Here is a 72,089-nt window from a genome sequence, read left to right on the forward strand (position 1 = left end):
TGTTAATTTAACCAAATTCGGACACACATTCAACACTAACTTTTGCTCAACTCCAAAAATTTCGTAGTAAATCGATAATCTTAACTTTATCCCCTTTGTTTGAAATATAACATTCAATTTTTAGGTTTTCCATGAAATCATCATATTCAGTTGGAGAATTTTTAGAACTTCCATCTGGTTTAGGCCAACTTTTCTTTTGAAATGAAACTTCCAAATTCTTTTTGACAGTAGTTGCCACTTTCTCAATTTTTGCATTCATTGCAAAAGGTCTTCTTTCTTCATTTAGGTTTCTAATTTTACAAGCAGGCAATACACGTAGGATTTCACGAACTAAATCAACTTTTTTACAGTTTCTGATAAGTCACAAAATTATTTGTGTGAACTAACACCAAACCTTTGTCAGTGACAACTATCTTAGAATACCATGTTGGACATCACAGGTTTCCTGGAATTATATTGATACAAGGGCTTTTATTTTTAGAATCATGATCAAACATTATTTCTCTCGTGTCTTATTATAGGCTTCTTATGTTTAGAAGGATGCAAGCAAGACTGGCCAAAAAAGGAGATGAAATTTCCTTAAGTGTTTTGATTTCATGGTACTTACAAGTTGAGTTAACCTCTGAGCCAACTCTTAAGTAAAATAACACTTTTTCTTCCTCCCTATAAGCTTCAGTTAAAGTAATGTCTTTACGAAACACTCCATATATACTCTTATTGCAAGCTTCATTAACAAAACCACCAACAGAACACAGACTCCATTGCTCAACTGCACACTTCAAGATCCCATTGTTAACTGAGTGAGAGTGAACAGACAGTGGTGGAAGGGGGAAGACAACACACAGACGAATACAGGCTTATCTGTGAGCCTGTACAGACTTGCAGAGGATTGTTTCACAAAAAAATCATTCGTTACTGTAATTTCAGTGTTTTTTGTGTGTTTGAATGATATAATTGATATACTTTATTCCATTAGTCCAGATATTGCAGGAATTAAGAAATATATTTTTTACTCATATTCGTAATTTTCTTCGCAACTTCCCACTGAATCTCAAATTTGGAATTTATACTGAAGTTTGATATCATAAAGGTCTATTAAGCATGTAATTTTCACATTTTATCTAGTCCCCTAACGAAGATATTGCAGGCTAAAGAATGAAAAAATTCAAAAGATACATTTTTCTAAAACAGTGTATTTTTTAAGTGTAAGCTTCTCATTACTGATACACTCTAAAAAGTAACTATACTGTGTAGTGCAACAGAACAAAAAATATTAAGGCTGAGAAATTACTACTACTTTGGAAAAATACTGTTAAAAAATTTTTTTTTTAATTTGTGACCAGTAACATTAAGCCATTAAAAACATATTAAAGAATACATTCAGCTAGGTGGTGATGGTTTTAATTTATAGTCCAGTGTGTGCTGAACTAAATGATGCTTATTTAAAATGTCTGGGGGCAATCCATTACCGAACATTAAAAAACTGCAGGTGCTTATAAATGCAAAAAACCACTTGTAGCCTGAAAAAAAACGGCACTGTTCATAAATGATAACAAAAATTTTTAAATGTTAAATGTTATTGAACTCACTAAACATTAGGGAATTCACCCACCAGGTATCAAATTTTTTTCTAAAATAGTCAAGCAACCAAGTATTTTTTCCTGAACCTCTTGGTATGGAATGACCCAGATGTAAAGAGAGAAAATTCTCGAAGTGCCACTCTTTTCTTCATATACCACAACAGTATTCTGTCATTTGAGTTCCCCCGATTTTACTAGACGACTGATTTACATTTGGTATTTATTTCCAACAGAATTAAATGCATTAAATAACAAGTCTGTGAATCTGAAATATAAGGTATTATTTATGGACCAATGAGAAAGTAGTGAACTCTGCACTATCTGGGCAAGCATTACAAACCTTGAGTGGTGGTGGCCCAGTTTTTAATATTAGAGGTTAATGCAATGCAACTAGACAGATAGAAAGTCTATTCATCAAGCAGCAGCAGGAGAACACATACATAAAGATTTCACTCATGCAAGCTTTTGTAGCTCTTCCGGCTGAAGGGTTTAAAGGGGAAGGAAGAGGAGTGAAGGGAAAGGAACTGGAGAGGTTTCGAAGAAGGGGTAAAGTTCAGAAAAGTCACCCAGAACCCCAGGTCAGGTGAGAGTTACCGAATGGACTTCCACCTGGTAATTTTCCCGACTTGGGGTTCTGGGTGTCTTTTCTGAACTTTACCCCTTGTCCTAAACCTCTCCAGTTCCTTTCCCTTCACCCCTCTTCTTTCCCCTTCAAAACTTCTTATAGAAGAAGAAGCCACCGGCTCCAAAAGCTTGCATAAGTAAAACATTTTTTATGTATGTGTTCTCCTGCTACAGCTTGGTGAGTAGATCTTTTTACCCATCCAATTACATTATATTTTCAAAAATTGATTATTTTTGTTGTTATTCAATGTGTATGGTACTCACCAGCCCCAAACTCAGAATGCACACACACAAAGGCACAAACTCAAAGGGCTACAGGGGGAAGGTGGGAATGGAAATTTTCACTCTTTCCTCAAACTTCTTTTTTTCTGATTTTTAATGCTCAGTACTGACACTGACAATTTACTTTTGTTATTCCTAAGTCTAGAGTTTGAGGACTCCATTAAAAAGAAATTCTTCATTCTTGACATTTATCATCATCAAATTTTGTGTAAATGGTGCAGGAATTGCTTTTTAATAACAATTTCTGAAAAATGGATTCGGTTTACTGGCACGCAGTTACAAGCTAACTTACGTTTAGTACGTGATTTAACTGGGTCACAATGTAACCATTTTATTTTTCTTGGGCATTATCGTCTGCTGTTAGTTATCGATTCTCTTGCAGCATTCCATTGAGATACTTGACGAAGATTCTGTGTAAACGGATATGTAAAAGGAAACCAAAACAGAAGAGAACACTGTGGAAAACAAGGTCTGTTCCCCCAAATTTATTTTGAGTAACTGAAATGACTGCAAAGTTTCATTACATGCGGATGTCTTTTACAGACAATACAAATAATAAATTGTGTGTGTGTGTGTGTGTGTGTGTGTGTGTCCTGAAAAAAATATTGTCACTGTTTCTAAACGATAAACAAATATTTTTAAAAATGTTTTTGAGCCCACTAAACATTAGGGAATTCACCCACCAGGTATCAAATATTTTTCTGAAATGGTCAAGCAACCAAGTATTTTTTCCTGAACCTCAGGTGGGTGGATGGGCGCGCGCCCTATGTAAGAAATGTAATAAAAGTAGTAAATAAGAAACTTTTAACATGAACAACAGGAAAACAGCATATGATACACAAGGATTTTTTCTGGTCTTTTCTTAAATAATAGTTTATTAGTGGAAATATTACAAACATGAAAGCTAAGCTTTTTATCTTGTTTCGCATTTACAAGCAAGAAAAATATTATCTTTCACAATACTGTTCCATTATTGACAGTAATTGCCGCCTGGAAAAATTAAATGTGGCTGAAGCTTTTCACAAAATTATTTCATTTCTTGCATAAGTACTTTTTAATGTAATAAATAGACTGGAAACTTATGGTGCATCTTTACAACAGTAAAGAAAAGTACATCCATCTTACAGAATTAAATTTCATTTCTTTTTTAAAGCATCCACTCTCGCATCTAAGTTACCTAGATTCTTCTTGATAGATTCCAAATTCTGGCTAAAGGTCTGCTGAACTTGCTTTATTAGGTCTTCATTATTTTGCAGTGTTGTTGTTATCTGCTGCTGTATTAGTTCTAACTGACCTAATGACTTGCTGAAATCAACAGCTGAAAATAAGGACACACACGACAGTGTAGATCAAAAAGCACAATTAAATCCAGTCATAATCCAGATGTCATATTGCCTACTTGTACTGCCACATTAAATTATAAACTTCTGAAACAGTGAAATTACCTTGATGATGAAGCGTTTCCAGAGCTAACATGCGGTCAACAATTTGTGGTAGCATTTGAGACATGTCACCACTTTTCTTAACCAAATCATACAATTCCATAATCTGGGAAAAATTAAACAATTTTTAAAAAATTTGTACACAAACCAAATTCTGTATTAGGCGTAAGTCATGCAAGGCACAATCTCTATGGATTAATGCAACAAATTTCTATAACAACAAAAATAATTTTTGACAATATAATTTAACTGAGTAGATAAAAAATCTACCCCCGAAGCAGCAGCAGGAGAAAACGCACTTAAAAGAAAGTTATACTTACGAAAGCTTTCAGAACCAGTGGCTCCTCCTTCCCACAGAAGGGTCAAAGGGGAGAGGTTTAGGAAAAGGGGTAAATTTTGGAAAAGTCAACCAGAACCGCGGGTCTGGGGAGACTTACCAGATGGGATGAGAAGGAAAGACTGATTGTTCAGGACTGCACCGGACAAGATTTGAAAACCCAAGAGCTGAAAGGTGGATGACAGGGTAATATGCAAGACAGAAAGTACTGCTAAAACATCGTGCATAAGTTACTATGAGTGAAAAGCTAAGTGCGCTGTATGTAACAAAGGTGGGAAGGGGATGGTGAAAAAGAGAGGGGTCAGAAAATGAAAGATGTAAAAAATTAAATGGAGTAAAGAAAGAAATAGTTACTGAGAAGAAAAGCGGAGACACAAGAAGTTAACATAAATTAAGCCCACGTGGATGGCAAGAACCAAGGACATGTTGTAGCATTAGTTACCACTGTTGGAGTTATGAGATACTCATGTCTGAGGCAAGAATCCAGATGGCACATGCGACGAAACAGGTACTGAGGGCATGTTGTAGAGTGTGCTCTGCAACAGGATAGTGTGTGTTTCTAGTATACACCCTCTGCCTATGGCCATTCATCGTAACTGATAACTGTGGCAGTCATGCTGATATCAAAGACCAAACAATGTTTACATAACAGCTGGTATATGACATGTTATTTCACAGATGGCTCTCCCTTTGATAGTATGTCTTTCCAATTACAGGGTGGATAGAGGTGATGGTAGGAGGATGCATAGGTCAAGTTTTGCAGCAGCGACAATCACACGGGTTGGAGCCATAGGCTAAGGAGATGATGCAGAAGGAGCATACGATCTGACAAGGATATTTTGGAGACTGGGAGGGCAACAAACAGCTATTCCAGGTGCTGCGTGCAAAATCTCAGACAGAATGGATCTCATTTCAGGTCATGATTTTAGGAAGCCAAGGCCTTGTATAAGTAGCTGATTAATACATTCAAGACCAGGATAATACTTAGTGACAAGTGGTGTGCTCCAAAGTTTTTTGGAAGGATCAGTAGTACCAGGATTGGATGTGATGGCCTGGGAAATCTGCTCCTGAATTAGGATGGTGGGGTAATTACATCCAGTGAAGGCCCAGATGAGAATTTTAGTGTATTGCTGTAAAGAGTCTGCATCCGAACAAATACGTTTGCCTAGAATGCCAAGACTGTATGGTAGGGAACGTCTGACACGGAAAGAATGGCAACTGTCAAAGTGTAAGTACTGTTGCTTGTTTGTAGATTTAATGTGGCCAGAGGTGTGTTGACCTTCAGTGAGGACATCTTTCATTTTCTGATGTATCTATTTTTTGTCTTACCCCTCCCATCTCTGTTAAGTACCATCCACTAAGCTTTTCACTTATACTAACTTGTGCACGATGTTTTAGCAGCAATCTTTGCCTTACATACTACCCTGTCTGCCACCTTTAAGCTTTCAAGTCTTCAAATCTCGTCTGGTGCATTCTCCAACAGTCAGTCTTTCTGTCTCATCCTGTCTGGCAAGTCTCCCCTGACCTGGGGTTCTGGGTGATTTATCCAAAATCTACTTCTTTTCCTAAAACATTTCAGTCCTTTTCCTTCACCCCTCCTCCTTCCCCTTCAGCCCTTCTGCTGGAAGGAGGAGCCACTGGCTCTTCAAGCTTGCATAAGTATAACCTCCTTTTATGTGTGTTCTCCTGCCACCATGTGGTGAGTAGATTTTTTATCTATCCAGTTACATTATACACCTGCAACACTATGATATGCCATGTGTTGAGTTGTGGCATGTTAAAACACCTAGCCATAGATGTTTGCAGATCTGCTGTAGACTTTTTCAGCAACTCGAAGTGCTAAAACAGAAACTTTATCGTAGGGTGAAAGTCACTTGCACTAAAACCAGAGCTTGCTTACTAGTGCAGGGTATGCTCTGTGGCACTAGAATGGCTTACCATTTAAAAAGGCATCAGCAAGTCAATGGTATTACCTTAGCATCCCTGTCAGCAGACTGAGTTGCAGTCTGCCCCTTTTCAGCTAGTGCATCCATTTTGGCAGAGAGAGCTGCAAGCCGGGATTCAGCCAGATCAAGACGAGAATTATCCAGAAGTGCAACACGAGCACTCAGCTGCTGAGTTATTTCCAACAGACCATTAGGAGCATCTCTGTGCCCACCGATGTCTTGTGTTGTAAGACCCACCTGGAGCAAGATATTCATGCAGTGTAGTAACTGTAGCATGCATAGCATATGCTTAATTGTAATGCTGTGGCATTTATGGATAACTATTTACCAGCCTCATTTGTACATACAATATCAAAAACAACAGAAAGCTGTACACATAAGAAGATGAGCTAATATTACGAGAGCGTGATGATAAACGTATATAACTGCTTTGAAAAATAAGACATAAGCTGTGCAGCACTGTTGGGCATAAGAAAAGCATCTTATTACGATTTCTAATCAACAAAACACCACTAAGGAGTAGGAGAAAATGCTCTATGTCTAATGCAGTCTTACTTGGATAAAGGAAAGAGTGAATGGGGATAAGTAACCAAAAATCAGAGTGTCTTTCAGTTACAACAGGTTTAATCGCATGATCTGTTTTTGGACCTTCCCGATCCATTATTTACATAAAAAATAATAAACCTACACGTGTATCATGTGATACAGTGCGATATGCAGATAACACTCCTCACTTTATACCAATCGCAAAAATGTGCAACACAGTATGGGGATAGCAATGGAGCTAAGTATTGCCAGGTTTCAAGCAAAGTCAGTACAACAGAAAAATAACAATAAAACTGAAGAGATTTCATCTGAATGCTCTGTACAGTAAAGCTATTAGGATTTCGCATAGGCAAGGTATAAGGCAGATGGAGCAATGTTGTTGAAAAGTATAATAGTATGCTATTCTGCAGTCTTCCACTTTCATCTGAATCAAGGATTACTACTATGAAGTAGTTCTGTGCATTCAAAGTTACTGTTTAAATGTAAAAGGAAAGTTATCAGGTTCACTGCATGACTCAGCCCACGTGAATCATGTAAAGATTATTTCCAACAAATGTCTGTATCTGCCTTCCATTTTTAAAGGAAACCAACACAAGTATGACATAAGAACGTTAATCCATAAGTATAACACAAGAAGTGCACATACAATTAACATGCACTAAGCTAGGCTTGCAAAGATCCATAACTGCTACTAATATCTTGGCCTTGTCAACTTCAATAAACTATCCCAAAAGTGCCTACACAGTGCCAATAAATAAACTGAAAACTATCAGTGAAAAATGGATGAAAAATAAAATACTTTATTCCACTCCAGAGTCCCAAGAGTGTGATCAATGAACTACATTTTGTATGCCATCAAACAAGACATGTCCAGAAATCAAGTACTGCTTCGAATAAAAACTCAAAAACTTTATTTGGAGCCAAAATTTATTTTTACAAGAAAGAGCATTTCTTAAACTAGTGTTCTACATAGTTGCCATCCTTGCTCAAACATTTGTCACAATGGGAAGCCAACTTTTCTATCCCTCATGAGAGGAAGATGCCATCAGCAAAGACAGTAACTGCTGAACGCTGATTTTTGTGTCACCACCACTGTCAAAGCACCTTCCTCCGAAATCACACTTCAGGTTCAAGAAGAAGTGATAGACAGTATGAGATCAGGGCTGTACAGTGGGTGATCTAACTGCTACGTACCGAATTGTTGAATAAAGTTTTGAGTGACACCAACAAAATGACGACATGCATTGTGATGAATCAAGTATTCCACGCCTTTTGTTTTGAACTGTGTGCCAAAGTTTTCTCTGTGTATCACACTGACTTTTTCACCTCTGGAAGGAACTAAACAGACAGAAAACTAAGAAAAAATGGTGTTCAGGCGTGACTGTCTTCGATGGCGGCATCTTTCTATAATGAGAGCATAGAAAAGTTGGTTTTCCACTATGACAAATGTCTGAACAATTATAACAACTATGTACAAAAAATAGTTTAAGAAATGCTCTTTCATGTAAAACTAAACAGTGCAGATTAGTATAAAACACCGGGTAGGAAATCCATTGTGAGTACAACATGAAGTTCTTAATTCTGGAACAAACTTTTCAAAATTCTGCATTTACTTCACAATAATTTAGTTTTTGTGCAGTCATTGTTATTCAGAAAGTGATATAATTGAGAAATTCTTAAGAGAGATTACAAGAGAATGCTGTTGCTCCATCAAAGACCAGCTTGTTGAGTCTAAACATTGTCATTTTAATGAATGTCATGATACATTTCCTTTTAGTAAATATAACTAGGTAATTCTTGAAGTTCCAGAAGAACCATAGTGGAAAAAAAAGGACAAAATTATATATTCCTTATCCCGTGTCAGTCTACACTGATCTATCTGCTGATGAAGCACTCACACAAAGTCATAATGGTATAGAATACATCAAAACAGTTTACAAATATTTATTCATTAGCACATAAAGCTAGTGAAAAATCAATATGTCTCAAACTTTGACTGTTAAAGATAAGTATTCACATTTTTAATATCCCATCACAATACAGACTAAGCACATTAACTTTTTCTGCAATTTCTGAGTTTTATAGCAAATGAAAAAAACAAACCGCTTTTACTGGTTCTGGGCCAAGTACTGTTTCCAAACGATGCAACCGCTGATCCAGATCAGCAATACGAGAAGTGTGGGCTAGGCGGGCCTGCTCAGGCTGATAGGTAAGTTGATACAACAACCCATTGCTGTCGTTTTCAGAAATACTTTGATCTTCCTTGTTTGTTTTAACTTTTGTGGCATCTGCATTTGTCTGACACAAGCCTTCTAGTTTTGCAAGCAGCTTTCTAGTTTCAGAAAAAAGAAAAAAGGAATATTAGTGTTACTTTAGTCATGTGGGCAAAAAGGATGTTAAATATATATGTTCTGTCATGAACCACACATATGTTCTCAGATCCATTCTAGAATATTTCCAGAATTATGGATAAGAAACGATGATGAATATAGAACACAGTACTCATTGTCAAAATAGCTCACGGGCGAACTGCTGGATGTCAGTGTCCGATAGGCACAATGTCGGCAAACAAACATGCACTGATGAACTGACTAATGGGAGGCCAAAGCCAGTCTTATCGCCTGCCCCTCCTCCCCCTAATCAGCTGCTCTATTGGCCATCCATGCCTAGAATCACTATCCCACTCCTCCCATCGACACAGTTCTCTGTCTTAGGTTCGTGCCAAAATGCGTGTGCTTGTGGCACCTCTGCTGTTCCTCCACCCTGAAGTCAGCTTGGTGTCTGATATCTTATTTCTCTTCTTGACCATTCTAATAGAAAGGTACTATGCCTTACTCAGGATGTACCTGCTACCACAATTTATTGACAGTTCCCTTACTAGAATCTCAACAGGCTCCTTAATTATGCAGTCCCAGATGTTGGATGTCTGTTTCATAACTTTGGTATCGTTATAGTCCATTCCATGTAATTCCGTCAGCTAATGTTCTGCAACTGTTGACTTGTCAGGCTCCTGGAAACTGCAATGCTGTTGATGCTCTCGGCAATGATTTTCAACAGTATGCACCATCTGACCTATGTATGTCTTAGCACACTGGCAAGGTACCTGATAAGTCCAAGGTCGTCTTTCACACAGCCAAGCTGTGTCCAAGTTTTGGATGGCGGACAGAAGACTTTCTTCACTTGATGTTTCCAGAGGTCCTATATTCCAGATAACGTGCCGCAAAAAGGAATAAATGCAATGGCCACGTTGTCCTGAAAATCTCTTCTGGTTCTGCCAGTTTTAAAGAGAGTAGGATGTACGGCTCTCAGCATTTGCCACTCCTTGTAGCCATTCTTCTGGGAAAGTGCTCTGCAGTGTTCAAAGTCTTTGTTGATACACCTGTTATCAGAGAGGATGCGAGCCCTATGTACCAATGTTTTGAGCATGCTGTTCCTTTGAGCTGGGTGATGGCAGCTGTCCGCATGTAAGTATAGTTCAGTTTGCATCTTCTTCCGGTACACATTGGGACCGTGTGCTTGTCTTTTAACCAGAAAGGGGAGTACTCCATCCACTTTGACTTCCATGGTAAAATGGATGTTCTAGTGTAAAGAAATGAGATGTATAAGTAACACATTCAGCTTCTCTCTTCCATGAGGCCATATGACAAAGGTGCCATCTACATACCGGAACAAACAGTAAGTTTCAAGTGGGTTAATTCCAGGGCTTCCTCCTTGAAATAATCCATATACATATCGGTGACAACTAGTGCCTTTACAGGAATCCTCAGAACTTATTGGAAAGAAATTTGAGGCAGAGGTGACCAATCTTTTTACATTTTGATGTTGACATACTTTCTTTTTGATTGTGGCTGCTACAAGGAAACTGAAGGAGTAGCCATGTGGAGCCCATTTTCACCTGTTGTCACCAATATGTATAAGGAATATTTTGAGGAGGAAGCCCTGGAATTAGCCCAATGAAAACTTACTTGTTTCTTCTGGTATGTAGATGAAACCTTTGTCATATAGCCACATTGAAGAGAGAAGCTGAACGACTTCCTTATACATCTCAATTCCATACAACAGAACATCAGTTTTACCTTGAAAGTTGAGGTGGATTCAGTGCTCTCCTTTCTGGATGCCTTGTTTAAAAGAAGAGCAGACAGCACTTTAAGCCACAGCGTGAACCAGAAGACGTCACACGCTGACATACACTTACATGCGGTCAGCTGTCACCAGCTGGCTCAGTGGAACAGCATGCTCAAAATGTTGGTACACAGGTGCTCACACCCTCTCTGATACCTAAAGTATCAACAAAGAACTTTAGCATCTGAGAGTGGTTTTCCAGAAGAATAGCTACAAGGAGTGGCAAATTGCAAGAGCCCTACGCCCTACACACTCTGTGCAAGTGGTGGAACCAGAAGACAGTTTTCATGAGGACACTGCCATTGCATTTATTCCTTTTTGTGGTGCATTACCTGGGAAGATAGGACGAATACTGCAGAAACCCCAAGTGACGACGGTCTTCTGCACACCAGCCAAAACATGGGAACGGTTTGGCAGTGTGACAGACAACCTTACACTACAGAAATCTGAGGGTCTACCAGATACTTAGCCAATGCGTTTAAGACATACATAGGTAAGACCATGCATACTGTTGAACATTGTTGCCAGGAACACTAGTGGCACACAAGATTGCAACAGATTACGTCTGCAGTTGCAGAACATTGACTGAGGGAATTACATGGAACGGACTATGCCACACCAAAGTTTTGAAACGGACTAACTACTGTGGCTGTGTCATTAAGCAATCTATTCAGGTTCTTGTAAGGGAACTGTCAATAAATCGTGATAATGAGTACATCCCCCTGAGCACGGCATGAGACCTTGCTTTTAGAATGGTCAAGAAGAGAATTGAGGTATGAGATATCAGACATCAAACTGATGTTGGGGCAAGTGTAGGAAAAGCAGAGGTATGACCAGTATGTGCATCTGGGCGCGAACCTAGGGCAGAGCACTGCGTTGGTGGGAGGAGTGGGGGAAGGGATTCTGGGCACAGACGGCCAATAGAACAGCTGATCAGAGGGAGGAGAGCAGGAGAGCTCAGTGCCGGCCCCCAGTCAGTCAGTTCATTAGCACACCTAGTGACCGCAACATGATCATTTGCCAAAATATTATGCCTATTGAACACTTACATCTGGCAGTTCCTTTGTCTACTATTTCAACATAAAGTGCGCTGGTAAAAGCTGAAGAATCACAATACCATTGTTCTCTCTATCATCGTCTGATAAAGTGCTAGCAGATTGAAGTTTTCCACTATTTATAAATCATATATGGTTCATGATTGCCATGTTAATTCTCTCTACACTACTGTTTGCGAAAATTTTAACACCCAGAAAGAATGGTTCGAATCACTCCAAAATTTGAGGATGTGTAGAACAGTAGAACCATAATAAGTCAAAGACTGTAGAGAGATGATGGGCATGTAGGCCCAGCAGTGACCTCTTGACAGACTGGATAGTACAGTGTTACACCATACTCAGTTGGTGCAGAGACATCAAATGAAGTGAATACATGCAGGTGCTGGTATGCCTCATTGAGATTAGACGATCCAATTTCAGCATGTGAGTAAATCTGAACAGAGCAGCTATAGTGTGCAGTCTCACCTACTGTGTGTTGAGGTGAATCTGAACAGCAACCTCTACACCAGATAGGTTTTAGAATCTGAGGCACTACCCCTCCTGCAGGTAGCTCAATTGAACATGTCTGGATATGGTTGGTTGGCAATTTATTCGTTGTGGTCTTCCCACAACCACTGTTAAGCTTGCTGACATGTGTACAAATCATGTGGCAGTGTTTCTCCAACAGCACTCTAAGCCTTCTCCGATTCCATACCATGCTGTCTAGAGGCTCCACTTGCAATGTGTGGTGGCTTCTCACCGTACTGAATCTCTTAGTAGAAATGTATATACAGTTCTGTAATTCTCATCATTTGTGTATTGTAACTTCCTCAATCTGTGAAGTACATTTTATTGTAAACAACTGTCTCCATCTTAATGTTGCAATTTTCACTAACTGCTGTTGTTGTTGTGGTCTTCAGTCCTGAGACTGGTTTGATGCAGCTCTCCATGCTACTCTATCCTGTGCAAGCTTCTTCATCTCCCAGTACCTACTGCAACCTACATCCTTCTGAATCTGCTTAGTGTATTCATCTCTTGGTCTCCCTCTACGATTTTTACCCTCCATGCTGCCCTCCAATGCTAAATTTGTGATCCCTTGATGCCTCAAAACATGTCCTACCAACCGATCCCTTCTTCTAGTCAAGTTGTGCCACAAACTTCTCTTCTCCCCAATCCTATTCAATACCTCCTCATTAGTTACGTGATCTACCCACCTTATCTTCAGCATTCTTCTGTAGCACCACATTTCGAAAGCTTCTATTCTCTTCTTGTCCAAACTAGTTATCGTCCATGTTTCACTTCCATACATGGCTACATTCCATACAAATACTTTCAGAAATGACTTCCTGATACTTAAATCTATACTCTATGTTAACAAATTTCTCTTCTTCAGAAACGATTTCCTTGCCATTGCCAGTCTACATTTTATATCCTCTCTACTTCGACCATCATCAGTTATTTTACTCACTAAATAGAAAAACTCCTTTACTACTTTAAGTGTCATTTCCTAATCTAATTCCCTCAGCATCACCCGATTTAATTTGACTACATTCCATTATCCTCGTTTTGCTTATGTTGATGTTCATCTTATATCCTCCTCCTTTCAAGACACTGTCCATTCCGTTCAACTGCTCTTCCAAGTCCTTTGCTGTCTCTGACAGAATTACAATGTCATCGGCGAACTTCAAAGTTTTTATTTCTTCTCCATGAATTTTAATACCTACTCCAAATTTTTCTTTTGTTTCCTTTACTGCTTGCTCAATATACAGATTGAATAACATCGGGGAGAGGCTACAACCCTGTCTCACTCCTTTCCCAACCACTGCTTCCCTTTCATGTCCCTCAACTCTTGTAACTGCCATCTGGTGTCTGTACAAATCGTAAATAGCCTTTCGCTCCCTGTATTTTATACCTGCCACCTTCAGAATTTGAAAGAGAGTATTCCAGTTAACATTGTCACAAGCTTTCTCTAAGTCTACAAATGCTAGAAACGTAGGTTTGCCTTTCCTTAACCTTTCTTCTAAGATAAGTTGTAAGGTTAGTATTGCCTCACGTGTTCCAACATTTCTACGGAATCCAAACTGATCTTCCCCGAGGTCCGCTTCTACCAGTTTTTCCATTCGTCTGTAAAGAATTCGCGTTAGTATTTTGCAGCTGTGACTTATTAAACTGATAGTTCGGTAATTTTCACATCTGTCAACACCTGCTTTCTTTGGGATTGAAATTATTATATTCTCCTTGAAGTCTGAGGGTATTTCGCCTGTCTCATACATCTTGCTCACCAGATGGTAGAGTTTTGTCATGACTGGCTCTCCCAAGGCCATCAGTAGTTCTAATGGAATGTTGTCTACTCCCGGGGCCTTGTTTCGACTCAGGTCTTTCAGTGCTCTGTCAAACTCTTCACGCAGTATCTTATCTCCCATTTCGTCTTCATCTACATCCTCTTCCACTTCCATAATTTTGTCCTCAAGTGCATCTAACTGTAAGCAACCAATTATATGTCGTGTGTTTCATCCTTACAAAGAAACAATGTTTTTATGTTCTAATGATGATTCAAAATGGATGTATTACCAGCAAAATAAGCACTAATATAGAGCAGCACAACAAACCTCGTAAATAAGAGTTTGGACTGTTTTTATGTTACTGTAAGTCAAATAATGTCAGAGGCATTTCTAACCTTAAAGTCCAGTGCCTAGCACATGAAACAAAATAGTACACACATAATTGATGATGTCTTTCAAAATTAAAGGTGTAACATTCATGAAATGATAAAACTGGTTTCCTTCTGTAACACACAGATGAAACTAACATCACTATTAACAACATAACATTACACACAACTGAGAATGATAAAAAGTTAAGCCACAATGAGGATAGGTGCATCTATTGTAATTGATGATGAAAGGGAAAAGAATGGGTTACTGAAACTAGCACGCATAAGCAAATTTTACACCATTTGCAACTGTAAAGTTTCTACTAAACTGAAACTGAAATCTGAACTGTCAAAACACACAAATGTCTTGGAGCACATTTTTATACACAATTGTTTCTGTCTCCAAAACATAAAAGAAGAACATCAACCATTTCTTTACCTTTTTCTGACCACTGCATTTGTTACACCTGACTGTCTGTTTTATTCATGTTTCAGAAGGCGCAACTGAGAATATTACAAGCAACTGAAACTGAGAATATTACTTGCATGTAACCACTGTATCTGGTTCAGGAGGAGACTTTAACAAGCCCAATTTGGACTCAGAGTTCGCAGACTTTGGAGATAATGGTAATTTTAATTCTCCTACTTTTCTCACTATCAACGTAGTTTACATAAGATAGTATTTTCAACAGCTGTATGGTGGTAGCTTTGCTTGAGCACCTGCAGCACAGAAAAAGTGAATACACAATAAAGATTCCCTCAGATGCTGAACTTTGATGGCATATAGAGCCAAAACTTCATGTGTCCAAGTAACTACTTGTGTAACAGCATCTCTCAATAGCTATTGGTTTTCATCGTTCATGACATCTGGAATATTCAAAATCATAAAACTTGAGACAAGTCACTCACTGGGTAGCATTATTATAAAAATGTAAAGACAAAATACAATGAAGCCAAATAGTATCTAGAGAAAGTTGGAAACAATGTGATCAACGACATGAAATTTACGTGTCTGGCATTGGCGTTATCATCTTCTTCCATGTATGTAGCTACACTGTCCAAATTAGAGTATAGTGGGAAGGGGGCAGAACACTCACACGGTATAGCTATATCCTGAAGAGGTTCCCTTAAGAAAAAGGCTTTACATCTTATATGAACCAGTCATACACTTCACCTGTGGTTTGTTATTACTGTCGCAAAGCAAATTAAAAAAGGGGTGAAATAATTTCATCCTGCCAAAATAGCCTGTACTGCAAACATGTCACACGTATTCCACAACTGATGTAGGTGTATAGACTTCAGCAGGGTCTGTTACAAAAACTAATCTAATGTTATCTTAGGCTAAACCTTACAACATATGCTGACAGATCTGTCTAGGCAATAGCACGCTATCCATTTTAAGCAAAGCAGTTGGAGTTTTAAAAACAAGTTTCATCACTAATGCCACAAAGAAGTTTTTTCCAGTTTCAGGAAACAAGTAGCCAAGCTGAAAGCAAAAAACGCATATCAGCAGAGCTTCTTAGATGGATAGTCGACAAGTTTGCTTTAAAATGCACCAAAAATTAACAAAATATGAATGACCTTTAGGTCAGTACACCCAACAGTGAACAAAATAGAATGCTTGTACACTATTATGAATAGAAAACTGACATTATTACCATAACCGAGATGGACACCAAGACACCATCTTTATATGACTATTAGCTCTGCAGATGAAGAGGCTGAAAGAATGTATGATGAGATAAAAGAAAATTTAACTGTGATGGGGTCTGGAATTCAATAATAAAAAAAGAAGAGAAGAAGTAAAAAGGAAGAACCACAGACTGCATGAGAGATCTGACAGGGAAGTCCACCTGATTTAATTTTGTACAGGACTTAATTTAATCACTGCTAACACTAGCTTAAGAAACATTAAAGATGGTTATACACTATTAAGATGTATTTCAAAATGAGATTTTAAACTAAAAAACATTTCCAACAGCAGATATTGAAACTGGCCTTTGGTTGTGGACTGCATATTAAAACTGAATAAATCTCAGACAGGTAGGAAATTAGGGAGCTGGAAGCTGGATAAATTTGAATAATCAGGAGCTGTTGAGAGTTTTAAAGGCAATAAGAGACAACAGTTAACTGCCATTATAAATACTTAAGCATAGAACCACTAATATTAGGAACATAATCCTCAGCAATGCGGTTCTGGAGTCAAGCTCATCATCTGGTTGTCTCAGGCAACCTTATATAAACATGCAATTTTAAAAGCATGCAAGGTTGAGATAAGGAAATAAATAAAACTATTTGTATATATAGTCCTCATCTTATTTTTAAAATGCCAACACCAAATTCTGTGAACCACTCATCTATGTTATCACCCATCCGCCAGTATGTTCCTTCTGTAAAGTGGTAAACACTGGTTACATCAGCTTCATCTCCGTTCATCACTAGCTAGTAAACATGTGTAAAGCTCTGACAGGCTGCACTGAGCCACCAGCTATTCCATAACATTACAAAGATGTTGCAGAGTACATGGAGACACATCATACCTATAATTATCCATGCAAAATCATGCTCTACAGAGAGTTCCAAAAAACCATCGAAAGAGGGATCATTATTCTTGCCAGACTGTATATTAAGTACAGTATCAAACTTAATCTGTTAGACTGATATTTTAAGTTCCTCAAGCACACCAAGTTTCTTTTCTTTCTTATCTACTTGTACCAATTTTATATCTAAAAACAAAGATGATGTGACTTACCAAACGAAAGCAGTGGCAGGTTGATAGATACACAAACAAACACAAACATACACACAAAATTCAAGCTTTCGCAACCAACGGTTGCTTCATCAGAAAAAAGGAAAGAGAGGGAAAGACGAAAGGATGTGGGTTTTAAGGGAGAGGGTAAGGAGTCATTCCAATCCCGGGAGCGGAAAGACTTTCCACTCCCGGGATTGGAATGACTCCTTACCCTCTCCCTTAAAACCCACATCCTTTCGTCTTTCCCTCTCCTTCCCTCTTTTCTGATGAAGCAACCGTTGGTTGCGAAAGCTGGAATTTTGTGTGTATGTTTGTGTTCGTGTATCTATCAACCTGCCAGCGCTTTCGTTTGGTAAGTCACATCATCTTTGTTTTTAGATATATTTTTCCCACGTGGAATGTTTCCCTCTATTATATTTGTATCAATTATATGATGTATATAATCTCTGAGTTACTACTCACCATATAGAGGCGATCCTGAATCATGGATAGGCACAAGAAAGAGACTGTCAGAAAGTGAGCTTTCGGCAAACAAGGCTTTCATCATAATTCCTGGCAGATTAAAACTGTGTGTGGACCAAGACTCAAACTCGGGACCTCAGTCTGCACACAGTTTTAATCTGCCAGGACGTTTCGTATCAGCGCACACTCCGTTGCAGAGTGAAAATCTCATTCAACATTTTCATCGAAAATACACACACACACACACACACACACACACACACACACACACACACACACACACACGTGTCTAAGGAGATGCTTAGTCTCATAAATATGTCTGGCAGCCACCAATCTGCTGTAGTTGCCCAGACTGGGAGCATCTGTATGCTCCCTACATCTTGTTTAAAATTTCCTATTTGTTTGTCCTATATATTTCACTTCACACGATTCCCACTGTATTTTATAAACACCAGCCTTTTGGCGACTTCATGCTATAAACTATATCTCATTAAATTTTTGCTGTAAAAGTCAACTGGACGATGTATGGCCAAACATGTTCACCAGTTTCTGTGATTTTTCCAAAATATGGAGTATTGATGATCATCTTATCTCTTGCTATTTCTTCTTCCTGTTTCTTCTTGCCAATACAGATAAGATAATTTACAGTCTTCACATCATACCGGTTATTTAGTGCTATCTGTTTAATAACGTTTATTTCATTTAACCTATCTGCTGCACTCACTGGAACATTATTGGCACCATTCACTAAGCTTCTATACACTAAATTTATAAAGAAGCAGCTTGAGGAAGCTTAAATAGCAATCCACTATGTTAAGTCTGATGATGTACTTAATGTACAAACTGGTAAGATTGGTAATGCCTTTTTCAATGATTTTTTTTATTTTTTCAGAGAGTTAGTACAATAAATGTAAATGATTTTGTATAGATAAACATTGGTATAGCGTCTCTCCCTGGGCCCTGTAACAACTTTGGAATGTTAGGGAAAGGCTGGTGCCTCAGTGCAACCTGTCAGAGCTGTACACACATTTACGAACTAGAAGTTCACCAAGAGGCAGCTGATGCAACTTTACAGAAGGAATGCTTTGGTAGATTGGCAGTGACATGAATAACCACAGCAGAGAATCTGATCACACCATTTTTTACGTAAAACAGACTTCTTGTTCAAATAATGTTATCTGTTTTTAAATTTTGACCTTGTGTGTGTTTGAACTGCAAATTAATGTAGGATCAACTTGGACAGCCAGAGGATGGAGCTTTACTCCTGAAAAGCATTGCTGAGGATTATCTTCCAAACATCAGTGGTTGTATGCTAAAATCTTTATAATGATTATCTTAAAAGCTGGTATCTCTGGACCTTCATATGGAAAATATTAGAACTGTCAACTGATACAAGCACCCATCTGTTATGAAGGTGAGAGGAGACAAAGATCATTCCTGCAACAGGAGGGGTCCCTCTCATCCTGGGGCCTGCTATCTGTCTTTCCCCAATTCAACCCCACCCCCACCGGGGAAGTCCTCTGAAAGATACCATAATTTATGTACTCATATACATGTGTGTTGGCAGCACTGATACTTCTCCCAAACATGAGTATTGGACAGCAGTTCTGTCAGTGTCTTAACAGTTCCCAGCATAAAATATTAAACATTTAGATATTTACCACCAGTTCAGAAAGATACTAACTTATGTTGCATATTATGTGGGTCAGAAAGATTTGATACAAGCTGAGATCCAAGAGCCTCCTCCAAATGAACTTCAGCCATTTGAGAGCAGACATGCTCCATACGACCTGCTAACTGGGAATATGGCTGCTGCTGCTCTGGGGCATCCTTCAGTGATTCCTGAAACACAGTAACATTTTGTTATCTATAAAAAATATCTCTTGTTCTCTTTGTTCCTGAAATATTTGTACTTGTGCAGATTATTCACAAAGGCTCTTCCAATCTCCTGTTTTCTCCACAATTTATTGTTCAGCATTTCCTCCTATTACAATACTTTCCAATTCACAACATCCTCGTCTTTCCATCTCGTTTGTAACCTTCCAATTGGTCTTCTTCCACATTCTGTCCACTACAGATCTCTTCTTGGTAGTAAACTGATGGATATATGTTTAGCTCTACTCCACAGTTTGCATATTCACAAAGATATTTTTCTTTTTAAAACTTTTTTTTATAGTGTAATGTGTCTAATGGCTTCATATGCTGTCATCATGCAACAAACAATGTATTGTATTTAACAAATGCACAGTGCAGTGTTGTTAGAGAACACTGTGTATGGATAAATAATTAAGTAAAAGTTTGATGAACAATTTGGAAGAGTTCAAAAAATTAAGTATAGTTTATATATCACACTGAGAAAAGGAGTTAGATGAACAGTTCATACGGAGAATGTGTGTGAAACTTTGATTTTACAAACAACCTAGAACTGCTGAATACAACAGCTGTAAACATCAATGCCAGTCAGTATATTTATCACAATTTGTGTTTTCTTTACAAGAAAGAGAGACTAAAACCTCTACACCTCCTTCCCCCAAAGTACCAGATACTCTCTAAAATCATCACCAGTCTCACAGTAAAAACATAGGGTTTTAATCAAGCAAAGGAACAAGATGGCTTTAGATGTGAATATTACACAATGGGCCATTTTAAAGTTTTGAATGAAATTATACAATAGAGCAATAAGTATGGATTACAGCTTTGCCCAAGATTCGTAGTTTCTCAGAAACGAGGCAGGGATTCAACCTATGTTAGCATACTGGAGATTACATACATCAATGCTACAGCTTTTACATCATCAAAAATGCTCTCAGCAGCTCTAGAGGTGGTTTCCAAATCTCTAAACTGGTAAAGTGAAGAAGCAACATGCGAAAATGGAACCTAGTGTAACTACCTACATTTTAATGATGATATTCTATTGTTTGTTCAAGCATAGCTAAGCTTCACCAACAAAGGAATAATTTCACAAAACAAGTATTAAGTACACTTGAAAAACCATTACAAAGAGATTAAAATAATGTATAACCATCAAATCATATAAGGAAATAGTATAAATTAATAATGGAATAGAACCATCTAACAAACAATAGAAAATCCAGGATGGAATAATGAAAAAATTATGAAAAGGATAGACTGTTACCATATAGTGGAGACAGTGTGTTGCAGACGGGGGAGACTGCTAAACAAGTAAGCTTTCGGACAAAAGGCCTTTTTCTGAAAGACACCACATACAGTCACATTCATGTAAACAACTCTCACGCATGACCGCTGTCTTGTAAACCACAGACACTGTGTGTGTGTGTGTGTGTGTGTGTGTGTGTGTGTGTGTGTGTGTGTGTGTGTGTGTGTGTCAGGAGGAGGTCTTTCCACTGAATTTACTTACAGTCTTTTTGTTGTGCCTGTCTGCAATTCAACATCTCCACTACACGTGAGCAATCTATCTTTTTCATAATAGAATGATATAACAAGCTTTTTCTATTTAGGGCAATTTAAAACAAGGACAGGATTGACAAGAAACAAACAGATGAGTACTATGGCATGAAGTGCTTTCACTAATATAAAGTGTGTTTTCAAAACCCAGCTTCCAATGTGAATGAAACGGAAGGTTTAGAATCCATGTCATTTTGATAATTAAAATTCTATACTTTTAATTCTAGACAAAAATGAATCCCAGTTTCACAAGAAATGACTCTTATTAAGCAACCACTCTTACAAATCACCATCACCAGCAAATAGTGAAATAGTTTTGAAATTTCATGACATGGCTCTGGGTACACTTCCTACTAGTTAATAACCATTGTATATTCTGGCCTTCTCCAAACCGATATTGAAATGATATTTCTGTCTGGTGTAGAGGCAGAGAGGCAGTCTTTATCCAACATTGGATATCTCTCTCTCTCTCTCTCTCTCTCTCTCTCTCTCTCTCCATCCCCCTCTCCTTTCCCAATTACTAACCACAATTATTAGGAGCAACTGTAGGATGGTATTGTAAACCTTCCTTGCATCCCTCTCCTCTCTGAAATTCACCCTTCTGGTACTTACAATGAATAAAATTTGTCTCAATGCTAAATCTGTAGTGTTACACTTTTCCTTAGTATTTAAAATAATTTCAGGCTATGAACACCTGTTTACTTTTACATTTGTTCTATGATACTGAATTATTTGTGTGTTAACCTACCTATTTTATTGTGGCAGCACTAACAGTCCATTCCTTTGGACTTCATACCGTTATTACAATTGAATCATCACATGACTAAGTGTGCTGCTTTTAGAGAAGAAGGTTTTCAGTAATAAAAGATAACTATTTCTCCTTTAATCAGTCACACAACTTCAACATATATGTGTGAGAACAATGTGAGTGTCACTAACAGTTATGGCTGTTTTGTATCCATCCTCTTGCTAGTGTAACTTTCGTATTTTCTTTGAAAAACAGTGATCCTCACCATGTATATGCTGCATACATTTTAAAATTTGCTTGGCTATCAATCACCTTCACTCACTTTCACAGAACAATTTATCCTTTGTTGATACCTCCTAATAACTTATTTTTCAAATAGCACCAACACTTATGTTTATGCATAATTTTCTCACTACTCCTGAAGTTATGATTCCTGATTCCTATTACACTGCATTTGTGTGTTTTACATACTGTTCAACTTTAACACCTCAATGTACTTTAGTTTAACTCCATGACAGTTTAATTTCAGGCACTGAATTTTGATTTGTACACAGGAATATTGTAACACCTATGTTTGTTTAAATCCAGAACTATGTCGCTATGAGTATGGTCATATGCTTTCTAAGTAATCTTGTCTTTTGTACTTATTAACGGTGATTAGAAAGGAACTCACTTTTGTCACATCGAGATCCCATTGTATGGTAACTCTCAGCATCTACCTAATGAGTTCAGTTAGTTGTCATCTGTAATTAAAATTTAACCAACTTACCATGAGATTTAAATCACTGCTGTAGTATTTTTCCACTCAAGTTAGGGTCTTACCTGTGGGGAACTTACAAGCTTAATTGGTGCGCAGATTCCAAGCTGAATTTTCATTTAACAATTATTTCCATGGAATTGCCACAAAATAATTGTGATAATACAATTTTGAGTGTTAGGTTCTACAATAACGGTTTTTAAGAACTGACCCCAATAGGCCTTAGTTTTCTATTGTCAATGTTCTGAGAAAACAGATTAATATTTATACTCTTTTCACATTTAAGACTGTTCACGTAAAGATTATGTTATCGGTGCCATAATCCTCAAGAATTTTAATGATTTAGCGATATTCACAATGTTAGTACTGTTTCACTCAATTCTTTTTTATGTATATATGTTATAGATTTAACATTGAGTAAGTGATCTCAAAAATTCAACCCACTTCTAACAACACAGTAAAGTTTAAATGAGTTCATGTTGAAAGCTTTAATATTTATTTCAATTCAATTTCCCCCCCCCCCCCTTTTCATGTCCTTCAGCGCTTAGAACTTTTGATTAAAGTCAACTGAGAGAATCAAAACAAAATACTGCTTCCAGAGTTTAGTCCCAGTATCCAAAGGCCACATTAATTTGCAACATTTTCTCCAAGTCGTCCTCTAACATTAGTCATAGAAGTGTTGCAAATGACTAACTGTAATTGTTACTTGAGCCTTTTTTTAATTAATTAATTAATTAATTAATTTTTTTAAGCTCATCTGACGAATTCAGCCGGTCCCCCTTTGTATGCATTGTCACGTTATGTTGAAGTGCAGTTTGCTGTGGTATACATGCGAAGTAGAGTTGTTCAGCACAGTTTGTTCCTGTGCGCGGCTGTGGGTAGCCAGTAATGAGCTTTGAAGAGGAATCTTGTTGGCTTCTGGTTTTTTGTCAGTAGTGTTTACTCTAGATTGGATGCACACTTTGGTACCAGCATGTGATCTTGCTCTTACTCTCCTTAATTCTCAGGCTTTGTTCAGATGCTAAAGGTAGCATCTTCTCTATGACCACCTTGACTGGCTGATGACCTGAATGGACCAACTTGGGTGAACTCAAATGCATTCCATCCAAAGAACATACTGAGTCAAATTTTAATTAACTCTTTTATTAAAGAATCTCCCTTCAGATGCCTATATTCTTGCCTATCCTGGACAGGCGCCACTCTGCATCTGAACATTATGAACTTTATTGCTCCACAAAGTATGTGTGGAAAAAAAACACCTCAAGCAGATATCTTGCACAATCCTTCTACAAAATTTTCAAGGAATGGGTTATGGATTTTTGGGGTGGAACCATGAATATTCTTAAGATCATACTATTTGATTTCCGCTCCCCCCCCCCCCCCCCCCCCCCCCCCCGAGCATGAAGATAAGTGGAAACTAACAGCTTGTGCAAAGGAATACAGGCAATCTTTCTTCTCAAGCTCTATTTTAATGGACTGGCAAGAAACACCAACACGATAGAATAAAATATCCCTATCTATATTCCATGAAATTATTCACAGAACACAGAAAATCTGTAGTATCATCACACTGCAGTCCCTATCAACAGAAAATGAATTTATAAAAACAAATGTGCAAGTAATTTCATGATGAAGGATGTAACTATTTACTTTAAGTTTTACTACAATAATACAAAAGTGTTCTTGAATAACACTTCAGTTTTTAATACCTATTACACAGTATGGGAGAGAGAATTTTTATTACTGGATCTGGAAATGAAGGCCATACAGTATTTCTAACCTGAATTTGTGATATTTCTTCCAGCAGTTCTTTCATTTCACACTGAAGACGTTCATATTTTTGGAATGGAGTTTCCTTCTCACCCATGCCAGCTAGCTCCAACTCATTCAATCTGAAAACATGTGTATCTTCAGCATAGCCCTCCAACTGCATTCACTGAAATCATTGTGGCTTACAAATTGTATTCTATTAATGAAAATCCTAAACGCTTTAATCTATTATTTATTTCAAAACAACAACACACAAGCTGATATAATGCACCTTATGTAGCAATATTCAGATCAAGCATACTATGAAGTATTACAGTACTGTTATAAGTTATGACATCTGTTTTACAAATTCAAATGCTTTCTAATGGAACTACCTAACACTGATCACATGGCATAACAAATTTTTGCATAAATGAAAAAAATACTCAATTAGAAAATTTGAAGTCAGTGATTCACATTTGTCAAGCTATATACTAACAAAGGTAATGAAAACAAATCATGGATATATATTGTATGGTATTCATCCTTTTTATCCACCTCATATTGTTCAAATTTATTTTCACAAACATCAACATCATGTAAATTACGAGCAACAAGAGTGACAACTGATTTGAATTATATTGGTTTTCAAAAAATGACTGATCTATAAATTTACCACATTATACTGTACAGACTAAAGCTGTATTGGTATGCAAGACTGTCAGTCATATAGATATTGAAGAGTTTTACTGTTTATAACAGTAAAATATCCTAAAAACAAAGTTCACTGCGGAATTCACAACACATTAAATAGTAGTTAATCATAAATCATTATCCCGACAGAAAATTTATGAGAGCATGCTGAAAAGTAATGCCTCTGAATTTATGTGAAAACATAGCTTTTCCAATAAGACAAACTTAATTAACATTTTACATCATTATTCATCATGTCTACATACTTCATAAATAAGTCACCCTCACGAACAAACATTTCTCCCAACAAGAGACCAGTTTGCAGATACCATAACTGTAGAATGTTTGACTTTGTTGATGGTGCCACAACCTCACCTCTGCTTGGATCACTTCATCACAATCGAAGTGAAGTCTTCAAAGGTGTTCTTAAGTTTTGGAAACAAATGAGATGAAAAATTGGATGAGGTCAAGTCAAGGCTGCATGGAAGATGACTGATGACAGTGAACCCAAGGCACTGGATTGTTGCAGCAATTTTGTATGGTCTGGTATTGTCATGCTGAAGTTAGTTGGTTGGTTGGATCAAAAGAGGGGGGGAAGGGACCAAACTATGAGGTAATCAGTCCCTTGTTCTGAATAAAACAATACCACAATTGTGATAATAAAACGAACAACACTGACAACTCAAAACAGAATGAAAGGAAAAATCACTATAACGATGAAGGGCAAAATATATGTAAATGGACAAAAGGGGACAAGAAAACCACAGAAATGCAAGAAACGGGATGAAGAGATTAACACAACACAGCAGATTACCATGGCTGGCTGACCACGAGAGTAAAAATGGAGAAGCCAGCCACTCTGCAACACATTAAAACCTCCACCCTAGAAGCACTAGGGTGGAGGACACAGAGGCACAAAGGACATGCACTAAAACTTAGATCAAATGATAAAACCCACCCTCATGAATAGAACGTAAAACTAAATCAGCTGATGAGTCGTCGTCAGATAAAATTAGCAGCAACAAGTCCGGTAACCCAATATTTCATCACTGGGCAGTAAAAGTGGGACAGTGAACCAAAATATGGGCCACTGTCAACCATGTGCCGCACCGACACTCGGGGGGGTCTGCACAGCGCAGGAGGTAACCATGGGTCGCCCAAGCACGGCCAATGCAGAGTCAGCAGAGAACAACTGATACCCTGCGAGGGGCCTGCATAGAAGTCTTCCACATATTCGTAGTCTCCTTAATGACATGCAGTTTGTTGTGTGTACTGTTATGCCATTCCATTTCCCAAAGGCGAAAACCTCTATGGCGTAAATCAGAACACAGGTCAAGTTCAGAGATGCCCATCTCCAAAAGTGGTTTCCGCGTAGCCTGTTTGACCAGCCTGTCGGCAAGTTCGTTGCCTGAGATGCCGACGTGTCCTGGGATCCCAGTATTTAAGAAGCAGAGGTCGAGTTGCGACAGTACATTTTTTGACATTTCTACCTCTGCTAATGTGCACATTTCCACCGCACAAGGGGTTATGGGCATTAAAATCTACAAAAAGTATGAAAGGTTTAAGGAGTTGACCAATCAATGTAGCTAATAGATTCAGGGGTACTGCACCAACTGGAGGAAGATATACATTGCAGACAGTTATTTCCTGTGTTGTTCATATTCTGACAGACACAGCTTCAAGAGAGGTTTGAAGGGGCACAGTTTCATTACAGATTGAGTTTAGGACAAACTCAAACTCCACCTGACACTTGATTATAGTCGCTATGGTTCCTGTAATATCCTTTACCCGCAGAGGGCAGGTGTCTGCATTGCCGGGAACCAGCTTTCCTGGAGGGCAATGCAGAAAGCAAGTGTAAAGCTTAACAGTTGCTGTAGCTCAGCCACGCAGTGGAAAAAACTGCCGCAATTCCACTGGAGGATGACATCGTCTTGAGACTGGGAAGGCACTGAACATTCACTGAGGCAGTTTACGCCTCAGGGTCACCTGCTGCCACCAACTTTTTGCCTGAGCAGTCATATCCATAGTATCTGAGGGTCCAGCAAGATCCAGGTCCACAGCGTACGCCAGAATCTCCACCCCACCTCAAGATGCACAGCTTGTAGGTAGCGATGGTGTGGGTGCCACAGAAAGGTCTTTGTTCTTGGAGATCACCTTTTTCGATTTCTTGCACTGTTCCTTGGGTTTCCCCATGCTGGGAGGACTTCAATGAATCAGTCTCCGGGACTGAGGATGAGCGTGAAGCCCTACAACCAGCTGTTTTTTAGCTCTTAAGCCACTGGTGGGTGTCATCTTTCCCACTAGCAGAAACCTGGAAAGGGAGTAACCCAAGTGATCCCTTCCTAGTGAGAGGAGCCAAAGCAGCCTTATGATTCTCTGGCTCAGAAGTGGGGACTGAAATCCCCGATGGTTGGGGGTTGCTCCATAAGTATGTGGTGCAGGAGCAACAGGTAGGGAAATGCCCCCCATCATCAAGGGAGCAGGTGTAGTCTCCCAGTTCTGAGAGGCGACAGGAATTTGAGGAACTGGTAGGGCAACAACTGTTCTTGTAGCAGCGGCATATGAGGAGGTCATAGCCAGAGGATGTAGGTGCTCAAATTTCCTCTTAGCCACAGTGTAGGTCAGTCAGTCCAGGGTCTTGTATTCCATGATTTTTCTCTCTTTCTGTAAAATCCTGCAGTCTGGCAAGCAAGGTGACTGATGTTCTCCACAGTTGACACAGATGGGAGGTGGGGCACATGGAGTATTGGGATGTGATGGGCGTCCACAAGCTTGACAGGTGGAGCTGGAACTATAGCGGGAGAGATATGGCCGAACTTCCAGCACTTAAAGCACCACATCAGGGGAGGGACATATGGCTCGACGTCACAGTGGTAGACCATCACCTTGTCCTCCTTGGGCAATGTGTCACCCGCGAAGGCCAAGATGAAGGCAACAGTGGCAACCTGGTTATCCCTCGGACCCCGATGGACATGCCGGACGAAATAAACACCTCACCGCTCTAAATTGGCAGGCAGATCGTCGTCAGACTGGAAAAAGAATGTCATTGTGGAATATAATACCCTGGACCATATTTAAGCTCTTATGAGGCGCGATGGTAACAGAAACATCCCCCAGCTTGTCACAAGCAAGTAATACCTGTGACTGGGCAGAGGATGGTGTTTTTATCAAAGCTGACCCATAGTGCATTTTGGACAAGCCCTCCACCTCCCCAAACTTGTCATCCAAGTGCTTCACGAAAAACTGAGGCTTCATGGACATGAAAGATTCCCCATCACCTCTCATACATATGATATACCGGGGCGAATAAGCTTCACTGCCATCCTTAGCCTGGCATTCCTCCCATGGTATGGGCAGGGAGGGGAACAACTTGAGGTCATATTTCTTGGCACTGAAATTAGAATTCGCCCACTTAAGAGACTGCTGGCAGCAGACCATCCCCAAGAGATGACGTACTATGCTTCATGGCATGTCACCCGTTCTGATGCCACCCACTCTGACCAGAGGCCCTCCCCTTGGGTGCCACCCAGCCACAGCAAAGGCCACCGGATGGCCATTGCCGGGAGTCCCGATGCCCCAGGGTGACGGGCATCTACTCCTTGGCGTATGTGGGGAGTTAATGGCGCAGGAATCAGCAGAGCGATACCTGTGTTGTCAGGGGGCTACAACCAACAGGTTACATGGTGGCCCCACCACAATGGACTGGCTACCGTGCTGCATATGAGGTGCAAAGAAGTACATGGTCATCATCGGCACAGAAAGTGACATGCATAGGCATGGTGGAAAGTGCAGACAGGAAGGTGTCCTCACCCAAGAGATGGAGAATGGACGGGACTGCAATGTGATGACAAGAAAGTGGGCTACAGATCTCAATGCACAATGGACACAATGCACCATGTAAGGCGCCCTTCACCAACTGGCTCGCTCTTCGGGAAAATTTTGAAAAATGGAGGTCAAATCCTACAGGGGACCATCACAAAGGCTGAAATGTGTGAAACTCCTTTTAGTTGCCCTTTCGACAGGCAGTAATACATCAGACCTATTCTAACCCTTGGACCCAGAGGAGGGGGGAAGGGGGGGTCATGCTGAAGGAGAGGGTGTTCCATGTGTGAACAAACTCTTCAAACTCATAGTTTTAGTTTTATAACAGTGACAGAGTACCTTTCAGAGTTACTGGTAGTGCCTTTAGGCATGAATTCACACCGTGAAGGTCCCAGAACGCTGTGAGCATGACTTTGCCTGCTGATGGCATGATCTTTAACTTTTTTGGCACTAGTGATCCTTTGTGGCAGAAAACCACTGATGCTCTCAACTTCGGGGTCAAAATGGTGAACCCAGCTTTCATAACCAGTCACAATGTTGTTAAGGAACCCATCACCCTCAAAAACGCAAAAGAAATTGACATGTCCAATCTCCCTTGTTTCATGTCAGGAGTGAGCATTCCAGGCATCCACCACGCACATAGTTTCCTGTTCCACAGTTTTGCAGTGATGATCTCTATACCCTCTTTTGATTAGACACACTTACATTATAGTTGTATCTGTTATCCGACAATTTTCTCTGACGAGTTCATCAACCCAGTTCTGAAGAGACACTTTGACGTACATGGTCATCCCACTTTGAGCTCTGCCACACACACTGAGGTTAGAACCACTGTTTCCTTCATTACGAGTACAAACAAAACACAGTTGCGCAATACTGATGTCATTATAATAGTCACCACACACAGCTTTCATTCTTCTATGGATTTCAAATGTAGCCATGTTTCCTGTGGTTAGAAACACTATTGCACTGTTTCCCATGGGCCGACATAGTTACATTAAAAATCACCGTATTACATGATACAGTTCGGAATCCTCTAGCGGCAGAGGGTTGCAACTTGCATCAGCAAAGATGCATAATGTGTAATACCTCAACTGATATTGAGCACAGAATAAAAAAAATTGGAGGCATTACTTCTCTGCAAGCCCTTCACAAGAAACAATTTAAAACATCACATGTGATGTATTAACATGAAATGCTCAACAAAAATTCACAAAGCACAAAATGAATAAACTACAATGAAAGCAATTGTGATTGCAGAACTAAGTTATTCACTTTAAAGGGTATATATAATCCATAACTGAACTCTGTAATAATAAAGCTGTTGCAGTGTTATCTTATCCACTTTGCTCTTAAAGAGATCCCTTCATGTGTACTAAATTTTAGCAAATTATATTAACTTGATCACTTTTATTCATATTGCAGACATTTTCATATTGTAATGTCAGTAAGAGATCGGCTTACTAGCTCACTGTCATCGGTGAAATATACCAATGAAGTTGTTGTCACTAATGGCTAACCTGAAAATGTACAGGATTTTACACTAGCTTTTCAGAACTGAATACCTCACAACACTAATCTGCTAACTATTTAAGACTAGCATAGAGTAAATACTTGTATCATCTGCAAAACTTAAATATTTTGGTAAAGCATTTGCTAACTTGAAGAGAGTCAAACACTTTGATGATTTCAGCCGTAAATAGAAATATTAAAAAAGGTAGCAAGATTTTTCTGTTTAGCAAAAGTGACAAAAAGCAGATTACAGAGTACCTGACAACTCAACACAAAAGTTTTGTCTCAAGTACAGATAGTGTTGAGGATCAGTGGACAAAGTTCAAAACCATCGTACAATATGCGTTAGATGAGTATGAGCCAAGCAAGATCATAAGAGATGGAAAAGAGCAACTGTGGTACAACAACAGAGTTAGAAAACTGCTGCAGAAGCAAAGGGAACTTCAAAGCAAACATAAACATAGCCAAAGCCTTGCAGACAAACAAAAATTACGCGAAGCGAAATGTAGTGTGCGGAGGGCTATGCGAGAGGCATTCAATGAATTCGAAAGTAAAGTTCTATGTACTGACTTGGCAGAAAATCCTAAGAAATTTTGGTCTTATGACAAAGCGGTAGGAGGATCAAAACAAAATGTCCAGACACTCTGTGACCAAAATGGTACTGAAACAGAGGATGACAGACTAAAGGCCGAAATACTAAATATCTTTTTCCAAAGCTGTTTCACAAAGGAAGACTGCACTGTAGTTCTTCTCTAGATTGTCGTACAGATGACAAAATGGTAGATAGCGAAATAGACGACAGAGGGATAGAGAAACAATTAAAATCGCTCAAAAGAGGAAAGGCCGCTGGACCTGATGGGATACCAGTTCGATTTTACACAGAGCACGCGAAGGAACTTGCCCCCCTTCTGGCAGCGGTGTACCGTAGGTCTCTAGAAGAGCGTAGCTTTCAAAAGGATTGGGAAAGGGCACAGGTCATCCCGTTTCCAAGAAGGGACGTCGAACAGATGTGCAGAACTATAGACCTATATCTCTAACGTTGATCAGTTGTAGAATTTTGGAACACGTATTATGTTCGAGAATAATGACTTCTGGAGACTAGAAATCTACTCTGTAGGAATCAGCATGGGTTTCGAAAAAGACTGTCGTGTGAAACCCAGCTCGCGCTATTCGTCCACGAGACTCAGAGGGCCATAGACACGGGTTCACAGGTAGATGCCGTGTTTCTTGACTTCCGCAAGGCGTTCGATACAGCTCCCCACAGTCGTTTAATGAACAAAGTAAGAGCATATGGACTATCAGACCAATTGTGTGATTGGATTGAAGAGTTCCTAGATAACAGAACGCAGCATGTCATTCTCAATGGAAAGAAGTCACCCGAAGTAAGAGTGATTTCAGGTGTGCCGCAGGGGAGTGTCATAGGACCGTTGCTAATCACAATATACATAAATGACCTTGTGGATGACATCGGAAGTTCACTGCGGCTTTTTGCAGATGATGCTGTGGTGTATCGAGAGGTTGTAACAATGGAAAATTGTACTGAAATAAAGGAGGATCTGCAGCGAATTGACGCATGGTGCAGGGAATGCCAATTCAATCTCAATGTAGACAAGTATAATGTGCTGCAAATACATAGAAAGATATATCCCTTATCATTTAGCTACAAAATAGCAGGTCAGCAACTGGAAGCAGTTAATTCCATAAATTATCTGGGAGTATGCATTAGGAGTGATTTAAAATGGAATGATCACATAAAGTTGATCGTCGGAAAAGCAGATGCCAGACAGATTCATTGGAAGACTCCTAAGGAAATGCAATCCGAAAACAAAGGAAGTAGGTTACAGTATGCTTGTTCACCCACTGCTTGAATACTGCTCAGCAGTGTGGGATCCGTACCACATAGGGTTGATAGAAGAGATAGAGAAGATCCAACGGAGAGCAGCACGCTTCGGTACAGGATCATTTAGTAATCGCAAAAGCGTTATGGAGTTGATAGATAAACTCCAGTGGAAGACTCTGCAGGAGAGACGCTCAGTAGCTCGGTACGGGCTTTTGTAAGTTTCGAGAACATACCTTCATCAAAGAGTCAAGCAGTATATTGCTCCCTCCTATGTGTATTTCATGAAGAGACCATGAGGATAAAATCAGAGATTAGAGCCCACACAGAAGCATACTGACAATAATCCTTTCCATGAACAATACGAGACTGGAATAGAAGGGAGAACCAATAGAGGTACTCAGGGTACCCTCCGCCACACACCGTCAGGTGACTTGCAGAGTATGGATGTAGATGTAGACTTCTCTCAAGGTGTTGATTATAACCACATTAAAAAGATTATGGCATGGCAGGATTAAGGTATCCTACAATAATGATGTCAATGGATGCTAAACTCAAGCAAGGACTGGACAAGTTTGGTACTGAGAACAGGTCAAGGCATATTGACAGGATTTATTCCAGAACTCACAAAGTCATTCAGGAACACAAGGAGTCACTGATTTTAGAGTTCAGTGTGTAGCCACTGTTGCCCCTCACTAACAGTTCATTACTTCATAAACAAGGATTAAGTTGAACGGATTGTTAGAACTATTAATAACTTACTAAAATAATCCTGTAAAGTTTAACTAATAAATTAATTACATGACTAGACATGGGAGGAGATCCTAATACAGAATTTTTGGGAAGGGGGGGGGGGGGGGGGGGAGGGAGGGGAAAGAGCGCCGGGGATTAAATTATTTCTGGACCAATTCTTTTTTCAACAAAGAAAACTAAAATGCACTTCATATTCAGCTGTTCACCAATTGCATGAAAGAAAGACCAGAAAACATGCTGAGAACAGTCTATCAGAAAACTATACAGAGTTAAATATTTTCATTGTAAAAGAAGCATACCACATGCACTCTCATGGCTTTTTTTATTAAGCATGTAGTGAGATTAAAATTGTATTCTGGTAATGCCAACCCCCATCCCCGAACACAGACTTTATGCATTCCTGAGCCTGTGTCCGAAAGCAAAACAAATCGTTATCGTAAAACTGATAGTGAGGCAACGTAAACCAGTTATTATTGCTTCAAACAATTTAAATTTATCACACACATTCATTTTTTCATGTAACTATTCATTTTAAAGAATATTTATCACTAAGTAAAATATGAACAAGTGGTTTTGGATTCCATAGCTAAAAATTTTAGCACCATTGTTAATGACAACAAATCTAATCACTAGCACTTTCCAACTTCCATGCTTACAGGGCATGCACGAGTTCAGTTTATGTGGTTATGAGTCCTCAGCAACCCCCCCCCCCCCCCTCCTCTCTCTCTCTCACTCTCACACCTGGCATATGTGAGGCTGGCCATATTTGTAGTCAACAGAATCTTGCTAAGCATCTGCAGAAACAATCCCATATATTTTGGTACTTTTACTTGCCAGCACCTTTTAACACTGTAATCCATTTGCTACATATTTTTAATCCTCTGAGTAAAATTTTGATTTCATCACCTAACTAAGTTGCTATTCACCTCACCAATCCATTCCAACAGTAAACACTGACTTCAGCTTGGTCCACAAGAGCCTTAACTAATGAATATTGACTGTTCAGCATGTCACATCCTGAATTTTATTTACAATTCCTTTTACAGATAATTTTTGTATGCTATAGTGTTTAATAACAGTGTCTAATAAAGCTACCATAACAGTTTCGGATATATCTACCATGTGGACTATTTATTTCATATACTAAAATAGTAATAATGGCAGCTAATACTGTAAACTTGCCAGTACTGTACCTCTGCACCAAGAGATGACACTATGTCATTATGTCTTTCAAGCTTTATTTGAAAATTATGAATATTTCCATATGAAGGGGTTGGTGCAAAGTGCTAATCCTCAGTCTGGTAAGGATTAGTCTTATCACTTGCCTGTTGTGTTTATGAATGTATTACATGCGGGTAAATCAACAGTATTAGGAAAAGGATAGATTGCTACTCTCCAAAAAAATACCCACTGAATTGCACATAGACACAATGAAAATACTATTCACATTACATCTTTCAGCTGAAGCCTTCTTCAGCAAAGAAAACATGCACACATTCACACAAATAAGCACACCTCACACACAGATGACCACTACTAAAGGCATCTGCGACCAGAATGCAACTCTCACTTGAATGTAACATATAATTCCCTACGTACTGCTAATAATTCTGTCTATTATGCAAACTGTTTTGTCTTATTGTATTTATCTCAATATCTTTGGCTTTAACCATGCATGTGACAAAACATTAACACAAAATACACTTGTGCATTAGCACTTTATTCTGCCAACCCCTTTGAATCTAGAATAATTTAAAATTTGTTTATGTTCCCAAATTCCACTGAAAAGTTGGATAATAAATGGATTCCGGATTGCTACAACAATCTATGATGGTGATTTGAGGGACTTAACTGCAAGGTTATCTGTGCCCTAGATGAATATGAATGTGTACATTTTGAGAAATGGGGGAAAAAAATCTTTCTTTAAAAATCACATTACTGCAATGGTGTACCAGAGAAATATATTATCAGCCTTCTTTGAAGTGTTTGACAACACTGATAATAAGATACACTGTATGTTAGGACCTTGAGCGACAGCCACAGCTGCAACCCCACACTCCCCCTGCCCAAAAACGAAACCAATGTCAGTCCCGTCCAACACTTGTCCAAGGTAAAAAATTATAATGAAATCTTAAAATACACAGAGGTATTTTGTAGATAATCAAAATTATTTATAGACCACTAAGCAACAAAAATCTGTACAATTATGTGTCTCTCACAAAACACACTAATTTAAGTATCACAGTTAAATGCAATTATGATGAACTTAACATAAAATACTGCTTATTTAGATCGGTTGGACAAAAACAATACCTCAGGAAGTAGCTACCACTGTCTAACAAGAGAGAATAGCTCTGATTCCTAACAAAACTCTGAAACATGTAGTACACACAACTGATGATTATTTAAAAGAGAGAGCATGTTTCCAGGCAGCCTACTTAATGACTTCTTGTCAGGGTCCAAACAACATTCAGTCAAAATATGGCAACTACTAAAATTATGCCAGGTGCAGGGTATTCCAGAAGCTTTTCCATGACACAGAAGGAAGATAAGGACAGTGTCCGACATGACGGTCAGTTAAAATGTCTTTTGACTGACATTCAGATGTGGTCCAGTAGCCAGTATAAATACCCAGACTATTTTCACTCATTTGCAGCCACTTTTACACATACCAATGAATGTATTTATCAGTGACACAGACTGCAGGGGGACCTCACATGAAGTCATTCAATTTTCATCACAAGCCTACCTGGTTGCTACATTTACAGTCTCATTACCAGGGATTCCAACATGCTCTAGTACCCAACAAAATGACATCTATTTATCCTGATTCTGCAGAGAAAACAGGGTATTCTGCTAGGTCTCGGGATTGCAGAGGACTCATCAAGTGAGAACAGATGAGGGAAGTCTTTATATGGGCACACCTCTTCTGTTTGAGAGCCATCAGGTTTGTGTAAAGAATAGTAACTTGGCTAACATTTCACAAACACTGGAAAGTCCAGGCTGGAATATCACAAATATTATGAAGAGGATAGATTGCTACTCACTGCAAAGATGACCTGTTGAGTTACAGACAGGCACAATGAAAAGACTGTTACATTCTGAGTTTTTGGCAAAAGCCTTCTTCGGAAAAGGAAACACACACTCATTCACACAAGCAAGCACACCTCACACATACTTGACCACTCTCCGGCCAGAATGAAATGGTGTCATGTCAAGCAAAAGCAGCAATCTTGATTGGGGAGGGGAAGGAGGACAAATAGCAAGGTACAGGTGGTGGAAAGAGAAGGCGGTGCTGCCCAACGGAGTCTGCAAGGACTAGATGGTGGCCAGACATGGCTGCCTGGCATAGTATGAGGAGTCTGTGGGGGAGACGAGCTCCCTGGCAACAACAAGTCAGTTGGGATGAGACCATGGCCCAATAAATATGGAGAAGAGTAGTGGGTCAGCATCCCAAGAGATGTGGGCAAGGAACAGAGTGTGTCATTTCTGCATGCAATTAGACTTTACCCGACAAATAGGAGGCAGACAAGTCAGCTTTTTATCAAAAAGGAGGCTCAAAAAACTGGATTATGCAACAACATCCAAGAGATGAGTACCCTTGTAGAGTTCCGAGTAAGGATGTGCCGTGAATAATGATAGTTGCATGACCTGCAATTTTGCAGGAGAGAATTGGAAACCATGGGAAAGGGTGCATGGAGAGGCCCTTTGGATGGTGCTTTGGAGCTGCTATTCAGTCAAGGCTACTAAGTGGGAGCTGTACTAAATGCAGAAATCGTCAACATCAACATACAGTGCAGGGTTGATCAGTGGCCCGACAGAGGTCATCAGCCCACAGACAACAATTAGGAAAAGTGTGACACTCAGGACTGAGCCCTGTGAGATGCCATTCTCTTGGATGTGTGGAGAGCTGAATGAAGTAACAACTCAAACCCACAACCAGTGGCATAAAAACTGATGAATAAACACTTGCAAGGAGTTTCGAAAGCCCCAGTTGTGGAGGGTAAGCAAAATATGATGGCACCAAGCAGTGTCATCTGCTTTATGTATGTAAAAAAAACTGATGAGGTGATGGGGTTTAGAAAAAGCCTGACGGATTGCTGCTTCCAACTGGACCAGATCATCAGTTGAGGATCATCCTTCCTGGAAAGCATGATGGACTGGGGCAAAAGGCCCCTAGACTCAAGAACGCAAGTATACTCTATGGACAACAATCATTTCAAGTAGTTTACAGAGCCCATGGGTGGAACTAACTGGTTGGTAGCTGTCATGAGACATTTGGTTTTTGCCTGGCTTAAGGATTGGGATGACGATACTATCTCACCATTGCGAAGGGAAGACTCCTTCGAGCCAAATATTTGAAGACCCTGAACAGATGTAATCTCTGAGTAATATTCAGGTGTTGGATCATATGATTATGAATTGAATCAAGGCTTGGGGTTATATCATGAAACAACAAAAGAGCCTGAAGCAGTTCCCAGTGAGTGAATGTTTCATTGCATGATTTGGCTTGGAGGGGAGTGAAACATAAGGGGATGTCTTCAATTTGTAATTTTTGCAGCAGGAAGACAGCTGGAAAAAAAGATAACAATGCTGCCATGAAGTGGGGTCATGAGGTGTTCAGCAAGAACCAACAGTGTTACAAAGACCACCCTGAAGGATAAGACCCGAAACAGCTATTGACCATGTGCAGCCCACAAGACCACAGAGCTCTGCCGACATATGGGATGAAGAGGCATACATTCCCAGGGAGTCATGTAGCACCCCCAGCACTCCTCCTTCCTTCATGACACTGGCTGATGGGCGGGAGAGAGGGCGGGCGGGGGGAGGGGGGGCGGGAAATCTGTAGAAAGTGGAACAGCAGTTTCAGCAGCATGGGTGATCACATTGGAGACATCTTGCACAACCTCATCAATGCAGTCTGGCAGAAATAGGGTGAAGGTAACAGCTGAGGCGTACAACTGCCATATGTCTCTTCAAAGAACCCAATGTGGTAATTGCTCCATTTAGTGGTGGCGAGGAAACAACAGGATTACTGGAAAGTGGTCACTGTGACAAAGATGGTGCAGTGAAGCCACCAGAGTGGGGGAAAGAAATCATCAGATCAGTAGCTGAAAAGGTGCCTTGGGAGACACTGAAATGGGCACGAGTACAATTACTGAGGAGAGAGAAATCTTGGTTGGTAAGAAGCTGGTCAAGTAGAAGGCTTCTACCAGACAAAGTTGTATTCCTCCACAGAGGGGCAGTGCAGATTGAAATCCTCAAGTAGGAGGAAAGAAGGGGGAGGGGCAGAGAGTTGTTGGATTAAGGTACTCAACTCAAGGTAAGTAAGTGGGCTGTGGGCTGTCTGGAGGTACATAAATATTGCAAATGGTGAACACTGATGTCTTTTGCACTCACACCATTATTGCTTCCCACTGTGGCGCGAAGGTGAATCCACTCACTGACAACACCTGTGCAAAATAATGTATGACCCCTCCAAATGCCCTCTCAGAACCAACATGGTTCTGACAGGAAGGATGATTACCACAGTGTGTTGGGTGATGGTCACCAGTGAAGTGCATTTCTTGTAGAGCAACACAAATTGCAGAAGAGAAGGAAATAAACTGTTTTAGTTCCAGCAGGTGACAGTAATATCCACCAGAATGCCACTGAATGAACATATTATGGGTGTCCAGGATAGGCATGAAGGTGTCCTGAGGACTAGTCACGCCCCAGGATCACTACCTGTCACAGACTGAGGTGGACTCCCATCTAAGAGCACTGGTTCATGGTCCAATGGCATGGCGGGATCTGCACCTCTGGACACAATGGAGTAGCCTTGTCCCAGTTCTTCTTCTTCTTCTTCGCAGCCATTGATGCACTGGTGGCAGGGATTCTTGGGAGGGCCTATCCGCAATGAGCGTAGGGACAGACAAATAGCAGGCAGCTCTAGTCCACAGGTCACAGTATACTTAACCAGTGGCTGGTATCATGCCTTTGATCTGTGGTGTTCTGGAGAGATTTCCCGTGAGGGACTCCTGTCACCAGTAGGCATCAGAGGGTGTCCCTCCAGGAGGGTGCGGAAAGTGGTTTCTGAAGACAGCACTGCAAGAGAGAGGAGGGTAGTGGGAGAACTGGTTTCGAAAAAATCTATGTAGTGGGAGTGATGGTTGTGACTTTCACATAATTGGATATATTATCAACAGGATGTATGCATACATACTTTTTACATGCCTCAGTGTGTGACAGGCAGTCAATAGATTTATATTTCTGTATTTTCTTTCTTGAAGACTACACAAATTAATGTGGAGGATGATGATCCATGCAATTTACACAGAAAGGTGATTGCTGACAAGGACTACCTTCATGGGGTGATCATCTGCAGTTACCACATTTTGGATCCGCCAAGCAGTAGGATATTATGACCAAAGTGCAAGCACCAAAAGCTCATTGCTCAAGATTAGCCATAGCTCCTTGTCTGTTTGTAGTGCAAGGTCTCGCTGGAAGATGATTCCTTGGACAATATTCAAAGTCTTGTGTGGAGCAATGGTCACTAGTACATCACCCAGATGTTCTCATGCCTCACAAGCTGTTGACTGTGCAGTAGAACAGGCTGGAATCAACAGCAATCCATTTCACATTTTTCCTCAAAATTCTACTTCTCCAGATTTATCTGCAGTATGTTCCACAAAAAATAATGGGTTTGTCACAGTGAAAGTACCTCCATCAATTGCCACATCCACTAAATATTGGGGAAAATGTTTCGCTCCTACATGTCAGGCTTGTCCCTCTTCCCACAGGATAACCTAGGATTGGTAAAGTAGTAGGGTTATAACAATGCACATTGAAATTTCTATTCTTGTGTGATGACATGGCTGGATAAGAGCAGCCACTGTTTTGATACAGTTTAATATATTTCATATGTAAAACATCTGCCCTGATGCCACCTACTCCAATCAAGGGCTCTCCCCATGGGTGCCACCCATTCGCAGCAAAGGCAATCTGCCACAATGGCTGTTGCCAGGAGTCCTGCTACTCCACGAAGACAGGCATCTACTCCTTGGCACATGTGGGGAGCTAGCAGCTCAGGCACCAGCATTCCTGAGTTGTCAGGGGACTGAAACCAACAGTGTGATCCCTGTGTTGTCAGGGGGCTGACACGACAGGGTACATAATGAGCTCACTACATCAGACTGATTACTGTGTTGGCTTTGAAGACCAAGTAAGAGCCCAAAAGGTATTGTGTGCAGGTGATCTCTAACACTGCACGCAGTAGTTGCTATTTGAGGTATTCTTTCTCAGTCGATCCACACTACAGAAAAATTTGGAAACTGAGGATCAAACCCAGAAGGGGGCCACGATATTACTTCAGGCAAAGGGTAGTGAGTGAATACGCCAAGTAAAAACAGCAGAACCTAGGGAATAGCTGGGTTGACATTGAAGGTGGCCACCATGAGAAAGAGAGCAAGAGAAGGAAATACAGAGATACGAGATGGCGGGACAGGAAAGTATGCAGGTTCTGCAACAGCTTGGGGCCCCATACTCGTATGCACGTACTCATGAAAGAGTCATGAGTACCCCTACGGGAGGAAAGACAGTTAATTCTTTTCCCAATAAAATGTGCCTATTGATTCATGTTATTGCTACATTTAAATGTATTTTTTTTACTTATATTTTCCTGAGTACCATATTCCGTACATTATTCTCTGATAACATTTTTACTTCTTATTTGACATTATATTTTCATGTAGTGACATTTCTTAAGTGTATATAACCTAGGTAACTTAATTTATCATCATCTAATATTTAGCTACCATCTCTTTCCTACTTGCTGGTGCCCTTCTTTGCTTGTTAATTTCAAACTGAAACTATGTTGTCACAAATTTCCAAGTGAAATTTATTTTTTGAGGTGTAGTGATGTCTGAGGACCTTATATCTTCCCTTGTCAGAATGCCTATCAAATTTAGGGACTTTTTATAAGTTTATTGATTAGTGTTACCAGAGAGTATGTGTCAAGGACACGACAATGACTTTTGAAACTGTGATTGTTTTTTGGATGCTCTTGGCGTAGCACTGTGGTAGTGAATAGCTGAGTAAGAGTTTGTCTGTCATCAGTTGTCTGTGCTAGCTAATGTATATGGGCTAATTATTTGTGCTGCAGTCTTACACTCCTCAACTCTCAGTGCCGAGTGATTAATTCTGTATCGTGGCATAGGGGAAATCACTAAAACCGAGTGTAGTTAAAACGATTTGAGACAGACAATTCTGGTAAGAAATCCCACAGTCAGTGATTCATCGTTATTAACTGAACCTTCCATCATCTGCACCCTGAATATTACCGACAAAAGAAAATATGATGGCTGTGACCGCCAACAGAGAAGGTGGAGAGTGTACAGGAATCATTCGTCAAGAGCCTGGAGTAATCTTACTGCAAATAAATATTTGGAGAGATGACCTGTACAGTGATGTATGTATGTACTCTCTGTCTTGTAGTTGTGCAGTCATTTTGTGATGCACTTCAAAAAGTTCTAAATCTTTATGATGATACAAGTATGGTTGAAACTAAACATTAAACCCAAGAACCTGACAGATAAAATGGAGAATTATGCTATTACAATATTTCCGGTCAAACAAAATTTTAAGAGACATGATTAAAATGAATGCACATTGTATTTCTGCCCAATCCGTAAGTCTCTGCATCATGAAGTGTAATTTATGAATTGAGGAGGCAAGACAATGGAAGAGCAGGGGAGATGGACCAGGGTTGCGGAGGGGAGTGAGTAAGGGGATGAAGAGGGCAGGAGAAAGTGGGACGGATACAGTGTGGGAGTGGCAGAGTATGTGAGGGGAAGGGAAGAGAGCGGGAGGGCGACAGAGTAGCGGACTCATTTCAGAATATTGAATGGGGCACAATGAACAGTCCAACAGTGAAAAAAAATATTAACAAGCTACAGGGAGAAGTATATGACATGGCTTGTCATGTTCTGGCAAAACTTTATTGCCAATACTGCTTCACACATTGTCGTAACAGGAAAAATCCTCAAAAGATTTCGACAATTGTACCAGAGCACTGAGTTAGCTTTGATTACCAATTCCTATCCACCAGGAACAAGTTATAAATAACATTTTCCTAACTGCATGATGTGTGATTTAAAAGAATCTGAAATGTGGCTGCTCTGGCCAGTATCAAAGTCTTTTGATTCGCACTTGGCAATGTTTACACACTCTGATCAAGAACACTGGCACTGCATCCATTATATGTCAGAACTGTCGTATACAAGCCACAGTTTTCTATGATATTTAAGAACTTTCCTTCCTGGGAGCTCTAAGAAAAATCAATGGGGGAATCTCCGCAGAAGACCACTGTTTCCCAGTAAATTTGAGTTTCCCCTAAAGCATGACCAAGATGTTTGAGTAAGACTCAAAACTGAATACACATACAGTCTAAATTCTTTTATGTCATTTTATTTTACATATAAGCAACTTCCTCCATTTTTTATTCAATTCTACAAAAATAGTTTGCAATGTTAAAATTTAAAATTTCTAAATGCAGAAAATATCCATTTCTTAATAAGTTTTCATCTGGCACTCTACTGGTCAGAGCATCGAAAATGGTAAGATAGATCTTGATACCAAATTCTGGACTGCAAAATATTTTCAGCACGCTGGTGGGAACTATGATCACAATTTACTGGTTATAAATTGCAGAATAAAACTGAAGAAATGCAAGAATAAGGATTGTGAGAGTTTTTACAATAGCACTAAGCAATGACTGAAAATCTGCACACACGTGCCTAAATCACAGGTGACATTGCTTAGCCCCACACAGATTTCAAAATACCAGTTCTTGGTACTGATTACACAGGGACACTTGTATTACAACAATCCTCACACATGACTAAAGGCCTAGGAAGAGGACCTTCTGACTACTACTACTACTAGCCTTAACATGATGTTTTGTCCCAATCTTGCCATCCTGTTCCCAAACTCCTTAGGTAGTCTCCACACTTTTGTTCATAATCTCCAAAACATTGAATCAGTTGTAAATGTATAGAGCAAAGTTAATAAGACATTCAATGTTTGTTTAATCTCGTTACTGAACTGACATTTTTGACCACAACCCAGTCAACAGCCCTACTCATAACCTTACTGCCACCAACTTCAGCTCTTAACTGATCTGGTCCTGTCTATGCTACTTCCTCATTAGCTCTGAGTTGTAGAATCAGATACTATTACTCCACCACTGCACAGGAGTAGGCACAATTTAAGCTGCACAGTCTTTAACAATGGTTGTTTCACAGCAACTTGCATGAAGAAAGTATCAGCTGCCTTCACAACTGTTCCACATTCTGTAGTAGTTTCCACACTTGTCCATTAGGACAATACGTACGATGCCTAGAAACTGTTTGAAGAAAAATTAGAATGTCTTACGTCCTTGTGATTTATGCACCGAAATGTATTTTTTCGGGGCAATTTATTTACTGCACTTGATTTAACTGGGATTTCAGGAGAGACTGAGATAAGGTTAATTCGAGTCCGCTGAACAGTAAATTAAAGTAATGCACATATTTAATATCCTCTACGCTGATGGATCTTTATAATTCATGGTGCGATTCTGGCAAAAAACAATTATTACTCGAAAGAGCAAGTACTGATTCATTTTTATAACGGGTAAACTATTACGGGTTAGGATACTGGCCACCACCTGAATCACCCCATACCACACAAACAATTTAAGGCAGAAATTACAGAAAATATAGTGCGTAAAATTTCATGCATGTACTGTGTATTACCTTGAATTATATCCAGTTCTCAAAGTTTTCCGTACTGTATCTGAGAAATCAACATTATTGGTATCCAACACGCTCCTATTAAATTTCGTGAAAGCTTCATTCGCACTGATGTGGAGGCGTTCGATTGAATCACTCTCTTCCTACAATGAAAGTTAAGGAAAAAATAAAGCAAGTGGACGTATACTTTGTAGACTATCAGATACATACGCAAAGCTTTCCACACTGTGTTAAGCTGCCACGGCCCATGTTCAGAATTACCTCGTAATACGCAGCATTCTGATCAGATTCTGGTAGATCGCTTGTTTCGTAAACGTCCGGCTGATCATATGCCTGCAAAAGTTAGACATATCACACAGTTGCTCAATTCTTTAACACAGTAGTTAAAATTATTGCAGGATCAAAAACACAGTAAGCTTACAATGCCGGGCAAGTCAGCATACTTTGGATCTGCCATTTTCAGCTGTTTTCTGTATCGAAAACTCTGTAACTCAGAGATAATCGTCATACAAAACGTCAAACTTAGTCGGAAGAAAGAAGTTATAACCTCCTTGGCTAATAATCACCAAGTCTACCCCGCAGTAGTGGCGAAGTTAGGCAACTGTTCCCCGATTTGCAGAGACGAATATGAATACTGGCCTAGTGATTTGAACGGCATTAGAGACAACAAAAGGAAACCGAAGAACAACAAAAAAGTTTCTTTCGCAACTCCTATTGAGCAAACAAGTCTGTCTTAAATGAATGCAATTTCTTAATTTTCTGCGTTAGGCTGTAACGGCCTCAGTCACTGTGCAACTCCGCAAGCAGCATGGATTCATGGAGGTAACAAGAAAGATGGGAGTTGTCATTATGTCACAAACGGGAATCCGACGGCCGCCATCTTATTTAGCCCAAAACGGTAGGTTCACCGCTCTTACAGCACTATGGTTGACTGCACTGCATATTCCCGTGACGTCACTCTCTGATGTGTCCATGTCCAGGTTCGACAGTTGGGAATAACTATCGATTTTCGTATCCCAAATACCATTTGGTGCTTTAATTGTGTGGAGACGTAGTTGTTTTATGAAAAATGTCAGTTTGCGTCGTTTGCGGATTTGCCAGTCTATCCGATTTTAATGTCAAGTTTAAGGGAATCACCTTTCATTCGCAAGTGGAGCCGTTCAAGCAATAGTTTTTGGTACACATGAATTGTGGTTGCGCTGTTTACTTTTATTTTTTCTTGTGGTTTTCATTACCTTTCAAACCGCAATTCCTCCGACATCGGAGCCACTCTGTATCAGCGGTCTCGTTCCCGCACAACATACGCCTACGTAACGGCGCAGATTGTTGTTGCAGCATTTCATGTCTTAAATACCTCCTGCCGAAAATTACTCATTGTTCACATTTCCTTACCTTTAAAAAAGATTCTGGCTAGAACAGACAGAGATAGACTTCCTTGTGAGATTTGTGTGTATGATTGTATGAATGTGTAAGTGTGTGTGTGTGTGTGTGTGTGTGTGTGTGTGTGTGTGTGTGTGTGTGTGTGTGTGCATGCGTGCGCGCATGCTGTGTATTTTTCTTCAAATGACATATATCCCTTGGGTAATTTAGACACCTTCCCCATGAACCATGGACCTTGCCATTGGTGGGGAGGCTTGCGTGCCTCAGCGAGACAGATGGCCGTACTGTAGGTGCAACCACAACGGAGGGGTATCTGTTGAGAGGCCATACAAACATGTGGTTCCTGAAGAGGGGCAGCAGCCTTTTCAGTAATTGCAGGGGCAACAGTCTGGATGATTGACTGACCTGGCCTTGCAACATTAACCAAAACGGCCTTGCTGTGCTGGTACTGCAAATGGCTGAAAGCAAGGGGAAACTACTGCTGTAATTTTTCCCAAGGGCATGCAGCTTTACTATATGGCTAAATTATGATGGCATCCTCTTGGGTAAAATAGTCCCCCATTCGGATCTCTGGGCGGGGACTACTCAAGAGGACGTCGTTATCAGGAAACAGAAAACTGGCGTTCTACGGATCGGAGCGTGGATTGTCAGATCCCTTAACTGGGCAGGTAGATTAGAAAATTTAAAAAGGGAAATGGATAGGTTAAAGTTGGATATAGTGGGAATTAGTGAAGTTCGGTGGCAGGAGGAACAAGACTTTTGGTCAGGTGAACACAGGGTTATAAACACAAAATCAAATTGGGGTAATGCAGGAGTAGGTTTAATAATGAATGAAAAATAGGAGTGCGGGTAAGCTACTACAAACACCATAGTGAACGCATTATTGTGGCCAAGATAGACACGAAGCCCATGCCCACTACAGTAGTACAAGTTTATATGCAACTAGCTCTGCAGATGATGAAGACATTGAAGAAATGTATGATGAGATAAAAGAAATTATTCAGGTAGTGCAGGAAGACGAAAATTTAATAGTCATGAGTGACAGGAATTCAGTAGTAGGAAAAGGGAGCGAAGGAAATGTAGCAGGTGAATATGGATTGGGGATAAGAAATGAAAGAGGAAGCCGCCTGGTGGAATTTTGCGCAGAGCACAACTTAATCATAGCTAACACTTGGTTCAAGAATCATGAAAGACGGTTGTATACATGGAAGAATCCTGGAGATACTAAAAGCTATCAGGTAGATTATATAATGGTAAGACAGAGATTTAGGAACCAGGTATTAAATTGTAAGACATTTCCAGGGACAGATGCGGACTCTGACCACAATCTATTGGTTATGAACTGTAGATTAAAACTGAAGAAACTGTAAAAACATGGGAATTTAAGGACATGGGATCTGGACAAACTGATTAAACCAAAGGTTGTACAGAGTTTCAGGGAGAGCATAAGGGAACAATTGTTACAAATGAGGGAAAGAAATACAGTAGAAGAATAATGGGTAGCTCTGAGGGATGAAGTAGTGAAGGCAGCAGAGGATCAAGTAGGTAAAAAGATGAGGGCTAATAGAAATCCTTGGGTAACAGAAGAAATATTGAATTTAATTGATGAAAAGGAGAAAATATAACAATGCAGTAAATGAAGCAGGCAAAAAGGAATACAAACGTCTCAAAAATGAGATCGACAGAAAGTGCAAAATGGCTAAACAGGGATGGCTAGAGGACGAATGTAAGGATGTAGAGACTTATCTCACTAGGGTGAGATAGATACTGCCTACAGGAAAATTAAAGAGACCTTTGGAGATAAGAGAACCACTTGTATGAATATCAAGAGCTCAGATGGAAACCCAGTTCTAAGCAAAGAAGGCAAAGCAGAAAGGTGGAAGGAGTATATAGAGGGTCTATACAAGGGCGGTGTACTTGAGGACAATACTATGGAAATGGAAGAGGATGTAGATGAAGATGAAATGGGAAATATTATACTGCGTGAAGAGTTTGACAGAGCACTGAAAGACCTGAGTCGAAACAAGGCACCGGGAATAGACAACATTCCATTAGATCTACTGACAGCCTTGGGAGAGACAGTCCTAACAAAACTCTACCATCTGGTGAGCAAGATGTATGAGACAGGTGAAATACCCTCAGACTTCAAGAAGAATTTAATAATTCCAATCACAAAGAAAGCAGGTGTTGACAGATGTGAAAATTACCGAACTATCAGTTTAATAAGTCACAGCTGCAAAATACTGATGCGAATTCTTTACAGACGAATGGAAAAACTGGTAGAAGCCAACCTCAGGGAAGATCAGTTTGGATTCCGTAGAAATATTGGAACACGTGAAGCAATACTGATGTTACGACTTATCTTAGAAGAAAGATTAAGGAAAAGTAAACCTACGTTTCTAGCATTTGTAGACTTAGAGAAAGCTTTTGACAATGTTGACTGGAATACTCTCTTTCAAATTCTAAAGGTGGCAGGGGTAAAATACAGGGAGCGAAAGGCTATTTACAATTTGTACAGAAACCAGATGGCAGTTATAAGAGTCAAGGGACATGAAAGGGAAGCAGTGGTTGGGAAGGGAGTGAGACAGGGTTGTAGTCTCTCCCCGATGTTATTCAATCTGTATATTGAGCAAGCCGTAAAGGAAACAAAAGAAAAATTTGGTGTAAGTATTAAAATCCATGGAGAAGAAATAAAAACTTTGAGGTTCGGCGATGACATTCTAATTCTGTGAGAGACAGCAAAGGACTTGGAAGAGCAGTTGAATGGAATGGACAGTGTCTTGAAAGGAGGATATAAGATGAACATCAACAAAAGCAAAATGAGGATAATGGAATGTAATCGAATTAAGTCGGGCGATGCTGAGGGAATTAGATTAGGAAATGAGACACTTCTAGTAGTAAAGGAGTTTTGCTATTTGCGGAGCAAAATAACTGATGATGGTCTAAGTAGAGAGGATATAAAATGTAGACTGACAATGGCAAGAAAAGCGTTTCTGAAGAAGAGAAATTTGTTAACATCGAGTATAGATTTAAGTGTCAGGAAGTCATATCTGAAAGTATTTGTATGGAGTGTAGCCATGTATGGAAGTGAAACATGGACGATAAATAGTTTGGACAAGAAGAGAATGAAGCTTTCGAAATGTGGTGCTACAGAAGAATGCTGAAGATTATGTGGGTAGATCACATAACTAATGATGAAGTATTGAATAGAATTGGGGAGAAGAGGAGTATGTGGCACAACTTGACAAAAAGAAGGGACCGGTTAGTAGGACATATTCTGAGGCATCAAGGGATCACAAAATTAGCATTGGAGGGCAGCGTGGAGGGTAAAAATAGTAGAGGGAGACCAAGAGATGAATACACTAAGCAGATTCAGAAGGATGTGGGTTGCAGTAGGTACTGGGAGATGAAGAAGCTTGTACAGGATAAGGTAGCATGGAGAGCTGCATCAAACCAGTCTCAGGACTGAAGACCACAACAACAACAACTTTAGACAGTTGGTTTTTCCCACTCATCCATTTCTCGTTTCTTAAACATTAATTCAGTTGGACATAAACCTGTCGAAGTATGTGGCAAGTTATTCATGATTTTCTGAAATTGCAAGGCAAATTCGATCCATTTTGTACGTGTTTGTGGTGTGTAAGAGCATATAAATATATTAAATTCCCCAGATACCCTTACTGTGTGAGGCTTGTGTCAGGGTGGAATCGTAATTCCAGTATGTGTTTTATTTTACTTGTGGTCGTAATTTCCTTCTTGTTAGCTGTGAAGTACGATGCAGTCGTCTGTAAGTCTTCTAATAAGAGATACGGTGGTCACTTACCTCACAGCATACAACTTAACTTAATTAGATAAAACACCATATACTGATTTCCGTACTTAACATTCCCTTATCGTTTTAGATTAGTTCCAACAGCATCCAATGGTACTAGTTCTAAAGGTTTTGTGGCAACTATTGGAAGCAGTTCAGTTAATCTTGATTAGATGGGATGTTTGTCTTCTGATAAGTAATACATTTTCGAATTACTTGGAGAATTTGACGCTGCAGGTTGGGGAAGTAGCAGTACAGATTTATCTTATCAGTGCATTTAGTAGAAACACAATAATGACCAAATACATTGAGGGTGTTAAGAATGAATTCATCTGTAAAATTTTCAGGTAAACGTGTGAATCACTACTGTTGGTTGGGTGTAGATTAGTGAAACAGCACTCCTTTACAAAAAGTATAAAACTTTTAAAGTTATAATCATCATTTCCTTCACATAGTTTGAGTTGTATCTTTTCCCAGCACGAATCTTCTTCTTGCTATTGCTCCAGGCTATTGCACATTTTGTGTTGAACAAATAGGATGCAGATTTCAGAATTCGGTTCAGTGAGTTCTAACAACTCATTTAACCCTTTGGGTAGCCTTGACAAGGTGTCAACAATTATGTTATGTTTACCTTTGATGTACACTGTCTCATAACTGAATTCCTTCAAGTAAAGACACCATTTGGCTATTCTTGTGTGCAGTAGTTAGCATGTCAAGAGAAAAGAAAGCACTTTGTGGTCACAGTAGATCTTGGTGTATTTTACCAACAAGTAATATTCGAATTACTTAAATGTCCTCGCTACAGAGGGAGCTTTGAGCGCTGTTACTGAATATAATCGCTCCCATTCAGTAAGAGTTCTGCTTGCAAAACTACTTATCTTGGGTGTTTGTCGTCCATCTATCTCGATGATTTGTAGTAGGCATGCCCCCAGACTCTGTATAGACGCATCAGTGCTTAAATAAAACTCTTGTGACATGTTTGGGTGTTGCAATATATTTGCATTGAGTAGAGATTCTATAACATTTTCAAAGTCGGTTTGACACTGATTGATCCATATCCATGGGTTATTCTCTGACATTAAGTTTAACAGGGCATCGCAGTTCAGCAACTGGTCAGGAATAAATTTTCTAAAGAATGGTACTAAGCCCAGATAAGCTTTGAGAGGTTTTTCGTTCTGGGGGGGGGGGGGGGAGAGGGGAATCTCTGCTTGCATATAGTTTCCCCAGATCTGGCAAAATACCTTGTGGTGATACGGTGTGTTCTAGGAATTTGGCCTTTTCCTTCCAAATGTCAGACATCTTTAAATTTGCTGTATTGCTTTATTCTGAGAATTGGTATAATACTTGACCCAAAAGTCGGAAATGCTGTTCCCAGGTATACGGTGCTATCAGCAAGTGACTATGTACATTTGTCGATGCACCAGAGAAATTACAAACTATAAAAGTTCTGTTAACTTTATCTAATAGAGAACTCGATAAGATTCTTACCACATCTATCTCTCTCTTCTGATTTATCGAAAACAAATACTGCCTGGGTGCCAGCTTCGAGCACATGCGGGGATCCTATTAAATATACAGGTATTGATCCATTGGAGCAAGCGTCCTGTGTTCGAAGTCGCTTGCACAGGCCAGTGTAAAGTGTCAACGCCCGTACTGTAGGAAGAGGATGACCGTATCCCACAGACTATACTATCTGTAGCAAGAGAGGCGCCTTTGTCGTTGTTTGAACGTTGTTTATTTTTTGCTGTAACACGCTATAAACACTGACATACATTTTGTTTCTTCTGCACAACTTCAAGGTCTGTGTCAGGTTCTAAACTGACATTAACATGTCCACTGCCTCTCACAGAAAACTAGATGTTGTACAGTGTAAATCGTGTTTTTGCTGCTGACACCACAACACATGCCGGTCGTTGTTGCCATGCGGTTCTAGGCGCTTCAGTCTGGACCTCTATGGTCGCAGGTTCGAATCCTGCATCGAGCATGGATATGTGTGATGTCCTTAGGTTAGTTAGGTTTAAGGAGTTCTAAGTTCTAGGGGACTGATGACCTCAGATGTTAAGTTCCATAGTGCTCAGAGCCATTTTTGAACCACAACACACACACACACACACACACACACGCACACACACTCACTCACAAAGACACACACTGGACGAATTTCAATAGAAGACAGTCACAACATAAGGAAAATGGGGACGTTTTGCAGTGTTGTGGTGTGTTTCCAAACTGCTGTCCAAAGGTGACTGATGGCCTCTACATTTAAACTCATCTTTCACAGTGAGGGGATATCTGATGGCTCCATGTTCCATTTCGGTTGATTCCTCATATTGCAGTCATGTGCGTGATCACCCTTTCGGTGCTAGCCATCCCCAGAAGGTATTGCGCCTCAACAAACACTCTTTCTCCATCTGAAATAAATTTTGTCAGTTAATAATTATGTGGTAATCAACAGCATACTAGTGGATGGATGGGATGGAAAAGACACCATCGATGTACGATAATAATAAGCATCTCAGGTGATACTGTGAACAATTTTAGCAATTTACAGTAATATCAAGACTGACTAATAATGTAACAGCATGCTTCCCAGTTTCAGGATCATCGCTAAAGCGTCCCTGCTTTACTTTGCGAGTACCATTGCGAATGTAGATAGATGACTTTGCACTACGTCCATTCATTGTTAATTCTCGAACATATACATCATCAAAGCATACGTAACAGCGATCTACATATTCCTCGCATAGTCTGTAATTTACGATCTTTCTCTGTGCAAATGGGAGTTATAGGGCATTCTCGCATTCTTAGGATAAAGGTAAGGAATGAAAGATCTCCTCGCACTGTCTTTGACCACCCCACGCTGCAGCACCGTTACCGATGTAATCTGCAGCTACATTCTGTGTCTCGTGAACGAATGGAGCTTTCCGAGTCTGTAACTGCTGTTCCTCTCCCATCCAAGTGCACAAGATTTCTCTAGATGCGCGCATGTCGAGAAGGTTAGCACCCATTATCGGTGTATAGTAGTAGATATGAAAGTGTTGTGATGTAATAGCAGACGGTTAAGAAGAACAAGAAACGGGTGGTTTTTATGCATGATGGAACTCCAGGTAGATATCATTCGAAGCATTGTACATAAATCAACTACTCTATCAATTCTAAAATATTGTTTTAGTGTCTGGGATCAGTACCAGGAAGGTAGAAGAGAACACAAACACACGCACTCTAAGGCTACACAGTTCTGCACTTAAAACAGGCTATATGTTAGATCGCTACAGTTTCCGACCTATTAGTCATGTGGAATGCAACGCTATAACTATCCCTATGTAAGAAATATATTTCCAGCGCATGACATACGTGCTTCTTGCATGTTTCTCTGCGATAAACTATGGTAACAAATTGTAAAAGGAGAAACTACTTTCTTAAAACATCGATCTGTGTGGTACACGCACAATATAGCTTTCCAGATATGTATTGCGTCCACTGTTCACATACGATCACGGTTCAGAAATTATACTATGGTCGCATGAGTCCTATATAAAATGATCGTTATTGACGGAAAATACCTCTTACAAGGAAACAGATAAACGCTTAGCAGCGGCGTTTGACATGTGAAATTACACGTCATGCCGCCACTAACTCTGTAAACCGGACATCTGTCAAGCAGATGTACACACGGGGATTGAAGTGTATCACAAACACCTGTCGCTAACTTAGAATCGTCTTAGTTATGAAACTGAAGTCTCAATTTTATACCCAAGGTGCGAAAGGAAAATGTCGAAACAGGATTGCCACATTTCATCACACATAAGATGGAAGTCCTCTGATGAGTGAGAGGTTTGCTGTTAACGATCGCAAGTTGACAGTGCTCTGTCACAAACAAAACATGCGGTTGTATACGAGTCGAACGCAAGCTATGTCACACCCGGTATGTATTCTGTCAGAACAAAGGAAAAAATTGTCAAATAACCTGCAGCAACATCTCCCTCTCTCTCTAGAATGCATCATCAGTCTACCATTAAATCGTACCTCATCACAACTTCATCTCAACCGATCACTCCATACACTCTCTGTCTTCCTTTAAGGCAGATGCAAGTAAGTTTAGAGGCAGATGGTTTTCCAGGAAAGCATCAAAGACAGCAGTTAACTCATGTGTATCACTATTAGCTCAATACAGACACATTAGAATGCTGCCTCAATGGAAAAAAAGACTTTTTCCCTTGTTCCAGTGCTTCCATGTCAACATTTTCTCGGATTCCTCTTGCTGCTGTATACTCGTTCTCATTTACAAGAATTGTTTTGCACCATCCTGAAGACACGCAAGTACATCCTCAATTTCCCCACATTTTGGTGTATTTTAATCATTTTTCGTAATTCTATCGATTTCATGTCACTTCTACCCATGTGATCATGACATGACTTCTCGTTCCCTGTGTTCTAAAATTGCTTGTAAATGTAATGCAGCTGCCAACACCTATTGCAAATGCACTACTTTCCTGGTTGGGCAGCATAGTATTGCACTGTACCCGAATGAATCCAGTCGCCTCCACCCACATATTCTACATTTGCAATGCATTTTCTCTGTTTTCTGTATGTCTGTGTCTGTGGATGTGTTGCGGATGGCTCCCAGGACCCGATCCTCCTGTGAAACGCAAAGGACCTAATTTCGAGTCTCTGCCCGACCCTCAGTTTTAGTATGCCAGGAAGTTTCATATCAGCGCACACTACGCTGTGGAGTGAAAATTTCATTCTCGAAACATCCCCCAGGCTGTGGCTAAGCCATGTCTCTGCATTATCCTTTTTTCCAGGAGTGCTGGTTCTGCAAGTTTGGCAGGGGAGCTTCTGTGAAGTTTGGATGGTAGGATGCGAGTTACTGGTGGAAGTAAAGCTGTGAGGAGGGGTCATCAATTGTGCTTCGGTAGCTCAGATGGTAGAGCACTTGCCTGCGAAAGGCAAAGGTCTCGAGTTCGAATCTCAGTGTGGCACACAGTTGTAATCTGCCACGAAGTTTCACTTTCGCAGGGTTTAACTGTCAGTGCGATATGGCAATTACTAAAAAATTGTTTTGCTGCTTAAAGTCTCATCTGCAGAAAAGAAAGGCGGACAGTGCTCCCACACTGGCAGCATGAGCAACTTGGCGGGTAAATTCAGCAAGGGCCTATCAGAATACTCCATTCTTTCACAAGACATCCTTTGTGTGGGACAAAGGAGCCTCTACAGACTGGTTTGAACATGATGCGGCAAGGTATCTATGTCAAGTTCTGAGAGTATCGTGATGCCTTCTTTGTTCAAGTGTTCAAAGACAAGTTGAAGCAGACCATCCATCTCTGGCTGGATGTTGTCTCTCATCAGCCATTGTGGCATTAGGACATCTCACTTGCATTCGGGAGAACGACGGTTCAGTCCCGTGTCTGGCCATCATGATTTAGGTTTTCTGTGATTTCCTTTCTCCAGGCAAATGCTGGGGTGGTTCCTTTGAAAGGGCATGACCGACTTCCTTCCCTAACCTTCCCTAATCTGAAGAGACCGATGACCTCACTGTCTTGTCTCCTCTCCAAAACAACCTGACCCAACCATCACCAGACCAGCAGCTGTAGGACACCGAAAATTCCAGCCATTATTCTCTTCTGTAGGACAGTGCTTCGAATTCTGTTTGCATAATTGTTCTGATTTTCCTGTCTGTGCTTGGATAGTGCTCTCTTTCCAAACAACAAGAATGCTTTTGTGATTAACGGTGTTTTCACAAGCATGCACAGACATGATGAGGGCTTTTAGTGGTGAGAACATTTACCATTTCTGAGAAGTATGTTGAAAGCAGAAGAGGGTAACAAGTGACTGACGAGTTGTTCCATAAGGATCGCTAGGAAGAATGCATTTGGTGTTATTCTGGGCTATTTTCGTAAAGAGGTCCTGTTAGGACAAGAATTTCCATGCAGATAAGCTGAAACATCACGAAAGCTCCTACAACAACAAAAGTGACTGTTGACTATTTCTGCGAAACTTTACAATTTCCGAGAGGGAGACTTGGCTCTTATTTACATAAACATGTGACATCAGTATAATACTGACAACCTTTTAGCTGAACCTGTGAGGATGTGCTGCTATGCAAACACCTCGCTCAGTGCTGAACCCGCAGCTATGAAAGCTAAGTGTCAGCCATGGTTGCTAGGTAAACACGTGTTTCAACAGGAATTTCTCAGGTGTCAAGTATGAAAGGGATGCCGCCGCCTCATACTTGCGGGACTCAAATGGACACCTGTGCATGGCTTCTTTGGACAAGAAGAGAAGCTTTCGAAATGTGGTGCTACAGAAGAATGCTGAAGATTAGATGGGTAGATCACATAACTAATGATGAAGTATTGAATAAAATTGGGGAGAAGAGGAGTTTGTGGCACAACTTGACAAGAAGAAGGGACCGGTTGGAAGGACATGTTCTGAGCCAACAAGGGATCACAAATTTAGCATTGGAGGGCAGTGTGGGGGCTAAAAATCATAGAGGGAGTCCAAGAGATGAATACACTAAGCAGATTCAGAAGGACGTAGGTTGCAGTAAGTACTGGGAGATGAAGAAGCTTGCACAGGATAGAGTAGCATGGAGAGATGCGTCAAACCACTCTCAGGACTGAAGACCACAACACAACAAACAACTAGGTAAACTTTGCAGATTGTATTGCTATCATCAGCAAAGAAATCGCTATTTACACCTATCTGATTTTCAAAATATCATTAACGAACTACTGAATGATTCTACAACTTTTCCTCCACTGATTTATTAAAGAATCAACCACCACCATATCGTATAAAACTGTTAGTAGCCTTCCCTACGCAATGACAGTTAAGACACTGTGATATAATTAATTTAGGATTGGATAACATGAAGAAAGCCACAGAGGAAAGGAAGGAACTGCAGAATCTACAAGGGAACATCATGAGTTTATGGATAGATCATAAGGTGTTGCTCAAATCGCATCATTTATTTTATAAAGGAAAGTCATTGAGTAGTAAGATTTTCTTGGTGTATGAAGGTTCTTTTGACATACTGCGAATCGCAAATGCAGATACTGTGGAACTCTAAACCATGTACACACATAAATCACAAGGTCTTCATCATGTATCGAACATCAAAGTGCACAAAGAATAGTACCCTAGGAGATTTACTGTACTTTGGTAAACATATGCATAGGTGACCCAGCTGTTGCAGTGCATTTTCTTACTTTAGCTTCAGCACTGTCTCATACTTTTCAACTAATCTGTATGTCTAGTAATCAATCTACTTAATATGGAATTTTGATGAATAGTGATTGTCTATGATTTGTGATGTGTGAAGAAATGTACTTTGAATTTGCTAAACATAGTCTGACAAGGTGATAATACAGCAAAAGTAGATAATTTTTATGCATCTATATTTGCACCATGACAGTATGGAATGGTAAACAATCTGTGAACAATTTGTATTCAGCCAGTATTATTCTGACTTTACTGGTGAAGTATCTGATTGAAATGTAATGCTGTTATTTTATTTCATGGGGTTGGCACTTTTCTTTTTAGATATTGGTATGGCAGAGTAGACTTGGTTTTTAGGTTCTGAGATGACCATTTTTTTCTTCAGGAAGATAGTTTGCACATATAACGAAGTTACTTGTGTCATGTGGTAACACATACATTTCTCTTTACCTTTACCAGACAGAATACCTACTGTGTTATTTTAGAGAAAAGTGCATGTGATGACTTTTTCTATAGCTACATATTTTGTGAAGTAGATCATGAATTATGTGCTGATGTGCCTATTCACATAATGTTGACTTTTATATTCAAGTGTATATATCTTACGATTATTCATTTATTCACTATGATTCATTTCTGTTATTGCGTCATTTATGAGAATTTTGATCATCTGTGTCAATGACGAGATCCTGTTTTCTCAACTGGATACAATGTAAATGCATTCGTGATCTTCATGAATTCTTTGGTACTCAACAAGGTGTACTTGCACCTTATACTATTAGTACTTATTCTGTACAATATCTTTATCTGAATATAAAAGGAGTGACACACTGAAACATATTGATATGGTTCTCAGTGGACATTATGTATGTACTGAGTCCCTGAGTCTGCTTATGTGCTGTAAAATGAACATATTAACATTGCTCTGTGGTTGTCAGCGGACATAGTGTGAGTTGTCCCTGAGTCTGCTGCACCTAAAACATGTGTTTCTTCACCTGGTTTTCTATTGCCAGATGATTTTTATTCTCTCAAATAACTGTAAATAACATTTTGTTATCTTTTCAAATGAACTACCACCAACATCATGCAGATATGAGTGCTAATATGCACAAAGATACTTGTATATTTATTTTCTCTCTGTTTGCAGTATTTGTAATGCCATGTAATATTTGTATCTACACATCTGAAAGACAGTTTTTACACACTTGTAGAACTCTATATAAATTTTGTTATCCTCTCAAAGTAAGTACTATCAGTGTTAGGAGGAGATGAGTGCTTATATGCACTTATGTTTATTTCTTTGACTACAGTGTACAACTCATCAATTTCCTGTTACCCACATGACTTACATAATCTTAAGTTTATGTTTATGTGCTCTACCACTTTTATAAAATATTTCATACTATTTTTCTCAATTTTGTTGTGTTGTATTTGCTCCTTGCAAACATGTTAGACAAGAATCTCCCCACAAAATTCATAAGAGTGAGGTTAGGGGCTATGAAAGTTGAATGTTATTATTTCTTTGTAAAGTTGACCAGTGATTCGGCTGTGGTGTACATACCCAAACTCTTGAGTCTGAGATACTATTATCATGAGTAGTAGCGAGTAAACAGTTGTTGAGAGGAGTTGTAAGTGGTCATATGCAGCCTGTGGTGTAGAGAAGCCACATGACTTAAGAGGTGACAGCCTGCTGTGATCATGAGAGTAATGCTGGAGGAGACTTAGGTATTAATTGAGAATTTTTGGTTATTTGCCTTTTTGTTGCACGTAGTTATTGTTTGCATGCATACTTTAAGAGCAATTTTTATATATTTGTTGTGGCCCGACATTTGTTTTTTGAGTATAGACATAGCAGAAAAATTAAACTCTCAGTACAGTTTGTCAGTCTTTAAATAATCTATTTTGCGAATATAGTAAATTAAACTCTGAAAGGTGGCTACACTGAGCCACTGCGCCAGAGATTGCGCCAAAGAGTACTATTAAGCCGCCTCCACAGTGCCTGTTAAGAACTCGTAGAAGTCAGTGCGTGGGCAGAGCTCGTAGAAGACAGTGGTTGTCGAGATGTGCTAGTGGGCACGGCTTGTCGAGATGTTGTAGTAAGGAGTGCTTGTTCCATGTTTTATGCAGTTGTTTGATGGGATAGACAGCAGATGGTTCGAATGGAAATACTGTAACGATCAGAGTGCTTTTCGTCAATATATATGAAGGTAAAATATTGCGTGTTTTTTCATTATTTCCATGTTTTAAATAATGCGTCATTACAGGTTCAGTCAACAAAGCATCTGGCTTGTGTTCTTGTATTAGAGTGTAATTCTGTTTTTTTTTTTTTTTGAGTAATTATGGTATTTTTATTTCCTTTAGTTACTTCAGTATAAATGGTATTTAAAATTTCTTGTCTTGTTGAAGAAGAACCGTGCCAGATGTGTACGTTGAGTCACACTCCCACACACAGAACAGTTACTCTTGTGCTTATTGGTTTCGTAGGTTTTATAGTTGCTGGGGACTTAATTAATTAATTGTGTTAACGAAAATTTTCATTTCATTCTTTGTTGTTGTTCTAAGCAGTCAGATTGCGTAATAATTCTAGTCAGGGCCAACCGCTTACGAAACAGCGTAATCGGACCTGCAGCTACGAAAACCAAAAAATATTTTCAATCATATTTAATTAAGCCCCCATGCACGTGGCGACCGCTGCTTCGGATCGTCCCTTGGATTCTTCTGATTGTAAAAATAGTAGACTGTAGTATTGTTGTAGTAATTTGTAGTTAATAATTGTAGTCTATTTTGCATGTGTAGATTTGGTAATTGGCATTCTTCTAATGGTATTTTTCAAAATTTAATTTCTATTGCCTTGTATACGCATTTGACAAATTAGTGCAATTATTTCAATTGTTCGATTGATCGTGTCTGAGGGAGACATTTCATGTGAATAGTATTGTTGGAGATAAAGAGTCATTGTGTGTAGTTTTCGTACAGTGACGAATCTTCTGTATATTTTGTAAATGATTACGCGATCAATGAAAAAGGCAAAAATGATGAATAGTGAGAATAACGAAATTGTTGACATGGCGAACTCGCCAACAGAGGAAAACAGTATGGTGGATAATGGAGTTGAAAACAATGTAATAAGTCGGGAAAATAGTCCGGAACCATTTCAAAATTTTTCTCAATCAGAAAATTCACAGAATACGAGATTAATGACAGAAGATTCTGGAATAGTATCGAACACAGATAGCCTTATGGCTATGCAGAAGGAAGTTAGTTTTGTGGGAAATGTTAGGGGCGAAAGGAATTTCGAACAAGTTAATATGGAGCAGTTGATGAGTGTAATATTAAATTTTCAATCTGAATTAAAAACAGAGATGGGAACTTTACGGGCTGAATTAAAAACTGATATGGGAACAATGGAAACACGGATGAGAACAATGGAAACTCGGTTAGGATCTGAATTTAAAACAGAGATGGGAACTTTGGAAACACGGATAGATTCACGAATAGGGACATGTTTCAAAAATATGAAAGGTGAATTAAAGAAAGAAATCAGGGAAGAAGTACAACCGATTCTGAATTCTCACAATAATAGATTAATTGCAGTAGAAATCAGACAAAGGGAACAGGATAGAGAACAGGAAGAAAGAGATCGCGTGATAGTACAGAAATTTTCAGAGTTAAATTTACAACGTGCAAAAGATAAGGAAGAAATATTTGAGAGAATGGAGGAATCCGTATCAAATGACAGATTAAATAACCTAACACAACAGTATGAACAGTTAACTACTAAATGTGTTAATACTGAAACCCGAGTCGCGACACTTACGGAAGACGTAAATAAACAGAAAGAAAAAATAGGTTACTTATCGGAAAGAGTTGAGGAAATTTCAGATAAACTGACAAATCTTAGTTTACATGGGGACAGAGATTCAGATGATACAGCTCCATTGCCATTTGCAGAAACCGAAGAATACCAGAACATAAATAAGCATGTTGAAAATCAGGGAAAATTTAATGAACGCGTGAAAAGGGAATTTGAGGCATTACGAAAGCAAGTCAAACAGATCGAAGGCGAAATTGTAGGAAAAGATAGCAGAAGAAATTTAGAATCACAGGTAGCAGAGGGGTTTGAAGAAAATAATTTGTTTCATTTACGGGATGCAACAAGAGAGCGCCAGGCGCGCGAACTTTACAATAATCGACATTCGGACTGGGACAGACGCGGTAGGTCTTTGTCGCCACGAGGCGAGAGTTTTGACTGTAAACACCTTTTGACTGTTCGGAAATTTAAGATCTTCCGCAACTCTAAGAATGACATACATCCATGTGCATGGTTAGATCAATTTATGTACGCACTTCTACCAAATTGGCCACTAAGTCACAAACTGGAATTCATGTGTGGATATTTAGAAAACGAACCGGCGACGCGGATGCGCGCACTCATTAGAGATTGTAATAATCTGAATGATTTCTATCATGCATTTCTATCGGCATATTGGTCCGAAAACACGCAAGACAGAGTCAAACACAGTCTTATTATGCAGCGTAATTTCAAACAGTCTGAGTTCCGCACGCCAGCAGAATATTTTGAAGACATGATTCGAAAGAATCAGTTCCTTTCCAACCCTTATAGCCCGACTGAATTAATTCGCATTTGTTTAACTAAGCTGCCACAATCCATAAGACAAATTGCTTTAGCCGGAAGATGTAAAGACGACATTGAGACTTTTAAGACTTTGCTACAAGAACTTGAGTATGACAACGACGACGGGACTTCTTGTAATTTTTTCAGTAACAGTAATTACAATAGAATTTCAGAGAAAAGGGAGAGTGATCGGAACGGGCGTTATATGGGTAATTTTGAGAATGACAGACGTAACAGACACGACCATAGATACCAGCCCTATGACAATAACAGACGTTCTAACAGAAATTACACAGACAACTATAACAACGGTAATTCGTATCGGAATGATCAATCATACGGAAACAGTAATCGGTATTATCAAGACAGAAATTATTCAAACAGTAATAGAAATTCTTACTACAGAAACAATCAGGGTAGTAGATACAACAATAATTTCAGAAGTGACAGTCGAAATTACACAAGGAGTAGCTATGCAGACAGACAGGAAAACAGAAATTTTAATAACAGACACAGCCAAGAATTTGCATCCAACAGACAGGAGGGACCTAATTGGCATCCTCCACGTGACAGAACTTCAGAGAGACAAGTGCAAATCGTAGAAATTGATCCGCGAAATGACGCGAATACTCAAAGACGTGACGCAAACAATCGACAATGACTGGCAGCTTCGGCTTCTGGCAGCAATATAGACGGTTCAGAAAGTAATGACACTACGACTTTACACTACGTACGCCTGGAAGACATGAGAGACATTTTGTTAGATGAAAAGGAAAATAATGTAGACGCATTTTTACATCCTGTTATTGAAGTATGTGTGGGTAAGAATAAGTTCACTGCAGTTTTAGATTCTGGGAGCCCATTGAATGTCATTAGTGAATCAGTTTTTCGTATATGTGTAAGAACTATTGCTTGTCCTGTGTTACCTATTTCTAAAACTACAATTCGAGGTGCTATTTCTGGAAAAAGTGTGGAAGTCAAACAACAGACCAACTTAAATTTCATTTGTCAAGGATACGAATTTTCTGCTAATTTTATTATTGTTCCATTACTCAGTACCCAAATTATACTAGGTATGGAATTTCTTAACGCACATAAGGCAATTTTGAACTTTAATGAAGGAAGTGTGAATTTGACTGTTGCTGGAATGCCGAAATGTTTGAAATTTTTCGAGTGTTTAACAAGATCTGAGTCAGATACAAAATGTTTAAGGTTTCTTACTTCTGATGTTTTCGTTAGGCATTATGACGACAATGTGTTCATTCATGACAATGACAATAGATACAGAGACGCGATGGATGATATAATTAATAGCGAAGAGTTAATTAAAGAGAAGGTTAAGAAAGCTGAAGTGCCAGATGACGTTGCAAGAGAAGAGCTGCACCACATTTTAACTTCACATGCTACAGTGTTTAGTCATCACACAGGAACTATACAAAGCTTACAATATTTATTTAAAGTAAAAGAACACACACCATTTCGCGGGAAAACGTACGCTATTCCTTTGGCTTACAGAGACAAGGTACATGTTAGATCAGGGCATTATTGAGCCTGCAGTCAGTCCTTATACTAGCCCATTACACGTTGTTCTTAAAAAGGATGGGTCAATTCGTTTGGTTCTGGATTCCAGACAGATAAATAACATCATCATTCCTGAAACTGACCGCCCACAAAATTTAGATGAACTTCTTCAACATTTTCATGGAATTAAAGTTTTATCCACGATTGATATGCGCGCAAGTTTTTGGCAAATAGAACTCCACCCTGACTGTAGAAAATATACTGCCTTTTTAGCCTTTGGTAACTGTTACCAGTTTCGGAAATTACCGTTTGGACTTACTGTATCTTCAGCAGCATTCATTCGTAGTTTAAATGAAATTTTACCTGTTTATCTTCGTGACAACATTACTTCATATGTTGACGATATTCTTATTGCTAAACGTTCTTGGAGTGAGCACAACAAAATTTTGGATTCATTGTTACGTATTTTTGCACGAGTTGGCATTACAGTAAACTTGGAAAAATCTGAATTTGGTCGTTCACAGGTGAAATTTCTCGGTCACATTATTTCTACAGAAGGTATTCTTCCTGATCCAGAAAAATTAGACGCTATTCGTAATTATGCTGTTCCTACTACAAAACGTGATGTTCGTAGTTTCCTTGGTGTCTGTAATTTTCTTAGACGCTTTGTTAAATTGGACGATTTGGCCACACCTCGTTTATGTGAACTATCTGGAAAGAAATCTAATTGGTGTTGGGATGAGGAAGCTCAGTCAGAATTTGAACAGCTTCGTGATGCTTTAGTTGCTGCTCCACTCCTTTCACATCCGGATCTATCTAAAGAATTTTGTTTGGCAACGGACTCATCATACAAAGGCCTAGGTGCACATTTATTTCAAGAGATAAAAGAAAACGGCGTTGTAGTACACAAGACTATTGCATTTGGAAGTCGCGTTCTCTCTAAATCCGAAAAGAATTATTCGATTACGGAACTTGAAGCTTTGGCTGTTGTTTGGGCTTTTACAAAATTTCACACATTTTTGTTTGGCAGACATACTAAGGTTTATACCGATCATCGAGCTCTGGAATTTCTTATGTCAACAAAATTAACTCACGGCAGATTGTCACGATGGGCGTTGTACCTACAGGAATTTGATTTTAGTATTGTTTACATACAGGGTTCTTCAAATATTGTTGCTGATGCTTTATCACGTGCACCTATGGGTTTGAAACAAAGTGCTGAAGAGGACTGCAAAGAAAACAATTATTGTTTGATGTATATTCAAGGTGTTGCGTTTGAGAACTTTATTTCGTCTTCGCTCCAGGACATCGCTAAGGAGCAAAATAAGGATCCAATCTGGAAGGACATTAAGGAGAAGTGGTGGAGAAAGGAAAGCGTAGCGATTAGACAGCATTATTTAGTCCGCAATGACATTCTTTTTAAACGAAAATCGGTCGACAACTCTGTTTGGTTAGTTTGTATTCCTGATGAGTGGGTTAATAAGCTGATTTGGTATACGCATTTCAGTTATGCACACTTTGGTCCCAGAAAATGCTTTCACAAATTACGAGAAAATTGCTACTTCAGTAATATGGAAAAACGTATTCGATCTGTTCTGGCCAAATGCAAATTATGTCAAAAGGCTAAGCCGCCAACAGTTTCTCACAGAGCACCGTTGTTTCCTATCATTCCAGCGAAATTAAAGGAGATGGCTGCAGTTGATTTGTTCGGTCCAGTGGTTCGTTCTACTAATGGTTTTGCGTACATTTTCGTAGCAGTGGAGTTGACGTCAAAATATGTATGTTTTACACCTTTACGCAAAGCAACAGCTCGTTCAGTATCTAACGCTTTTATCAAACATTTTCTTAAAGAAGTTGGTCATGTTGATAAGGTTATAACAGATAATGGATCACAGTTTCGTTCTAAAATTTGGCTTCGTACTCTACAGCGTCGTAAAATTAAACCAATCTTCATTTCACTGTTTCACCCTCAATCTAACGCTTCAGAGAGATGGATGAAGGAAATCAATAAATTGTGTCGTCTTTATTGTCATCAGAATCACAGAACGTGGGATCAGTATCTTCATATTTTTCAAAACATTCTGAATGAACTTCCTAATGATTCAACTTCTTTACCGCCTATATTGACATTAAAAAATAAAGCACCAACAAATCGCATTTCTGAAATAGTTCCTTTTCCGCCTTCACGGAAACTACGGCATTCTGAGGTTGTCAACCTGGCTCTGCGAAATATTGCATCTGCGGCTGCTAGAAGAGAGAAATCAGCTAAACGTCCTGGTCGTTTAAAAATCTTGTCAGTTGGTCAGAAGGTGTTAATTAAGTCCCACCGTTTGTCTCACAAAGGAAAAGGCTTGTGTCGCAAATTTTTTCTGCTTTATAACGGTCCATATAGAATTCGTAAAATTATTCATGATAACACTGTCGAAGTAGAAACTCTTAAATCACGACGCTCTAAGGGAATACGTCATATATCTAACGTAAAAATTTTTGTGGAATGATATACTTTAAAAAAAAAAAAATTTTGTGGAATGACATACTTTTGAGAAACCAACAGCTACATGTAAACACGCAGAGAGTACAAGGATACCGCGCTGTGTTTTGGCGGCGGCACATACTCAAAGCAACAGTCAAGTCTGCGCGCCGCACAAGGCAGTCGTTGACCGCGAACAATTGCTTCCTACGTCACGCGCCTACAGCTGATCGAGCGCTCAGTGCGAATGCACTGACAGCCGTAAACAAATACACAGTCTAAGTTCTCCGATTAAATTCAGTATAAAGCTATAATGACTTGATGAATTCTGTTATTAACATTCGGTATTTTTCAGGATACGGTTCTATAAAATATTTAAGACCTTCAGGTAAATTCTGTGCGTGTCCGACGTTAAGACGACCTGCTATCGAGAAATTTTCAGGAAGAATGTAATTTCGAAGAAGAAACTAATAAACTAAAAAAGGTAACTATTAATTGAATTTATTTTTCAGGTAACATATTTCCACTTAGGTACGTACTTTAGACGTAATTTGCTGCTCGCGATTACGTGATTCATACTTTGTGCTAATTTCATGTTCTATGAATTTACGTGTGAAGCGACGTGCTTGCGTACATTTGCTGATTTTTGTCAATGTTTTATTAATGAACAGGATTGTTATTTGTATATATTATGCATCGCTTGGCTGCACTGCTTTTTTCACTGATGTCGTACGTTTTAACTATGTGCCTGCTGTGCTTATTTATTTAAATTATAATTGTCACCTGATTAGTTGTGCTGATATGTATGAAGGTTATACTTTGTGATTTATCTGCTTGCGCCTTCATGTTTACTTATTAAGATGACATATGAACATTTATTTGCTTATGCTGATATGATGCTAATGACCTGTTTATTATGTTAGATAACATATTTGCTGCCTTGCTTATGGATTGCATATTTACACATTTCTGTTCTGTTGTCATAACTACTCTTTAATTTGGTATATAGAAACGCTGTTGTACTGTGTATGAACATAGAGTTTAGGTTACATTATGGTATAGGTTACGGATTGTTTGCTTGGCAGAGCCTCGTTGTAGGAATTGTGCTGCATCCACTTGTTGACATTCTCTTCTCTACTGGTATATTTACTCGCTAGTGCTTGTTTTGCTTACGCTCAGTGCCTTATATTTTTAAGATAAGAAAATGAACTGCTATAATTCGACGAACGACATTGGTACAAAGAACTTCGTTGAAGTCACATGAGCTGAGGTTTTATGGAAGCTGTATAAATTTATGCTAATAGGAAGGAGGCTAACGACATGACATACCAAAACTAGGTTTAGATCATTGACAGTTATTACACTGCATTTTTCGTGAGCAATTGAAATAGGAAGTGACACTTGACACAAGAAATACTCCACATGTTTGCTTCTGTTTGCCATAATTCTTGAAGTGGTGTACACACTGTGAAATATTATGATCATTCACACTCCGTAATCGTACTTAATTACTGAGAGTTATTCGAACTTAGTCTGTTAGAGGTCATGTATGCATTTCTTTGTTTATAATTCATAATGAGTAGAAGATTTGGGTCAGATGGATTACACAGAGGTTGTGTGTTGACAATGTGTCTTCAGATTGTATGGGATGATGAACTGAAGTTTGCATTAGGATTTTATCTGTTCTTGTTCGAGGAGACTGACTAGAGGAAAGAGTTGTGTTGGAAGTGAGGTGATATTGGCAATAAGGTTCATATTTATCGACGTATTAAAGAGGTATTATTGAGGTATAGAGATTATATGAAGTTGATGATTATTGGAGTTTTTGTAGACAAGAGGTAAGGTAAATGATATTGATGATAAGATTTATATGTATCGACGTAAGAAGTATTAGTGAAGTATTGAGATTATGTGATGCTGATGATTATTGGAGTTTTGGTGTATAAGAGGTAAAGTAAGTGAGGAGCATATTTTTTTTGTTGGTCTTAATGGAGCAAGGAGGATGAAGATAGCAGACTAGAACACTAAAGTAGAAGGAAGATAGTCTATACACACACTTTGTTAAATCACTAAGCAGTATATACTTTTTTTTTGAAGAGAGGAAGTATTTGCATATCTTGGCTCACTGACAGTTGTTCAACAACAGTACATTTGATCTGGCTTGGCAAACATTGGTCTTGACATGATGACTATGACGTTGACTAACTATTATTGACTGTTATACGTTGCTGCCACTACTACTTGATACACATGATGAACATCAGATTTTGACAGAATTACATTTACACAGTTAACACTATTCAATTACACAGTAGTACTTAATGTGGATGAAAGATGAGTGAGTGTGTTTTGTGTGTTTACCTTTCCTAATCCTACCCACCTATCTCGTAAATATTATTTTATTTGTTTGTTGTGGCTTGCACTGACACCCATAAATATTATAGGTTTACTGATATTTGTGTATTTGTAATAGTTACTACGACAATTATCTGATATCACTTGTGTGTTTATTAGAATTTGTATGTTTAGTGTAAGAGCATTGTAAAAGCATTCGTATGTTTATTCAAACTATTGTTCATGCCTGAACTGTCTGATTAGTGATGGTGAATATTATGGACTGTTACCTGCACTTTTTTCAACGTAATGTGTGACACTTAGGAATGATTAATTTCTGCTGATGAACTGTGTGATCAGTGATCGTGAATATTATGGACTGTTACTTGTATTTTTTCTATATGATTGGTGTCACTAGGACATGTTTAATTTCTGCTGATGAACAGTGTGATCAGTGATAGTGAATTTCATGGACTGCTCTCTGGACCTGCTCATCATTGCTAGGTGCAACTGATGGACTACTTGTATGGAAATGAAGTCACTTCTTGCTGTCTGCACCTACTCAACATTGCTGGGTGCCACTGATGAACTGATTCTACTGAACTAATGTGACTTGTTGCTGTGTGTACCTCTTCAACAATGCTAGGTGCCACTAATGGAACTGCTTCTACTGAAATGATGGCACTTGTTGGTGTCTGCACCTACTCATCATTGCTAGGTGCAACTGATGGACTACTTGTATGGAAATGAAGTCACTTCTTGCTGTCTGCACCTACTCAACATTGCTGGGTGCCACTGATGAACTGATTCTACTGAACTAATGTGATGTGACTTGTTGGTGTCTGCACCTCTTCAACATTGCTGGGTGCAACTGATGGACTGCTTCTACTGAAATGATGTCACTTGTTGGTGTCTGCACCTGCTCAACATTACTGGGTGCACAGATGGAGCTGCTTCTACTGAAATGATGTCACTTGTTGGTGTCTGCACCTGCTCAACATTACTGGGTGCACAGATGGAGCTGCTTCTACTGAAATGATGTCACTTGTTGGTGTCTGCACCTGCTCAACATTACTGGGTGCACAGATGAAGCTACTTCTATGGAAATGATGTCACTTGCCGGTGTCTGCACCTGCCCAACTTTACTGGGTGCCACAGATGGAACTGCTTCTACTGAAATGATGTCACTTGTTGGTGTCTGCACCTGCTCAACATTAATGGGTGCACAGATGAAGCTACTTCTATGGAAATGATGTCACTTGCCGGTGTCTGCACCTGCCCAACTTTACTGGGTGCCACAGATGGAACTGCTTCTACTGAAATGATGTCACTTGTTGGTGTCTGCACCTGCTCAACATTGCTAGGTGCAACTGATGAACTGTTTCTACTGAAATGAAGTCACTTGTTGCCGTCTGCACCTGCTCAACATTGCTGGGTGCAACTGATGAACTGTTTCTATTGAAATGAAGTCACTCGTTGCTGTCTGCACCTACTCAACATTGCTGGGTGCCTCTGATGGATTGCTTCTACTGAACTAATGTGACTTGTTGCTGGGTGTACCTGCTAAACTTGACTGGGTGCCACTGATGGACTGCTTCTACTGAAAAGATGTCACCTGTTGGTGTCTTTTTTTTGCATAAACTAATCATTGAAAGCATTTTATGTGAACATTTGTATAAACTGATTTTTTGTGTATTGTGTTAACTATTATGTAAAGCCACATGTATGAAAAAATTTGTATTGCTTACTGTATTTCATATGTTAGGTTATTGAAAGGTCAGTGCAAAGCCAAAATTTTAACTAACTATGTGATATTTAGGTATTAATATTATCTTTTATTTTTGTCTGTATTTTTGTGGACGAATTTGGTGGTATTTTCACCACCAATGCTGGCAAAAATACCATCAAATTCTGGCCTGTGGAGGAGGGGCATATGAAAGGTGGCTACACTGAACCACTGCGCCAGAGAGTACTATTAAGCCGCCTCCACAGTGCCTGTTAAGAACTCGTAGAAGTCAGTGCGTGGGCAGAGCTCGTAGAAGACAGTGGTTGTCGAGATGTGCTAGTGGGCACGGCTTGTCGAGATGTTGTAGTAAGGAGTGCTTGTTCCATGTTTTATGCAGTTGTTTGATGGGATAGACAGCAGATGGTTCGAATGGAAATACTGTAACGATCAGAGTGCTTTTCGTCAATATATATGAAGGTAAAATATTGCGTGTTTTTTCATTATTTCCATGTTTTAAATAATGCGTCATTACAGGTTCAGTCAACAAAGCATCTGGCTTGTGTTCTTGTATTAGAGTGTAATTCTGTTTTTTTTTTTTTGAGTAATTATGGTATTTTTATTTCCTTTAGTTACTTCAGTATAAATGGTATTTAAAATTTCTTGTCTTGTTGAAGAAGAACCGTGCCAGATGTGTACGTTGAGTCACACTCCCACACACAGAACAGTTACTCTTGTGCTTATTGGTTTCGTAGGTTTTATAGTTGCTGGGGACTTAATTAATTAATTGTGTTAACGAAAATTTTCATTTCATTCTTTGTTGTTGTTCTAAGCAGTCAGATTGCGTAATAATTCTAGTCAGGGCCAACCGCTTACGAAACAGCGTAATCGGACCTGCAGCTACGAAAACCAAAAAATATTTTCAATCATATTTAATTAAGCCCCCATGCAACTCTTTATTGGTTTCTTTCATCTTTTTTCACCATTTAAGGCTAGTTGACCAAATCCCTCCTGATCAATCAATTTCTCTGTAAAAAGAGTCAGTAGTAGTATTTGCTTAGAGTGGTTATTGTTCCCTTGGTTACTTAAAAGCAAATTTCTGAAGATGTAGTGTTGTTTGTGTCCTCGTCCTCAGCCAGTATTTTCCATCATTGTGTCATTGGTCAGATGGAAGGGAATTGGTTAAATTGTTGTTTGGTCCTTGGGCACTCCCTAGTTTGGGCTGCCATCCGATTATTTAACTTCAAGTCTTGGCTGCCTGACTCACCTCTCCTTACATTTAAGATACTTTCTCTCAGTAGTCGTTGCAATTATTATGACCATGAATTGCACTCTGCATGGTTCACAGTATTACTTTTGAAATATTTATAGCATCTTGCTGACTACATAGCTGCAGCAGCAAGACAATCTAAGTTCTCCATTGTGTACAGGAGCATTGCAGAACAGTTATTAAGAGTCGTTAGAGAATATTTTAAAACTCACATTCAACTAACTGAGAACTGAATTCTTTATGATTCTTAGGAAGAGTAATTAATTTCTGTTTATTTTTGTTCTCAATGAGAATTCTACTATTGCCACAGTTGCAACATCACATATTTGCATACATCTTTCAGCAGAACACACTATAATTACAAATATATATGAGTAAAAAATATGTTTAAGGTATAGATTTAGAACTGTATCTCAGGGAGTGAAGTGTAATCTCAAGAATTCAACAGGAATCTCAAGAACTATATTGCATCTCAAGAACTGACTTGTATCTGTGTGAACTGAAGAAACGAAAATTTTTTTACCATATGTCTTAGTTGTTTTTGTTTACAGAAAACCTAATCCTTATTGGGTTATGTATATGTATAAAAACGCTTTGCAGAATACAAATGACATTAGTTCTGAATATGAGTGTTATTATGGAGGTGAAGTTTAAGACAGAGAATAACAAAATATTTGTAATGGTTGCATCAGCTTATGCCTACTGTGCTGCACGAATTGACAGGCGTCTAAAGCTAGCGAAATGAGGGATACTCAACTACCGGACCTACCGATAGATGGCTCTAGCGCGTGCCGCCAAGAGATTACATCATTGAGTGTCCGCCATATCTGAATTTGGCAAAAAAACGAAGTGTCAAAACACGGATGAAAATGTTTTTCGTTCTGCGCCCTCATACGTATTTTATATTGGATGTTCTAGATATCTACACATCAACATAATGAAGTGTTTCTAATCTAGCGAGAAAAAACAGTGACAGTTCTGCTATGAAATTCCTAAATTCGAGTGTGTTTTGAAAGTTTGACAAGCTGACCTATAAATTGTTTACTATTTTATGAGTGCTTTACTTATTTGCCCGTTTTAAAACACTATTTAAGATTCAATGGAGGTCAACAAATTACCTTACTTGCCGAAGCTTTTAACTACTGGTATAATTCGGAAAATCAAGTGTGGACAACAGTGAAGACGTCTCTTGAAAAAAAAGTTGACATCATGTGCTTAGGGGTATCTTTACTGACAACAGAAATTACAACTGAACTATTAAAGTATTACATACGTATAAACAGAAAAAATCGTTATTTTTTCTTTATCTGAAGTGATGCATTACCGATCTGCATATATGCTGACACTGTAATTGCAACATGCACTTACGAATTTGGCACTCTCTTTGATCAGTAATTTAAATGCCATGATTTTATTAACGCCTGTACATGACAGTGTATTTAAACTGAGTGATATGGTAGAAGCACCAGTTTTTAACAGTGCTACAGTCTTTGATACGAGACAAGAAATACATTTAAATGAGATAAACACAAAGCCCAACGTTAAGGCTCCTCTTAAATGCTTGACTTGTATCATTTGGAAGTTAAGTGTAGTAATAATATTATATTGGACTGATCCATGATGACGTAGGAAGTGAAGGAACTTGTTGAAAATAACCTCGATCACAGCTGTTAATTTTAAGGTTGGGGTGTCTTAAAACTGTAATTTTCCAGTCTGACACCCAAACAATTTTAAAATTGAATTCAAAACATGTCAGTGAGCAAGATTAATTACACTTTGAATTACAACCATAGAATTCTATTTCTGTGAATCTTGGTTCCTGTCTTTGACATGGTGTCAATCACTGGAATGACTGGTTGTCAGTATACGGCCCA

General features: G+C 39.3%; 1 protein-coding gene across 1 annotated transcript; it reads right to left on the reverse strand.

The window, feature by feature from the left end:
- Positions 1–3,357: 3,357 nt before the first annotated feature.
- On the reverse strand, positions 3,358–44,427 carry LOC124789748 (dynactin subunit 2-like). Its single transcript, XM_047257201.1, has 9 exons — positions 44,271–44,427; positions 44,111–44,182; positions 43,853–43,992; positions 24,492–24,603; positions 19,465–19,622; positions 8,861–9,089; positions 6,239–6,448; positions 3,932–4,034; positions 3,358–3,804 (listed from the first exon to the last, which is right to left on the reverse strand). The coding sequence occupies exons 1-9, from the start codon at positions 44,355–44,357 to the stop codon at positions 3,623–3,625; spliced, it is 1,293 nt and encodes a 430-aa protein (XP_047113157.1). The 5' UTR covers positions 44,358–44,427; the 3' UTR covers positions 3,358–3,622.
- Between the last annotated feature and the right edge of the window lie 27,662 nt (positions 44,428–72,089).

Source organism: Schistocerca piceifrons, chromosome 3 (assembly GCF_021461385.2).
Source record: "Schistocerca piceifrons isolate TAMUIC-IGC-003096 chromosome 3, iqSchPice1.1, whole genome shotgun sequence".
NCBI lineage: Eukaryota > Metazoa > Arthropoda > Insecta > Orthoptera > Acrididae > Schistocerca > Schistocerca piceifrons.

Bases quoted from the DNA above. Each gene is read 5' to 3' on its own strand.
- LOC124789748 (XM_047257201.1), bottom strand. From the start codon at position 44,357: ATGACGATTATCTCTGAGTTACAGAGTTTTCGATACAGAAAACAGCTG. The intron at 6,449-8,860 runs GTTTGTTTTTTT...ATCTTGCTCCAG, and splicing joins GCCCAGAACCAGTAAAAGCG to GTGGGTCTTACAACACAAGA. The intron at 3,805-3,931 runs GTAATTTCACTG...CCTTATTTTCAG, and splicing joins GGAAACGCTTCATCATCAAG to CTGTTGATTTCAGCAAGTCA.